Source organism: Papaver somniferum, unplaced genomic scaffold, assembly GCF_003573695.1.
Source record: "Papaver somniferum cultivar HN1 unplaced genomic scaffold, ASM357369v1 unplaced-scaffold_30, whole genome shotgun sequence".
NCBI classification, from domain to species: Eukaryota; Viridiplantae; Streptophyta; class Magnoliopsida; order Ranunculales; family Papaveraceae; genus Papaver; species Papaver somniferum.
Genome location: NW_020641040.1, coordinates 619355 through 691443, shown reverse-complemented (window position 1 = coordinate 691443; position 72089 = coordinate 619355). Strand labels below are relative to the sequence as shown.

Here is a 72089-nt window from a genome sequence, read left to right as displayed (position 1 = left end):
GTTTCTAGTTAGACTAGCCACAATCTCCCTAATTTCTAGGTCATCAGATTCCTGAAAATGGGCAATTGATTCTTCTAAGTTGTAATCTTGCGGTGTATCCTCATTAATATCTACGAGTTCATCTAAGACTATTGTTTCTAAATCGTACGACTCTGAAACAGTATTCTCAGGGTAAAACCGTTCCTCGAAACCATCATCGATTACAGTTTCTAAATCGTTCGACTCGAAAACAATAGTCTCAAGATAAACCGGTTCCTCTAAACCTTTATCGGCTTCGTAAACAGGAAATATTACATCGTCTAAAACGGTGGTATCCCTAATCAAATCCTCGTCCTTTTGAATAGGTGAATAATCATAAAAATTATTTGGATTTGAACTAGAAATAATATAATCACTATACAGCTCAATTGGATTACTAGACTCCTGATCACTATGCCTACATATTTCAGATTCTTCATTACTGCTATCCTCATCATCATAGTACGAAAATGATTGAACCTTATCTAAATAAGTAGTGTCTTTTATTCTAACCTCGTCCTCTAAATTAGGCAAATATTCACTATTGATATCAAGGGTAAAATTAGAAACACCATTTTGGAAATTTAGATTATTTCGAGCAAGTCTTTCGTTCGTCTCTAACTCAAGTCTACGTGTCGACTCAGCTATCCTCTCAAGGGTCTCTTCCAAAGAAAGTTCCCTTAGTGTAGGATCTAAGTTTTGAGTTAATCTATTGAGGATATCTTCTACAGATTCAGTTTTTGTTGCAGTTCTTTCGTCCATAACTACGTTATTCACCTCATCTAATTTATACGTCGATTCAGCTAACTGACGTGAAGACTGATGAGTGCCAAATATTGTATATATTTATCCCTTTTTGTTGGCATTTAACTCATCTTTTATGCATTAATTCTACATTTTATCCCATATTCTGTATTTTCATTGTTTTCAAGAATAAATATTTTTATTAATTAATTTTGCATTTTTAGGTAGTAAATAAAGTTCGGATGAGTCGCGGAGCGAAAAGAGCAGAAAAGTAGTGAAAAGCCGGGAGAAATTACGCAAGGAAGCCGCGAAGAATGGTGCGCACAACCTCATTTTCTACACACAAAAGCGCCTCCGTTCTCAGCCATCAGATCATTTCTCAGAAGCATCCGACGGTCGCTCCTTGCTGATCATCAAAATCTGATGTCTCTGCCAAGCACCACAGCGCTGAAATTCCAAGCCTTCAGATTAGATGGTAGTTGAATCCAACGGTCGCTCCCTTGCTGCGCATCGAAGTTTGATATACCCGCCTAACACTACAGTACCTAACTCCATCATGTACCGTTCATTTTGTTGTATCATATAATCCAACGGTCGCTCATCGCTTACCTCCGCATCACCGTCCGATCTACCTACCATCTTCGCATCTCGCGGCTCAGCGTCACAGAACATCAAGATTGGATGAAGCCGCCTAACACTCTATCACCCGAGCACCATCCACCTAACCAAAACCCCTTCTCCCAACCATCGAACCCATTCTTCTCCACCGTACCCCTCTGCAGAGCCACCTCCTGCAACTTCCCCTTCCACCTGCTCCACCAACTCGCTGCCACCACCACCAACTCCACACAAGCCCTCAAATCTCTTCCATACGTAAACCCATCACTACCCTACCCCTCTATCAACTTATTTCATCATTTTCTCAACCCTTTTTCTCTGAAACCCTAGGATTAAGGGATGATGAAATAAGTTAGGTTAGAGAAGCAATTGAGAGTAGCAGGAGACACACTAGAGGAAATAGAAGCATGGGTCGAAGCTCTCAAGTGTTTTCAGATATTAGGTATGCATTAATTTCAATTTCTTATAAACCCTAATTTCATAATTTGGGGATAATTGGGGGAACATAATTGTACGTCTAATTGAAGCATGGGTTGGTTGATTGGGTTGATATCAGAAGGTTAGGTGAACCAATTTTGGGTTTAATTGTATTTTTTTCACCAACCCTAGCTACTGTCAGTTGGGTGAGAAATTGGGTAGAACCCTAATGATGTAATGGGTATATAAATGGGTGTGGGTGTGTTGTAGAAATTATGTTGGGACTAGCCCACATCCAGAACTTCCAAGTTCTGTTAACTTTGGTTCACTTTTAAATTTCAGTTCAAATATCATTTCAATTTCAGTTCAGTTTTGGTTCATGTTTACTATGTTCTGTTAATGCATTCATTGTTAATTTCTGATTAGTTGTGTTCATGTTTATTGTGCAAGCTCCTGTTAGTATCCTGTTTAGGTTAAATTCCTGTTAATGTTTAATTCACTGCCATGTAATTTGTTAATGTCACTGTCATGTTTTATTCACTCACATTTGTTGGAATGCTAGGCTAGATATCCTGTAAAGCAATGAACTGATTGTGCAATGGCAAGAAATCAGTGCTCATAGCAAGCTGATTTTCTTGCCATTCTTGTTGTATGCTTAGGTTGCAGTGTTGATTGTGCATTGGGAGAAGCTAGTGCTTATAGCAAGCTAGTTTTCAACCCATTCTATAGGAATGCCTGTATTCTTGCCTTAGTATTGCTCTTGTCAGTTTCTTTATCACCCCTGCCCTTGGCCTTAGGCCTTGGTCCATTCTTGTTTTGTTCTTGCTTTGCTGTTGCCTGTGTATCTTTCATTTTATTTTCTGTTGCTTTTGCATTGTTGTTCCACTTTTTCATTGCTTCTGTTCCTGTAATTTTCATTTGCTTCTGTTCACTTTTATTTTGCTGTTGCTTTGTTCTTGCTTGTACATTCTATTTGCTGTCCCCTGCTGTGTGCTCTCTTGTGCTGCTGTGCAGCTCTTTCTTTGCACTGCTTGTGCAGCTGCCCTGCCAAGCTGCTGCCACTCTTGCTCCTGCTGCTTGTGCGCTACTTCTTTTCTTGTTGTGCACTTGCCTTGCTGTGCACTTTCATCTGCTGCACTGCTGCTGCACTGCTGTGCAGTTGCTACTGCTGCTACCACTTCCACTGCTGTCAAGCGCTGCTGCTCTTGTTGCTGCCTTGTCTGTTGCTGTCAGGCTGCTGCTACCTGCCACTCCTTCTCCTGCAGCCAACTGAACCCAAGTTCCAATCCAACTGAGCCCAATTCAAATCAGTAAAGCCCAAAGGCCCAGACTCTTTACTAAAACAAAACCCAAGATCTAGACAACTGAGTCCAAAGCCCAAATTCATTAAGGCCCAATCCAATTCAATTAATTGTGGGCTTAACCCAAAAGCCTGAACTCACTGTAAGGCCTAAGCCCATTTGCACTTCAAAGATAACTGAGCCCAAGCTCAGTTCATTTTAACAAACCCATTAGTACATTAAGCCCAATAGTTCCAAAGGGGTATTCTAAGCCCTAAGCAAATCTAGGAACCCAGATAGCTAAAACACTTCCGAAACACACCCGATCTCTGTGGATCGACCCGTACTTGCACGAGCTACAACAGACGACCGTGCACTTGCGGTATTACTGTAGGCCCGTTTTTCTGCGCATAATTTTATACCCTTTTAGAAGCCTATCAAGTTTTTGGCGCCGTTGCCGGGGATCATTTTTTACACCTCTTCAAGGCCTACCAAGTTTTTGGCGCCGTTGCCGGGGACTGCCAAGTTTTTGGCGCCGCTGCCGGGATTGGTGCTGTGTTTTATCTGTGTTTTTATTAGCTAATTTGTATTTCATGTCATAGCATTTGCATCTGCATCTGCTTCATTTCATTTGCTGTTGGACCTGCTGTTTTGAACCTGTTTTTCCTCTGCTGGGACGCCACCAAGGAAAAGAACCAAAACCCAACTGGGTTTTTGCAACAATATCAGAGCAGCTGGGCTGTGCTAAAAAGGTAAGCCTAAACCCATTCCATTTGAGAGAACCCAACCTGTGGGCTTCCAAATTTTTTTGTGGGCTTGTAATAATTAACCCAATTTTTTGGGCTTTTTATTTTTCTATTTTGGGTTTGTAATAATTTATTTGTGGGCTTGTATTTATTTTTGTGGGCTTGTTTAAATTCTTTCATTGGACTTGTATTTTGAACTCTGGGTTTAAACCCAGCTGAGCTTGTAAGCATCATTGGACTTGTATTCCACTCGAAAGTGGACCTCGAAACCAAAGTTTTAAAACAAACGTCGGGCCTTAACCAACTGGCCAAATTAAACTTTCAAAATTAAAACTTAGTGTTTCGTGGGCCGCAGCCTTCCATCCATTTCATTAGAGGCTTGCACAGTGGGCTTGCTCCCATACAAAAACCAAATTTTATTTTATTTATTAAAAAAAAAAAAAAAAAAAAAAAAAAAAAAAAAAAAAAAAAAAAACCTTTTAGTTCCTTTTGTATATATTTTGCTAATCCAATTTGATCTCGGCTAAAATATGTTGGATTTTTGCCTTGAATAACGGAGTTTTAATTCTGCTTTCGCCGAAATCGGGTATTCTCTCTCCTTTTACTCTACTCAGCATGTCCCTTTCCATATGTTGCATTTTAATTCTTTCCATATTTTGAAACATTGAGGACAATGTTTAGTTTAGGTTTGGGGGTATAGAGTAGATACCATGATAATTTGCCATAATTGAAAACGAACTCCTTCTTTTTGAAAAAAATTGAAAAATTCCAAAAAAAAATTGAAAAATCAAAATTCTAAAAAAATTAAAAAATTGAAAAAAAAAAAAATCATAAAAATGGAGCTCATTTACCTTGAAATGTTGACTCTTGTGCAAATATGTATTTATTAGGAGTCTTAGTCTAGATATTTAGGCACCCTGATTCTAGCACAATTCACATAGTGATAAGAAATTTGCACGCGCACGATCTACCAATACATGTATGGCCTCGATCTTCAAGGTGTTGGATAGGAAGTTACGATTGCCAATCACTTTAGAATACTGAACGAAACTTGACTAGCTTGTTCTTTGGTTGGTTGGGATAGAAGGTGGAGGTTACATTAAGAACAACCATCGAATTTAACTGGGTGCATCAAAAAGGGCTACCTCTTGCAAAGTGTCATGTAATCTTTTGTTTCCTTTTGTAATTATATCAAAGTGTTTCCTTCTTCCAAAAAAAAAAAAAAAAAAAAAAAAAAAAAAAAAAAAAAAAAAAAAAAAAAAAAAAAAAAAAACGATGTATATATTCAGAAAAAAAAAAAAAAAAAAAAATCAGAAAAATACAAAAAAAAAAAAAAAAAATTCAAGTATTTATCAATTCCATCATCTCTTGTTCCAAAATAAAAGAGATTTGTCAAGAGTCATGTAAAGAGTTATTTTTGTTGTTTCATTGTAATAAGCAAGGAGGTGTATGCCATTGATGTACAACGCGAGTAATTGTGAAATACCTCCAACTCATTCACAATTCTCGTAAAGTCCGGACAGCTAGCTAGATTTCGACCTCAGTTCTTAGCCTGAGAAACTATCTCTTGGTGATTAGTAGTCATGACTTCAGATCTTTCTTTACACATGTGTAGATACACTTTACACTCTTATCACATGTCCTTATTTGTTATCAGTGCTAGGATTGTGCCTTCGATAGCTAGATTGACATCTCCATTTTGCTGTGAGCTTAACTGTTTTGCACATGTCACATTTGACGGAATCTGAGCTTATATTTTGTCCTTAGGTTTTGTAGGCACACCTCTGGTAAACCTTCACGAGACTTCACTCGTCCACTAGGGACACTTAGTGGTTTAAAAGGCTTAGTGCATACGCTAAATGCATTCGAGAGACCAGCGACAGTGGTATAGTTAGGATTTCCTTAGTTTTGTTTTACTTGAGGACAAGTAAAATTCAGGTTTGGGGGTATTTGATGAGTGCCAAATATTGTATATATTTATCCCTTTTTGTTGGCATTTAACTCATCTTTTATGCATTAATTCTACATTTTATCCCATATTCTGTATTTTCATTGTTTTCAAGAATAAATATTTTTATTAATTAATTTTGCATTTTTAGGTAGTAAATAAAGTTCGGATGAGTCGCGGAGCGAAAAGAGCAGAAAAGTAGTGAAAAGCCGGGAGAAATTACGCAAGGAAGCCGCGAAGAATGGTGCGCACAACCTCATTTTCTACACACAAAAGCGCCTCCGTTCTCAGCCATCAGATCATTTCTCAGAAGCATCCGACGGTCGCTCCTTGCTGATCATCAAAATCTGATGTCTCTGCCAAGCACCACAGCGCTGAAATTCCAAGCCTTCAGATTAGATGGTAGTTGAATCCAACGGTCGCTCCCTTGCTGCGCATCGAAGTTTGATATACCCGCCTAACACTACAGTACCTAACTCCATCATGTACCGTTCATTTTGTTGTATCATATAATCCAACGGTCGCTCATCGCTTACCTCCGCATCACCGTCCGATCTACCTACCATCTTCGCATCTCGCGGCTCAGCGTCACAGAACATCAAGATTGGATGAAGCCGCCTAACACTCTATCACCCGAGCACCATCCACCTAACCAAACAACCCCTTCTCCCAACCATCGAACCCATTCTTCTCCACCGTACCCCTCTGCAGAGCCACCTCCTGCAACTTCCCCTTCCACCTGCTCCACCAACTCGCTGCCACCACCACCAACTCCACACAAGCCCTCAAATCTCTTCCATACGTAAACCCATCACTACCCTACCCCTCTATCAACTTATTTCATCATTTCTCAACCCTTTTTCTCTGAAACCCTAGGATTAAGGGATGATGAAATAAGTTAGGTTAGAGAAGCAATTGAGAGTAGCAGGAGACACACTAGAGGAAATAGAAGCATGGGTCGAAGCTCTCAAGTGTTTTCAGATATTAGGTATGCATTAATTTCAATTTCTTATAAACCCTAATTTCATAATTTGGGGATAATTGGGGGAACATAATTGTACGTCTAATTGAAGCATGGGTTGGTTGATTGGGTTGATATCAGAAGGTTAGGTGAACCAATTTTGGGTTTAATTGTATTTTTTTTCACCAACCCTAGCTACTGTCAGTTTGGGTGAGAAATTGGGTAGAACCCTAATGATGTAATGGGTATATAAATGGGTGTGGGTGTGTTGTAGAAATTATGTTGGGACTAGCCCACATCCAGAACTTCCAAGTTCTGTTAACTTTGGTTCACTTTTAAATTTCAGTTCATAATATCATTTCAATTTCAGTTCAGTTTTGGTTCATGTTTACTATGTTCTGTTAATGCATTCATTGTTAATTTCTGATTAGTTGTGTTCATGTTTATTGTGCAAGCTCCTGTTAGTATCCTGTTTAGGTTAAATTCCTGTTAATGTTTAATTCACTGCCATGTAATTTGTTAATGTCACTGTCATGTTTTATTCACTCACATTTGTTGGAATGCTAGGCTAGATATCCTGTAAAGCAATGAACTGATTGTGCAATGGCAAGAAATCAGTGCTCATAGCAAGCTGATTTTCTTGCCATTCTTGTTGTATGCTTAGGTTGCAGTGTTGATTGTGCATTGGGAGAAGCTAGTGCTTATAGCAAGCTAGTTTTCAACCCATTCTATAGGAATGCCTGTATTCTTGCCTTAGTATTGCTTCTTGTCAGTTTCTTTATCACCCCTGCCCTTGGCCTTAGGCCTTGGTCCATTCTTGTTTTGTTCTTTGCTTTTGCTGTTGCCCTGTTGTATCTTTCATTTTATTTTCTGTTGCTTTTGCATTGTTTTGTCCACTGTAATTTTCATTTGCTTCTGTTCACTTTTATTTTGCTGTTGCTTTGTTCCTTGCTTGTACATTCTATTTGCTGTCCCCTGCTGTGTGCTCTCTTGTGCTGCTGTGCAGCTCTTTCTTTGCACTGCTTGTGCAGCTGCCCTGCCAAGCTGCTGCCACTCTTGCTCCTGCTGCTTGTGCTGCTACTTCTTTTCTTGTTGTGCACTTGCCTTGCTGTGCACTTTCATCTGCTGCACTGCTGCTGCACTGCTTGTGCAGTTGCTACTGCTGCTACCACTTCCCCTGCTGTCAAGCTGCTGCTGCTCTTGTTGCTGCCTTGTCTGTTGCTGTCAGGCTGCTGCTACCCTGCCACTCCTTCTCCTGCAGCCAACTGAACCCAAGTTCCAATCCAACTGAGCCCAATTCAAATCAGTAAAGCCCAAAGGCCCAGACTCTTTACTAAAACAAAAGCCCAAGATCTAGACAACTGAGTCCAAAGCCCAAATTCATTAAGGCCCAATCCAATTCAATTAATTGTGGGCTTAACCCAAAAGCCTGAACTCACTGTAAGGCCTAAGCCCATTTGCACTTCAAAGATAACTGAGCCCAAGCTCAGTTCATTTTAACAAACCCATTAGTACATTAAGCCCAATAGTTCCAAAGGGGTATTCTAAGCCCTAAGCAAATCTAGGAACCCAGATAGCTAAAACACTTCCGAAACACACCCGATCTCTGTGGATCGACCCGTACTTGCACGAGCTACAACAGACGACCGTGCACTTGCGGTATTACTGTAGGCCCGTTTTTCTGCGCATAATTTTATACCCTTTTAGAAGCCTATCAAGTTTTTGGCGCCGTTGCCGGGGATCATTTTTTACACCTCTTCAAGGCCTACCAAAGACTCAGCTAAATTCCTAAGAGTCTCTTCTAGAGAAGGAATAGGAACTGAAGGATCATAATAAGGACTACTTTTCAATAGTTTGATTGTATCCTCTAGAGACGAAGAACTAGTACTATAATCTTCTTGATCGTATGACTGATGCGCGTGCGGATAGTAATTGGGCTCACCATGGTATGAACCATAACCTTGAAAAGGTTGGCGTCCCCAGCCACTATTCTCACTATGGTCATAATACTGATGATGTCCATATTCAAATTCAGGTCGATATTCATTGTATTGGCTTCTATCATACCAGTTCGACATTCTTAATTACAAGGGAATTTTACACAACCACAAACAAGGCCGACTCGACTCCACCAAAACAAACCTAAAGATTTCTAGCAAACAAAAAGCATGATGGCTCCACTTAGATTGTTTTCTAGACCAGCTTCTATTCCTTCGAAAAGGAATTCGTTACAATTTGAGCACACCCCTCTGGAATCAATCCGAGCTAATGTAAGTTGAATCGAGGCGAGGGAAACTCAGTGGAGCTTTGATACCCAAGGCCTCACCGCTATCACAAGGCGGCGCAGTCACGCATTCAACGCACAAAAACCATCATGAACTTTGAAATGTGCTTAAAGAGCAACCAATATTTTTCGAACGAGTTTCCTATTAAGCTCGTTACCCTATTGGTCTCGTTCTATTCAAAATTTTAGGCTTAGGTTCGCGTTTGGTTTCGTTTTCCTAAGGCGGGCAAGAAGGGAACGGTGATGAAATCCGAACCCTTATCTTTTTTAGGCCAGGCCTTGCCCTTTACTAGGAAAATAAAGACAGTCCGGTTCGTCCTCAAACAATTATCACCTTAAGGCAGACAGTAACCCGCTTGCAGGAGATTCGCGGGTGTTTCGATTGGACTTACCTCCCGTACCAGACGGGGGATGAACCGTTGAAGTCGACTCGGGCCACGACTCCTATGTCATGTACTAACCCGAGGGGCCGAGACGATATCGTAATCGTCGTCCTTCCCTGCAAACAGTTTGTATTTAATTTATTTTTTTAATTTATAACCCTTCCGTAGGGTTTTAAAAATAATGTCCAAAGTCCAGAATAAAGTCCAAATAAAAAGTCCAAAATTACAAAAATTATGAAAAATAAAGCCTATTTACAAATTCTAAAAATAAATAAATAAAAGCTATATACAAAAAAAAAATAATAATAAAAATTAAATCCTAAAAAAAAAAATTATGTCTTTTTCTTCTTCTCTTTTAGCTTTTAACTTTTAGCTTTAAGCTTTTTGTTCCCAAGTCCTTAGTATTCCACTTCGAACCTGTAAATCAAAGACACAAAAAGAAACGTAAAAAGGAACAAATAATAGTAAAAAAAATAAAATAAAATAATAAACCTAAAAACAAATCTATATACAAGTCCGCGTCGGCGGCGCCATTTTGTTCCCAAGTCCTTAGTATTCCACTTCGAACCTGTACCTGAACCGCAATTAGCGATAGTTATCCCCGGCAGCGGCGCCATTTTGTTGTAGTAATTCGATTGCGGTAAATAAGGATTCGTTGCTCGGACTTGTAAAGATTTAAAAATTAAGATATATACAGAATATATGTCACAAGATCAAGAGGAACCAGGACTCAGGATTCCAATGTGTTTCATATTCAAGTGGCTCAGAAAATAATCCTAGGCGATTATAGCTCAAAATAAAACAAGTATTAACTCTATCTTTGCCAAATTAGATTCCATAAAATATTACTTGTATATTATAAGCATGGCACATCAAGAATCCCTAGGACTAAGCATGTTCCATCAAACAAAATCACAAGTAATTAATTGAAATCATAAATCAATTAAAATCGGTGCAAAAAGTGAATTAAGAATTATTTAAATAACCACATGGCTGAAAAACAGCTTCCTCCATCATCCCAGTATTGGGGTTTAGCTACTCATAATAATCATGTTCTTAAAATACATACTTGATGCTCAAAATATGATTAAAAGAGTGAAAAATATAATACAGTGAAACTACGACCCTCTTTAAGCGTCCAGAGAAGAACGATAGAATACCACTGCTGTAAAAACGATACCTCACGGCTGCTGTTGATGCTGCTGTTTTAAGACCCTCGCACGCTAGTCGTTGACACTGTTGATAAACGACTGTCTATGCTGGTGTGTTCTTCGTGTTCTTCGAGCTTTGTTAATGGCAGCAGCAGCAGCAGGTACAATTCCTGCAACTCCTCCTGCGCCTCTCTGCTGGCCTCCCAATCGACCCCTCACTCTTGATAAAACTTTCTCTCACTTCCCACCAGCCTTTATATACCAATAGGGTCCAAATAACTCGATTAAATCCGAGTTTATCTCCCTTTTTTCTTCACGTGCAGTTGAGAGAGAAATCTCTTTTCTGTTGCTTTGTACGCGTCTTCTGGCAATTTCTTACGCTCCAAACTTCTCCTAATCCTTAAACAAGACTAGATACACTTTACTTCAACGTAAAACTCTCCCAGAATCTCTAAAAATATATTTGAAAACTTCACAGAGAACACGTATTCTGTTTGGACTTTGATCGCTTCTCCCAGCCATTCCAGCCCAAGTTGATCGATAAAATCACTTGCATACGATCTGTTTATTCTTAACAGGCCTAGCCCAATTGATTTCAGGGATTTAATCTCCCTCAAAACTGGTGTCCCTTTAGCAGCTGCTTGGAAATGGGTCACCCCTTAGTAATTAGGTTACCCCTTATCCAAAATCAAGGGTCCATATAGCAAGTTTCCTCTGGGCATTTTCCGCACTTTTTTCGGGGTTCCTCCGGGGTATTTCTGGGGTACTTCCGGTACACTTCTGGGGCGCTTCCGGCACTCTATCAATGGAGGTTCAAACGCCGCATTTTCAGCCAATTTCGCCGCAAATCCTTATTCTTCTGAAAACACCTACAAATATATAAAATAACCAAATAAGTACAAAAATGGGTGCTAACACTATATACAATTGAGATATATTAGACACATAAATGCGTCTATCATATAACTGGTCACAAGATGAATTTGAAAGTTAGTTGTAATCGATCACAAGCTACCTTTGGGAAGCAAGTGTAACCGATTACAAGCTAACTCAGGAAGTAAGGTGTAACCGATCACAAGCTACCTCTGGGAAGCAAGATGTAACCGGTCACAACCTGGTTTGGGAAACATGGTATAACCAATCACAACTTACATTGTGAGGTTGGTACAACCGATACCAGGAAGCAAAACCGAGTTTCCAATATTCACATATCTCTGTAAGTTTTGTGTGAATCTTGGAATTAGGGTTTGCTAAGAAACTTCTAAATGTCGACATATTTGAACATGTACATAACTCTTATCATTTATTGTTCGAAGATATTCCTTGATACTCAAGGTGATCCCTGGTCCGAAAAAGTAAAAAGCATTTAATTATGATTTTCACCAGATATATTTTAATTACGAGCATTTAAAACATAACCTCTGGAAAATATTATCAGTTAATGTGATATACTAATAATATAAGTTTTCTATGAGAGTTTTCAGAAATATGGTTAAAATTTAATTGGAATAAGAAAAACAAATTTAGGTACTTTATTGCATATCTTGAGGAATATTTTTGGTTTTTGGATTTCCTTGTTGTCCAAACATCCCTGGTCTATAAATACCTGAGTTTGCATTTCTTGCAAACTATCCTAAGAGCCAGGCAAATTTCGTTTCTTGTTGTTTTCGGTGGAATCGTCTATTTGGATATGAAAGTATCCTAATTAAGTGAAATCTCTTACAGCCGCTCGTCTAAATACTTATGTGGGATCAAGAATCTCTACGAGTAATGTTGGTGGGAAACTAGATAATTGCAGTGTTATTAGTTTTCATTATTGATTTGATTGAATAACGGTTGTTGAAACTTTGATTGCACCTAGTTTGTTTATTCTTAAGAATCTTCTCTTCTGATATAAGATTCACTCAGTCTAGATCAAAGTATTGACGGGATCTTTAGAACCATCTAAAGACATATTGTGATAATCCATTGTTAACAAACTCCGTCCTACGCGTGATTGATCACAAGAGGATTCAAGTGTTGTTGTGCAGGTATTTAAAGGAAATAGAAGATTTGAAGACGGAGAATAATTCGTATTAGTTTCGTATTTTCTAGATTTAGTGCACAAACCTTGATCGGCTGGGATCCAACTAAAATTGGTTTATCTTTGATAGATTCGATTGATTAGTTACATGAGATCGGAAACTCTCTATAGTTTCTCTTTGAGATCCATAATCGATTTAGTGCGAATCTAAACTTGATTATTTCGGTGGTCATTAGATAAATTGATCTAACCATACAAAGGAGTTTATTAGATTAAACATAAGAGCCTTGTCAATTAACTCATCTTATCTTTAGCAAGATTGATTAGAGTGGTCACCAAAAATATTCTTCCTTTGCTGCTTGGAATACGATCCAATGGACTTGCTATTCACGTGCGCGATTCTAGAAGTAACAGGCGCAGGGATACTGAGGGAACTAAGTATCTAGGGGTAGTCTTCTTGGTCTCAACTATACGAAGTTGGTATTAGATTTTGTATAACAGCTTAATTCTGAGAGTATTCAAAATTGGACTAGGTCCCGGGGTTTTTCTGCATTTGAGATTTCCTCATTAACAAAATATTGTTGTGTCTTTTACTTTGTTTTTCGCATTATAATTGTTATTATAATTAAGTAAAATACACAAGTACGTTAACTCTGTAATACTTGATATTGATCCTATAGAGTTTCGGTTATTATCGAACCTATTATCAAGTACACATTGTGTTATCATATCGTCTCGATCTTGTATCCATGGTCAATCACACAAGTGATGTTGTTGTTATATTATCTCGACCTCGTATCCATAAACGATCACACGAAGTGTGAACTGAATTAGTTGTATTGTCTCGACTCTGTCCATAGACGATCACTATTGGTAGAGAACTTATAGATTGATATTTAAAAGAATGTGGTGTATTTTGGTACTCATCTTTTCAATAATGATGGTGATGAATGGTGAAGTTGATGATGGTGAAAAAGGTTATGATCTGATGGAAGATGTATAATGAAATTGATGATGAAGGCGAAGATGGAAACATATGATTTTTTATGAGTTCATCTAGATAATGAAGAAGATGATTAACTTAGTAGAGATGATGAAACTGAATAAGGTTGAATGACTAAAAAGAAGATAAGGATGATGAAGAAGATGAAGAAGATGGATATGAAAAGCATGACATTGATGATTTAATATAGTTGATGAGTAAGATATTGATGATGCGGTAAAGAAGATGATGATTTTGATTATAAAACATGTAGAAATAGTTACTGAACCAAGCTTATTATGTGCAGCAAGTTCAAAACGCAGTACTCCACTTGATTATAAAACTTTATTGATCTGGTCTCAGAATCAGATAGTACTTTCTTTACTTCTTGGCTCTGCATACCTCTCTCCAATTCCCAATATGAAATATGTTTAAAACTATTTTACTTTTAGAAAAAAATTCAATATCCTTGTTAAGATCCACCAAAATCCTTGAAAAAATCTATAGAACTTCATCTGCATTTCTAAATTGGAAAATTGAATACCGAGCTCCTTGCATCATACAAAAATTTCTCGAAACATTACCAGTCGTCTTCATATCAATCCCAACAATTTGTTTAGTCTTCTTCTTAATTCCCCGATTATCAACTGATCTAATGGAACTAATAAAATTTTCTAAAACATTCATATCATTTGTAATTGTAGTTTGAATATTAAAACTGACTTTTGCAGTAACGTGAACAAAAATTAGATATTTGTTAATAATTTTCTCATTTCCATCGAGAATAATTGTTTATGTAGAAATTGCATTAACAGAACTATGAGAATAAGGTTCGATCAATGAAGGGAAAGGTGTTTTCCCTACGGTTTTGTTTAAATGCAAACAACAAATTGTTTAGAAATCTGTGCCCAAGTAAAATTAACAAAGACCAAAAAGTTATAGTCGAAGACTGAAGGCGGTGCGAAAATGAACAGGGTGTTAGTCCTCAAGGGAGTTGGGGGAGTTGGGTGTAGTTGTGTTTTTTCCCGTTAGTCGTGAGGGAGTCTCTCAAAATCCCCGTTAGTCGTGGGAGAGTTTAGAAGAGTCTCCCAAACTCCCTAAAAAACCCCGTTAGTCGTGGGGGAGTTTGAAAGAAACTCTTAAACTCCCTGTTAGTGGTAAAAATTAGAATGATAGGGAGTTCTGGGGAGTTCTACAGAGTTTATAGTGTATTTTTGCCTCACTCCAAATCTCTCAAAAAAGTAGAGATTTTGCGAGAGTCTCTCAAACTCCCTACACTCAACACACCAAACTCTCTCAAACTCCCTATACTCTCTTACACTCCCTCAAAATCCCCAAGATTCAAAATATATTAAACTCCCTCCAACTCACTCGTGGACTAACCCCTGGAAATGTCTCATGAGATTAGTGGATGAAATCCGTAGATATGATTCAAGAGACAAAATCCAAGTGAAAACTAACGTGTGATCAAATACAACATCAGCAAGTCAAGGAAAGATGAAAACAAGATGAAACCACATACAGCTAGAACACCGCTGCCACGGTAGGAGGACCGACCGAAAAGTATCGCTTTTCCTGAAACGGAAAAAAGTGGTGAAAGTATCACTTTTCCTGAAACGGACTGAAAGTATAACTTTTTTTGAAACGGGACGAACGTGTCACTTGTCATAAAACGGAAAATTAGTTGATACATAAACCAAAATATGGACGCATAATGTGTTATGCATCATTTGTGGTGGTTTGCATAATGACTATGGATTCAATTTTCGAAAATTGTGCCTAAAATGATTGTATCACTTTTCCTGAAACGGATTGGGTACATCGTTTTATTAGTTGCAATGGAAAATTAGTTGTTGCATAAACCAAAATTTGGCTACATAACGTGATATGCATCTTTTGTGGTGGTTTGCATAATGCCATGCATTTAATTCTCAAAAATTATCCCTAAAATGATATACATCTCCGAATTTTTCATAACAATTCTAAATTTGATATTGTTGTTTGTACTCATTTTGTAGATCTGTTTAAAATCACTCCAACGATATAAAATTTATAAAATTCCAAGACACGGATTTTTAAGTATGTTATATGTGTGTACATATTTCATCATCAAACACGTGTATGTGAGAAGACACGTGGAGAGCATGCGGACCAAGTCATCAAAACATGATGACACACGCCCACAGCCAAGAAGCCCATCCCGTCGACGTCGGATCTTCGCCCGAACAAATCCAAGGGCAGAAGTTAAAGGATGTACCAAAAGACTGGTGTACTGCGGAGCACCAAATAACCCCCGAAGAGTTGCTTTATCTCATCCCCAAAAGAAGCCAAGATCAATGGTGAAGAGAAGGTTGACTGACATGGACATGACAGGGGAAGAAGACACTTGTCTGACACGAGAATGCGTCTCAACTACCCTCATTAAACACTCTGAGCAGTGTACGTGTCGATCAACCCGTGGAACGAACGAGGATGACTCTGCGTGATCAAGCAATGAACGAAGACCTCTGCGTGATTGATACAAAACCACAAGTAGATAAGGTTCCAACGGCTCTCAGAAACGGGTCCCACACTCTAACCCTATAAATACCCCCTCTCCACCAAGAGAGAGGGGATGGAAAAAGAGATAGAGGTTTAGAGAGAAGTCGAGAGAGAAGAATTGTTAGTGTAAGTTTACCTTTTAAAATTCGCAGACCTATGTAAACTCCAAAGTCATTCGACTACCTCTGTAATCATCAAATACATAGTGAAAACGATAACCCCGTGGATGTAGGCCTTAGTGCTGAACCACGTAAATCCCAGTCTTATTTACATTTCAGCACTTTACATCCATTTCATACTCCACGAGTATTACTTTTACACTTCGTTTTCTTTATCTTCCTCTATGTGAACGTCTCTGATGATGATATTAGACGAGGCAATGATAAACCCGAAGGTTTTGAGCCAAGGAATCAATACAATCGTCTCATCAGTGCGAGCATGTGTATAGAATGCGAACATTGTTTGTGAACATATAGATGCCTTCGTGATTTACGTGTTCACATTATATTCTAGTTTGCTTGGCAATTATATCCCGGAAAAAATAGGATACATACAGAGTTATAGTAATTGGACTAAAATGGAGGGTCATTTGAGGTTTTGTAATATTAACCATTAGCAATTTTTTTAATCAAATTACACGTTTGTGAGGCTTCATTTTACAAAAAAAAAAAAAAGTGGTCATAAAAGAGATTCTCTCCCTTTAGGCCTTTCGGGCCCTCCAGTCCGTCGGCCCAATAACTAATATTTTGGGGGAAATCACATAAGCTAAATTTGTAATACTCCAATTGAAGTTTTTCACATCCATCTTAACCAACTGTTTGTTCACACCATTATACTTCTATTTCTCTGAATCACCAATAAATGAGTGTATACGCTAGATTCGTTCCTATTACAGAGACATGAAGGATAGAATAGATTGAGTTATGAGTGAGCAAGGGATTTGATCATTTTTTATGTTAACGGGAAATGCATTTAAGAGCCCTTTCCTCTTACATGATTTAATCATGGATACCATGTATTGGGTGTCCATACGCATGTAATGAAGTCTAAAAGAAAAATTGTCAGACAAGGTCAATCATCAACCCTCTCCATTTACCATGGACTTAGCAAAAATAAACGAACTTTTTGCTGTACTTAAGCTTACCGGTTCTAAGTTTGATGCACTGTGTACACGGTTGTTTTTTTGGTCCATCTGCATAATTTAGATGTGCCTGTTTTGTTAGATGTAAAAGGAATTTATTGAATGAATCACGATCTGAACGAGCTTTATTTCTTTCATTTCAAATACGTATTTTAATGTATTCTATGTTATTGGTCTTTGGGAATCTTTTCTTGGTGTTTAGTGGTCTTTTTTTCGGAAAATGGGTCATTTGTCCAAATATTTTTAAAACGTGGTTCAAATGGACGAGTAAAAATTATTATGGGTGAAATGGACACCAAAAGAATAGCAAAGATGAAACTGGATTCATCCTGACTTAAACTTAAAAAATAGCAAGGATAAAACTTGATGCATCTTGATGTAAATTAAAAATAAGAAAAAGTATTTGAAAATGGGTAGGATGAAACTGTTTACGTCCTGGTTATTTTTTCATTTTTGTCCATTTAAACAGTATCAAAATCTAAGTGTCCTTTTCACTTAGGAATTGTTGATTTTGGTCTTTTTAACCAATTTTGTGCTTTTTTTTTCCTTCGGTCGGCCTCCTCGCCCCCGCGGTTATCTAGTTTTAAACCAATCGTGTGTTGCCAAATGTCATTACTAAAACTCTTGTTTCACAAAAGCCACAAAAAGCTTATTCTTATCAATCTGAAGTGGGGGTTTCCTCACCGTTCAACGTGGGAGTTTTATTTGTCTATGCCTTTAAGTCTTTAGATTTGAAAATGATTAGAACCGTATGATTATGAAAGCCTTAGAATACCTTACAAGAATATCCCGCAAATTTTCTCAACTCATTAACAAACACATTAAAAGATGCAAATATGAATTCTACCAAGAGACTAACCTAACGTGTAAAAGCATTAATCAAATTCAATACCCATGGAACATTAAGATTCATGAAATTAGGCTAATCAATGCAAATGTTGGTGGAAATCGCATTAATCAATTTAATAAAGGTCAAATTCTATATATGATTACAATGATATATCATTACAAGCTATAACTATACTTATGCTACTTATATTCAAGAAATACCACTTTTACGTATAATATAATAAATCCTAAATTAGTGTTAGGTATGGATGTGAATTCAATTAATTCTAGGCTTAACTAAAAAAAAATTCAATCATATCGCAATACGTAAATCATGTAATTGTCATAAATGGTAGAATGTGAACGACAATAATAAGAAAAAACTAATTCATCAATCAAACAACGTGCTTGGAAAATCCAACTACATTTTTAACTTGTAACAACAAACTAGCTACTTGTAATTTTGGAAATCATCGATAAATAAAAAAACCAAAGAAGAAAATTATAAAGGAAAACCCTATTATAAAATAAGTTGAAGAGATCATCGAGTTCTGGTTCTTATATATATATCTCCCAAGTCCCATTTTTTGTCTAGGTCAAGGCCAAATAAGCCTTAGTTAGTTTCCTCTTACTCTTATTTGGCTCCCGCCGGGGGAAGAGACCCATCCCATAAACTTAATTCCTAATTCTGCCTCAACACAGTCCGCAAGCCCAGCAGCTTGATATTCCTGTCAGTTCCGCCAAACTGACAAGCAATTCATCATTTTCTAGCACGCCCATTACTTCCGGCAACAATCATTCCCTGCAAACCATTTATTCAGGCGATAACATTCACCTAAATCAACAATCAACTGATTCCTTTTCTATACAATCACCAGATTCAAATCCATCCCAAAACCATTAATCTCCATCATTCTTCTCAAATCAACTGCATCAAATTTCTTTAATTAAATCCATTTTTCAAAAGTCAGACCCATATCAAGATAACACAAAATTCATCTTGTTCTTTGATTCTTTCTTCATTTCCTTCTACCAGCAGGAACACAATTCCAACAACCAAAAGCATGTCCTTGATAAGCGCCCATATGAACTACGACAGCAACATTTCTTTCCCAACTTCTTGTAATTTCCTACTCTCATCTTCTGTATTCCAACTACTTCCCACGAGATTCAACCAACAAAACCCATCTTAATCTCAAATTCTTCATATAATATCCATCAATCACTCGTGTTCAGCCATGAATCAATTGTAAAACATCAATTATTCTTCTCTTGTGTTGTTCATGAATCAATAGATCCGGTGATGACCCACCAGAGCCCATGGCACCGGCGTGGTTTAGCTAGGGGAGTGGTCTTGATCGCTGTTTTGAAGAGCAGGATGACTGGGGCAGTAAACCACTGTGGGTTAGAAACCAGTAAACTGTTGGCGCAATGCGGACGTGTGATGGGATTTATGGAAATTATTTGAGAAATGGGTATAGGAAAAGAGGTTGGTTAATTGAAAATTATTGGTTTAAGAAAAGTGAGGCTTTGATTAATTTTTGAAATGGAAAATGTTTACAAGGAAATTTAGTGTAGCTCTTTGGCTCACTACGTTTACAAAAGGCTCTTTGGCTCTTACTAACTCTAGCTCTCACTCTACTCACTTCTTCACTCACTTGAGTTTTTGATTGTTGTTGGATGATCAAAATGAACCCATTGATTGCCTATTTATAGGATCAATGGAACACTCTAGAAATAAAACATTCTAGAGAACACTTGATCAATCTAAGATTAGTCTAGAGATTGAATATTCTAGACCATGACCAAGGGACCTAGAGACATGGAATATTCTAGAGTCTACAATTGAATTTCTAACTAAAAAGAGAAGAGTCTAGATATCTCTAGACTGGGCCCAATCAATGGAGATAAGCCCATGGGTGTTTTAGCTAATCTAGACCATCACAAATTATCTAATATCTTTAACACCCCCTCTTAATTTGTGATGTTAAGCTTTTCTCTAAAATGGTTGAACTTATCCGCCGTGACTGCTTTTGTGAATATGTCCGCATTTTGTTCTTGTGTTGGACAAAATTGGAGCTCAATTTCCTTGTTTTCTACCATCCCTCTGATGAAGTGGTGTCGTAGCTCTATATGCTTCGTTCGTCCGTGGAAGACTGGATTTTTTGTCATAGCAATTGTAGACATATTGTCACAGTAGATAGTCGTCGGCTGATTTTGCCTTTGTTGTATGTCGGCCATTAATCTTCTCAACCATACTGCTTCACATGCTGCACTTGTTGATGCTATGTACTCTGCTTCGGCTGACGATAGTGCCACCGTACTTTGTTTTTTGGAACTCCAAGAGATAACTTTTGTTCCCATACAGAAAACATAGCCTGATGTGCTCTTTCGGTCTTCAATAGAACCTGCCCAATCGCTATCTGTGAAGCCAATTAAATCATTATCTTTTTCTCTTGTATACTTGATGCCAAAATTCTTTGTTCCCTTGATATATCGAAGAATTCTTTTTGCGGCGGCGTAGTGTAACTTGCTTGGCTCGCTCATAAACCGAGAAACAATGCTGGTTGCATTGACGATGTCTGGCCTTGTATTTTAAGTAGATCAGTGAGCCGACTAGACTTCTGAATAAGGTTGGATCTACTTTTGGCGCTCCATCATTTTTTATCAACTTCTCATTAGTACCCATTGGAGTTGAAATTGGTTTGCAATCCATCATGTTGAACCTTTTCAGTAAGTCTTCCGCATATTTTTCTTGAGAAATGAATATTTCTTCTGGAGATTGTTTTACTTGAATCCCAAGAAAATATCGCATAAGTCCTAAGTCTGTCATCTCATATTCTTTCATCATCTCCTTCTTAAATTTTCTGCCATCTCTTGTTTTGTGCTGGCGTAAATTAAATCATCAACGTAGAGAGACAGACAATTAGGAAATCCGTACCTTGTTTTTTAATGTAGAGGGATGGCTCACTTGGACTTTTCTGAAATCCATTATCTCGGAAATACTTGTCGATTTTGCTGTTCCATGCACGCGGTGCTTGCTTCAGGCCATATAGTGCTTTCCGTAGACGATAAACCATTTTTTCTTTTCCTTTTCGGACATATCCTTGTGGTTGTTCAACGTACACCTCTTCTTCAAGTTCTCCGTTCAGGAACGCTGACTTTACGTCCAATTGGGACTTTCATTTTGAGTTGAGCTGCCAAGGCTAACACCATTCGGATTGTTTCCATGCGAGCGACTGGGGCGAATGTCTCGTTGTAGTCGATTCCTGGTTGCTGGGAATATCCTTTTGCAACTAGCCTTGCCTTGTGCTTTGAATCGAACCATCTTCGTTGTATTTTGTCTTGTAGACCCATTTCAGACCAATTATTTCTTTGTCAATTGGCTGATTAACAAGCTCCCATGTCTTATTTTTCTCGATTACTCGCATTTCTTCGTCCATGGCGTCTCTCCATTTTTCTTTTTGCCGCTTCCTCATATCTTTGAGGCTCTAGTGCTATAAATGCACAATTAGATATTTCATAAATATCTCTTAGGGAACGCACCTTTCTAGGTGGGGCACTTGCTTCCGATGAACTTGGACTTTGTTGTGTTGGACTAGGAGACCTCGGGCTTGCTGGTGGAGTACTTTCTTCTGACGTGGCTGATCTGGCTCTTCTTCGATGAGTAGTGGAGACTCGTGGTTATCTGGTTCATCATTCCAATCCCAAGCTTTGAATTCATCAAAGATAACGTCTCTTGATATTACCAGTTCATTTGTATCTGGCTTTAGAAGTCTATAGGCTTTAGACTCCTCGCTATATCCGATGAATATTAGCTTTTCTCCTTTTTCATCAAACTTTTCTCTGTGTTGAGATGGAATATGTGATATGCAACGCAACCAAAAATTCTGAAAGAAGTTACCTCGGGCTTTTTCTTATGCCAAGCTTCATATGGAGTCTTGTTGAGAACTGCTTTGTTGGAGAACGGTTAAGGATGTAAACCGCCGTGTTGACTGCTTCTGCCCAGTAGCTATTAGGTAGCTTCCTTGCTTTTAGCATACTCCGAGCCATTTCCACGATCGTACGATTTTTCTTTCCGCGACGCCGTTTTGTTGTGGAGTGTATCGACGGTAGCTCCTTTTTAATTCCATTTTCTTTGCAGTAGTTGATAAACTCTTTTGAAGTAAATTCTCCACCACGGTCTGTACGGAAAACTTCAATTGATGGCCACTTTGCTTCTCTGCCAGCGCCTTGAATTCTCGGAATTTAGTGAATGCCTCGGACTTTTGCTCGAGAATATACACCCACATCATCCTGGTATAATCATCCACGAATAAAAGAAAATATCTTCTGTTGTTGAGTGAGTTGTTCTTGTCGGACCGCAATATCGGCGTGCACCAATTCGAGGGGCTTCTTGCTCTCCACGATTTGTTTGTAAATGGAAGTCTATGAAACTTCCCAAGAATACACCTTCACATATTTTATCTCCACCGTGATATTGGGAAGACCAATTACCATGTTTTTGATTTAGAACCTTCAAGGATCTGTAGTTAGATGCCCGTATCTCAAATGCCATAGCTTTCCTTCGTCAATATGGTTGGTACTCATTGCACAATTTTCAATTCAATTGATGACATAGATAGGGAAAGACAAAATTTCCTGACATTTTTACTTTTGCCACCAATTGATTATTAATTTTATCATAAATGTGTGCATTCTCCGTCTTCGAAATGTAGTGAGTACCCTTTTCTTATAAGTTGTCCAACACTTAATAAATTTTGAGCTAGGCCAGGAACATAAAGAACATCAGATATGTATCGAGTTTTACCTGACCTTGTACGTACGGATATGACTCCTCTTCCTTCAACATTCTGGAACTTTCCATCTCCAAGTTTGACTGGCGGAATCTCTTGTTCCTCCAATTTTACGAAATATTCTTTGTTTCCTGTCATATGGCTGCTGCATCCGCTGTCGACGTACCATATACCTTGCGATTCTTGTTGCGAGGTGAGGCAGGAATAGAATACTTGATTCTGAGAATTGTTTTTCTCGGAATAGTTTGCTTCATTAAGCCAACAATCTTTCTCCATGTGATTTAATTTATCACACTTGGTGCACTTATACTTGCAATCTTCAGTTGCATGTCCAAACTTTTTGCAAACATTGCATCGGAGATTTGAGGAGTTATTTTTTCCGTACCTTTGATTGTTGTTTCTATAACCTCCTTTTCCTTTTCCACGTCCGCGGTAGAAATTTCTGGGTCCTTGATTTGACGTCGACCCTTTCTCGTACTGCGAGTTGGATGACGATCCCCCTCTGGAGCTTTCTTTTTTGGCTTCTGTATTTTTCTTCTCACTGAAATTTATTTTTGATTGAAATGCCTGCTCCAATGGTTGCTCCGCGAACCTATTTATTCTTTTCTCGTGCGCCTCGAGTGAACCCATTAATTCATGTACCGAGAGAGTCGATAAATTTTTTGATTCTTCAATGGCAGCGACGATATGATCAAATTTGAATGGTAAGCTTCTTAATATCTTTTCTACCACTCTTTTATTTTCAATGGTATCTCCATAACTACTGATTTGATTTACTATGCCAGTAACTCTTGAGAAGAAATTCTGGATAGTTTCATTTTCTTTCATAAGTAAATTATCAAAATCTCGCCATAAATTTTGTAGTTTAATGGAGATTACCTTTTCTGATCCTTGGAATGCTACTTTGAGAATATTCCAGGCCTCCTGTGAAGTTTTCGCCACCGAAATTCGAGGAAAAATAGCTTTGGTTACGCCCTGTTGTAGAAACAGTAATGCTTTAGCATCTTTCTTCTTATTTTCCTTATACTCCTTTTTCTCTGCGTCCGTCCATGACGACAGAGTTTCTGCCGACTCTGGTACTTTATAACCTTCTTCTATAAAATCCCATAGGTCTTGTGAAATGAATAGTGTCTTCATTTGTAGACTCCAATAATCGTAACTCTCACCATCAAAAATTGGAATTAGACTTTGGGCATAGTTGAAACCTTGAATATTTTGGTTAATTGCCATGAGTAGAGTTTTAGGATTACTGGGTTAGGTTTGCTCTGATACCAAATTTGTTGGCGCAATGCGGAGTGTGATGGGATTTATGGAAATTATTTGAGAAATGGGTATAGGAAAAGAGGTTGGTTAATTGAAAATTATTGGTTTAAGAAAAGTGAGGCTTTGATTAATTTTTGAAATGGAAAATGTTTACAAGGAAATTTAGTGTAGCTCTTTGGCTCACTACGTTTACAAAAGGCTCTTTGGCTCTTACTAACTCTAGCTCTCACTCTACTCACTTCTTCACTCACTTGAGTTTTTGATTGTTGTTGGATGATCAAAATGAACCCATTGATTGCCTATTTATAGGATCAATGGAACACTCTAGAAATAAAACATTCTAGAGAACACTTGATCAATCTAAGATTAGTCTAGAGATTGAATATTCTAGACCATGACCAAGGGACCTAGAGACATGGAATATTCTAGAGTCTACAATTGAATTTCTAACTAAAAAAGAGAAGAGTCTAGATATCTCTAGACTGGGCCCAATCAATGGAGATAAGCCCATGGGTGTTTTAGCTAATCTAGACCATCACAAATTATCTAATATCTTTAACATAAACGACTCCTGCTCTCTAGAAAAAGTTCTCTCCAGGGAAAAAAAAACCCAAAACCAACAATAAGAGAAACTAGAAACCAGTAAATGACTCCTGCTCAGATCGGTTCCCATGGGGGCTGGTCTGAGAAGATCTCACTCCTTATTAATCTTTCTTATCAGTTCTAGATTAGTTCGTATTTGATCATTAGATAGTTTCTCTTTTGTTTTTTTTCTTCTAGATATAGAGTTTCTCTGATTTTGTGTGTTTTTGTTCTTGTGCTTTATTAGGCACTACTTATTATCTTGTGCGTTGTTTTGTTAATCTCAGCAAAGGGCTGTAGCTCTTTTCTGTCAAGAACATCTTTTTCAACTGTGATGGAATCAACACCAACGATAACGAAGTTAGCGATGAAATCAACAACTCTGTCAACAACAAACCCATCTGCAACTTCATCATCTGCTCCTAAAATTGTTTCCGTGATGCCGATTCAGGCCCATTCCAAATGTACCAGACCGAGTTTGACCGATACAGAAGACTCCAGCCACCAAGACTGTTACCAAGACTCCTGTTACTGTGGTTTTTGTTATTGTTACTTTACTTTTAAAACCATGGTTGGATCTTTAAAAGATCCCTTTGCTGGTTTTGGCAAATTTAAAATGAAACGAATTTGGCCTCATGATTTGGAAAAGTCTTATGGAAGATTAGTCTCGGTTGTAAGGTTTGGTAGTAGGAATCGTTGTCAAGAATTGGCGGAGATTATATAACTTTGATGATTGTAATGTTAACCCTGTAATGAATCCGATCTCCAATCGGTTATTAATGAAAATTTGAGGCTACGCCTCTTTTCCGGAAAAGAAGAAGAAGAGCAGGTGGAGACTAATGAATTCGACCTAGTTTCGGCTAGGTTTTAAACTGATAAGTCCCGAGGATCCATCCCTTACAATTCCAGCGCCTGCCTTTAGTATTCTTCATGGTTGTCCCTTAGCTTCAACTGGACTCCAAATATCACTTGCCCGAGAAAATGGCACTTTGGCACTTTTAGAAACTTTCTTATTTTTTCATACCAAATGGTTCCAAAACACCTATAAAACTCAAAATAAACGTAAAACATATACTTCACAAGAAAAATAGCAAAGAAAGATTAATAAGAAATCAAAGTGTTTTAAGACAAGTATCACATACACAACATTGACTTAGATTAAGGGATATCTATAGATGACTGATTCATTAGTCATTTCCATTTGAATGAAACTTTTACCTAACGGTGCTAGTTTTCAAAATGTGATTAGAACTTTTAGTTTTGTGCAAAAGAAAAACTAGTATTTTTAAAGATGCATGTTTGGTTTTTTGGTCAACATCTTTTTGTGTGAGATAAATTGCATGAGCAGTGACCAGTGTTTACGAGGAAACACATACTCGTCTGTTTTTTGGGATTGGGCTCGGGTTTGTGGGTGTGGGTGAGTATGTGATTTTTGGGCTTGGGCTCGGGTATGTGGATGTGGGCGTCAAACCAGAACCTATGGCTTTTTGTCAGACTTAATTTAGAATTTTCTAGAAAAACATAATCATGATTCTTTCCACTATCCTTAAATTCAGAAGATTTGAAATCGTATTTTGTCGGTATTTAAAATTACTTAATTACATGGGTGTTTGTGAATTTCTTTAATGCAAAACTACTTAGCTTATCGCTTTTCCCTAATTATTAGGTGACTTAGAAGGAAAGAAACAATAAAGTTAACCTCTATATAAGAATAATCTATATGAGAATAAACTTCATATATGAATAAAACTTCCTGGTCCCAGTTTGGCTTGTTCTTTTTAAAAATTATCTCTATATAAGAAAGAATAACCTTTCCATAAGAATACTTTTACCTAGTCCCAAAAATATTCTTATATAGAAGTTCTACAACATAACATATGGAGGAACCAGGAAGGAAGAAAACAAGGGATAAGTTTTTTTTAAAATTTTTTTGACACCTTCCATAACATTCCAGCTTCTTTTGTATTCTTAATTTTTGTTCGCAAGTATTGATTTTTTGTTGTTGCTTGTGATTTTGATTTCCAATAAATTTTATTTATTCAACTTCAAGAAAAACAATGAACAAACATAATTAACAGTTACTTGATTGTAAGGGTAATTTTGATCTCGTAACCATATCGACAATATTGTTATCATTAACCTTATTCATTTTCGTTCTCATTTGTTTCTAGTAAATAAACATTAAACCTTGTTGAATTTGTTTCTAGTAAATAAACATTAAACCTTGTTGATATCGCAATCTTTATAGGCGAAAAGATCACATTTTCTACTATGCCATACATATAAGATAGCTTATAGCATATTAACGTTGATGAAAAATCAGAAACAATCACCACCAGGACCCCCAAATATCATAGAATTGTACCCATGTTTATGTATTTTCCAATAGCCATATTTGCGAAAGATAATGTCATAACAGTCGGATTTTGCATCAAGATCTTTCTTTAATACTGCAGAATTACCAAAGTAACGCGTTCCTCCGTTGTCCTCAAGGATTTGCATATACCGCATAAAACCTGTTTATTCCATTATATAAGCGTCTTTCGTTAAATGTCCATTTCCCATAGGTGGACTTGGTACATTTAGATATGCACCTGCTACTCCACCAAATCTGACTAGTGCACCGTATGGAAGATGAGGAAAGAGCTCATTTGGCCAATACCCATGGGTGTTTTATCGTCATTGTCCATATAATACCACCAATTCTGAGTCTTTTTTTTTTTATCCTGGCATGGGTATATAAAGAAATGCCATTAATCCCTTTCCATTTGAACGAGCATTAGTATGGTGATAAAAATATGGAAAAGCTTATTATAGAAAATTATTTTCCCCAAAATCCAATCGAGATAGTTAATTATCCGAAATACCAAAAAAAATATTTCCCTGCAGAGCCAGGTATGGGATTCAAAAATTGTTCCAAATGGAACTCCGGTATGCACCTGCATAAAACATGGGTAAAACATATTGAAGCAACCCGTATTTTTATATCCATCGGCCTATGGAGATACACATGACGATAAAAATTAATTAGTGTGTTTTCAGGGGTTGGGATAATTCTTGCAATAAAAAGTGATGCATAATCTTACTGATCAATAGCCAAAAATTCTCGTAAAATTGTCACCAAAAAATTCTGAGAATACATATAAAATTTTCAAGATTAAAGATCGCACTTAGTATCCGAAAATTATAGCAAATCAATCAATATGTGGAAATGATTTGCGATACAAGCCTAATTTTTTTCACGCACACAATGCACAAAAGCTATCAACCATTTCCCAAAGATTTACCCTAAACAGGTTATGCATTCACTAAATTTAGGCGCACTTTATGCATTATATATATATATTTACATGGCGATAGCTATTATATCATTAGCATTATAAGTGATGATTGTTAATTAATAGGTACTTATAGCCCATCCAGTTTCTATGCTATTAGTTGCGTCCCGTGGCCCATTCTGAATCCACATTTGAGATGTACTAAATTGGTTCCGAGTTACATGTGGATTATGTATTCTAAAGCTAGCTTTAGCTCCATAATATTCGTTCTTTTCGTTATAAGGTGTTTCCACAGATACATACTAGATTAAGATAGAAACAAAGAGAAGTTGTTAGTTCCCATTTTTCTAAAAGATAACGAATTACTTCTTATTTAGCAGATATTTTATCAATAAAAATTTCGAGGAATTCTTAGTGATGATACATGGGGTTTATGGGGTAAGCTTTTCTCCTCCATTTTATAAGACTAGCAAACATTAGTTCCCGCTTTGTGGTCCTTAGAATAGGGACTCTTCCTGCTGGGCACATAATTTCTTTATGAAGATCATTAATCTGTATCGATGAATCCTTAGTGGCAGATGAACTTATCTTACTAATGTTTTCTTCTCGAACAAAATAGCTTGGTTTCATCTGCATTATTTGTTCATAATTGTTATTAAATGGTATTAGTAGTTGCCTTTCGCTAAATCATTCCTATACAAGCAATTTTCGGATTACAAATCTAATGCCATCATAAAATGTGTTAACGATTATCTTATTCCTCATATGTTAATGGTTAATAAAAGGGTATGCAATACAATGTTGTGAGATATGGATAAATATCTTATACCAATGTCATTATGTATGTGTAGATTGAGTACCTGGATCTTATGATCTTTAAGTAATGGATGGTCGAAAACATGTTTCTTATAGACGTCGATGCAATCTATAATATCACCCAATTTAGTCTACAATATACAAAAATAAAAATAAATAGTTAGAAAAAAGAAATCAAATAAAAACAGCACAGAGTAAAGCACGTACACGGTTGTTACGCTAAATCTAATGGTATTTAGACTTGTACTATGTAAATAAAACAATTCATTGGAGATAAGGAACAATTATATTATCGTCTTCACTGGTGGTTTTTTAAGAATCTTGAGTTGTCTTTTAATCTCCATATCTTCTTTTTCCGATACCTTAATATAATTTTTTTCAGCTCCATATTTGGACAACACACTAAAACATAGAAAAAGTATCATTAAAATCTCCAGTGGACTGGACTTTAAACAAACCATATTTAATTAATTCGTGGTATAACGGATGACTAATTAGTGTCCTATATATATGGTAATTCATATATTGTAATTAAAGAAGTCAGAGTTAAGATTATATCCATGCATCCGGATAATATTCTTTATAAAGAATATCCATTAGGATTATGCTGTAATTACTAAGGATTATTTTAGGGAAATAACCATTATTATCCTATATCCATCATATTTGATGATCTCTTAGAGTTCTTTCCACGCAATCAAAATGGTGATTAATACGCTTGAGTAAAGGAGTCTTATTTTGTATGCACTCTCTGCCAAGTTTTCGTGTGACATTTCATACTGATCACTTAATTCAATTTTGGTATTTATATGTGGAGGGATGTGATTCTTAACACATGTTACTAGTTAGACAATTTGTTATTTAATTAATCAAATCAAAGTGTCAAATTAACACTTTTTGAAAAACAATTATGCTGCGATAAAATTCTTTCAAAATAATCATTCTAGATACAGTATTTACCTTTTTATATACTAATCAATCATAGCCTGTGATTAAGTCAAGCCCCACTACCCATTTCAAATTCGACCACTAGAGTTTGGAGAGAATCTTTTGGCCCATAAATATATTATTCTGGCGAACTGTAGTCAACTTTTTCTTCACGAACTTTATTTTCATTTTTATAATGGAAAAAGTGAATAACTAGCTAGTTTTATTTTATTACCAATTTTGTTCTAGAGAGTGTCTGACGCGTGCGCCAAAAACTCGAAGCTACTACATATTCCCCAATTTTCTCTCTCACATTCCTCCCCCAATAAGTAGCATCAATACCCACCACCGGTTTTGCTTTGCCTCTCCCCTAGAGAAAACAGGGGGCCACTATAATTTTCTATATGTGAGTGTAGGGTCAAGTTCGGGGAGGATGTTTGGGGGTATTGAGCATTTTTGCCAGAAACTCTCTATCTAACTGATATAAAGAGAAGAGTTATTTACTACCGGATTTGATTATAGTTTGTACATAAAATGACAGAAATAACCTTTCTTAACAATGATTATCACATAAAACTCCTCTTAATTCTCTGTTTTTTTTTTCTTTCCTGAAGATATCTTTTTTATCTTCTTCTTCGTATCGTTAAACAAAAATCATCCCGTTATTGTTGTTTGTAATCATGATGATAACATTTATACTCTATGATTACCGGAACTTGAAGCACAATCCAAACCACTTGACTTATCAAGTAACGCAAAAAGTATTACATACTATGAATACCAATCAATCTTATTAAATCACTAACTCATATTACTCAATATTATATATTATAGTACTAAGACAATCTGTAGGTAGATTAGAAATAAAAAACCATCATAGTCAATGGATGAAAAGCGATAATTAAAGACAGAGAAAAACGAGAAGAGGAGAATACGACGATAGGCTGGTAGCGAAGGCATAAAAGACGTCAGGTTTTGTCTACATACAAATGTTAGTTTCTTCATTGGGGTTATGATGTCTCACGTGCATAGCACGTGTTCACACACTAGTATATATTATATAGGAAGAACTATAAATTTAGATAGAAAACAATCTAAAACCTCAACCTTACAATAACCCTAACTATTGAATATGTAATAACTAACAACATGTTCGTCTAGGAAAATAGGAAGAGAAATAATAAGATTATATGGTAATATATTTCCAAGAATTGGATTGCAGGGAATCCATTCCTTAACTGGAAATATGGTGTTCGTTACAGGTTTTCTAACAAAGGAATTTACAATATATTATGACTTTAAGAACCTCCAATAAATTTGAAAAACAACTTTGAGTTATTGATATTTATTTTCCTCAAATAAGTTGTAATAAGTTAAAGATTCAAGAGAAGATTTCAGAAAATCCAATTGATTCTTAAACCCAATTGATTGAACCAAATATGGATTGAGTGCTTATTGCTAAATCCTAGTCAGGATATATTAGTCATTTAAGGGTATATTAGTCTTTTACAGTTATTTTCCCTCTAATCGAATTCCGTTACATTCAATCAACACTGCAATCCAAATTTGACTTTTGGAGGTAATCCAATTCCTAGAATAATCGAATTTTGAGATTTTATTGTGTGTTCGTTTCAGATAATTAGTCAGATTACCTTGTAATTGAATTACTAGAGTTTTGTTTCTCTTAAACGAACCGATGAATTATAAGTGAAATAGAAGCACTAAAACAAAGGGTAATTGTGGGTGTACACAAAATAGTTTGAGCTACCACTCCACTCTTTTACCAGCAGAAAAAGGGTTATACAGTTTTTTGTACTTAGGTTTTGTCCTACTTTAGAGTTTGGTCTAACATTTGTCCATCTTGGTGTTTGGTACTTGGAAATTACGTTGTCTACCGTTGACTTAATTAAGTTCTGACTTCTGTTTAATGATAGTTAAAAATATAAATAAAATATAATTAATCGACGCCGTAAAATGGATGTTAGTTGACTTGGTTAAGTCTTACAGAGAAGAACAACTACTTCTTCTTTTCAGTATTTTAGAGAAGCACAAACAACTTGCACAGAAGATCAAATATTTCTTCTTGATCGATTCAAATCTCAACCCATCTTTCTGATCAAAAGGAAAAAAAAACTACATCACATCTTCTAATTTTGGGATGTACAAAAATAACAATCCTCAAAGTTTCGGCTACAGAATTATAAACCCAAAAAACCTATCTTTGAATAATTAACACATTGTACACCTATAAATATCATGTACGCCGTTAAACAAAAAAACCATCAACAATAGAAAGATTTAGTTTCTTATGGAAAAAAATAAACAAAAACTTAATTTGTAGCATTAAATTCATTGTGTTTTTTTAATTTTCTCCAAAACCCTAAATTGAATCTTGATTTTTTCAAATTTTGGTTAAAATTGAACTTTGATCATAAACCACTGCCGTTCAATTAGAACTCATTGAAACCCATCAACCAATTTTAAGAAAAACCATTAACGTCAATCTTTTCTCCAAATCTTAGCCAACTTATCTTATATAAGTCTGATTCATATGATTTACCTGCTTTTCAATCCACCATGATTCACATAAGTCTTTTTTTTCAAAAACATCACAAAACTAAGATTCATGCAAGAACCCAAACACATTAAATACCCAACATCAGAGCTCCTTGAACATGTAAATCATAATAAAAAAACAGAATATTTTTCGGTTTTGATCGAATTTAAAAAGATTAGGATATTGGATTTGGGTAAAGCAAACCGAAGAAAATGAATTTGGGTATAAAAGAGATGGTGATCGTTTTAAAATTTTGGGGGTTCTGTCTGCGTGTAAAGGTTTAGAAGGAAAAAAGAAGATCTGGAAAGAAAACAAGTTTTATAATCTAATAAGTCGTTACTTATTTATATGGACGGAGAACAAATCTGAATCGTCCATTTGTATGATGGGTTAGAAACACCGTTAGTCATTGTTACTAAACATTAATATATTCAGCTTTTCTAGACAAACCAAGTTTTTTTTATTGAAAAATACACCCACTGAGATAAAGCCGCTGGGTCCCACTAGAAGAAAAATAGGGGTGGTGTTTTTATTCACCGTAAGCCCACCGCAACTGTCTCGGTCGATGTGATTCACGGGATTTCAATCCCAGTGAATCTATACTTGTTTTAATATATTCAGCTTTACTAAACACAATGGGTATTTTTCACCGAAAATACATCGACTGAGAGAAAGTCGCTGGGCCCACTAGGAGAAAAATAGAGGTGATTTTTTATTCACTCTAAGGCCCAACATAACTGTCTCAGTCGTTGTGATTAACGGGATTTCGATCCCGCTAGATCTATACTTGTTCTAATACACGATTGGCAGATAGCCGCTGGGCCCACCAGGAGAAAATTAGGATGGTGTTTTTTATTTCGGTAATTACATACAAGTAACTAAAAGTTTGACAAAACTCTCCCCTCTCTCCATAACCGTTTTTTCCAAAAACAAACTCGCTGAAAAAAATCTTCCTAAATATTTGATTCTCTAATATTGTAATCCAAATCTGTTAGATATTGTCTGAATTATTCATATGTTAATACGTAAATATATCATTAGTATTTTAATAAAATAAAAACATCGCTATTTTATACGATTTATGGGTTTTCCCAGTTTCAATTTCATTATCTCTCTGTTGGTTCTCTTAATCCATTGGAGGATTTTCATAGACTTATAGGCGTTTATAGCGATTGTTACAACAATTGTTCCAAATACATCAGGGACAATTTATCGGCTTGACGTATATCTATAGATTCATGAAGATCAATGGATACTAGATTTGATTGTGATAATGATGTTTTGTGCTTATTACTCCCTTTTGGGACAACATCTTAACGAAGAAGGCAATGAATAAGAAGATAAATTCTTCAAATCAAAATGGCAGAATTCTAATTCAAAGGCCATCCCTCAAGTATCATCAATTCAATTTTCTTTTTCAAATTTGTATTTAATACAAGGAGTAATCTGCGTTACCTACCCCGTAAAGATTCGTAATTTGCATTACCTCCCCTACATAAATAAAATTAGCAAAATCTCCTCTCGTCAATAATTCCGTTTATTCCAAGTTAGCTGACTCAGCACTAACTTACACCTGGTTTTTATTTTTTTGGGGTAATTTGCGTAACCTCCTTTGTAAATATTGGTAATTTGCGTTACCTCCTCTGTAAAGATTGGTAATTTGTATTACCTCCCCTACAAAAAAAAACACGTGTAAGTTAGTGCTTAATCGGCTAACTTGGAATAGACCGAATTATTGACGAGAGGAGATTTTGCTAACTTTATTTTTGTAGGGGAGGTAACAAAAATTATCAAGTGGAAATTTTATAAATACACTTCTTTTCATGGATTTCACAAATACCCTTATCCATCAATAATTATACTCCTCATATTCTAAAATGTAATCCATTTAATTTTGAATCTTATAAATACCCTTTAAATACTAATAAAAATTTAGATAAAAATCATTTCATTCATTATCTCACATGCTGGAAGTGGTGGTGGTGGTGATGCCGGCGATGGAGGTGGTGGTGCCACCATATTTGGGATCAACTTTTGTTGTTGATACCAGATTTGGATCAACTTTTGTTATTGATACCAGATTTTGGTGTCAACTTGGGTTGTTGACACGTAATCTTGACCAAACTAATTTCCGAGTTTTCAATCTTTGTAACAACTTGGGTTGTTGACACCAAATATGATATCAACTTCGGTTGTTGACACCAAAATTTGGTGTCAACTTCGGTCGTTGATACAAAAATCCAGATCAACTTCGGTTGTTGATACAAAAATCTGGACCTAACTTATTTCTAAATTTTCAATTTTTTTATCAACTTGATGGAAACAGAGGTGGATTTGGAGGATATGGTGGTCACAATTGCGGTGACGGTGGTGACGGTGAGTTGTGGTGGAGTTGTGATGGTGGAATGTTGATGATGGTTGTGGAGTGGTGGTGGTGGTGAATTTCCAACGCTGGAGTTGGAGGCAGTGGTAAAGTGATTGAGAAAGAAAACTATTGCTTTTTGAAATTAAAAAAAAAGAAGTTATATGTAATAAATTACTAATATAGTTTATTTTTAAAAGGATAAACGTTATATATAATAGGAGGGGTATATTTATAATGTGATAGGGATATTTTTGAAGGATTTCAAAATTAAGGATATTTAATTAATATACCCAATTATTAATCTTTACAGGGGAAGTAACGCAAATTACCCTTAATACAATCTGAACATGATCCACATAATCTTTTAATATTAATGAAATTGAGAGGATAACCTCTTTTCCCGTAAAAAAAAACTAAAAGTTTGACACGCCAATAACAAATATGTACCAAACTGGACAAATGTTAGACCGAACTATAAAAAATCGGGAAAAACCATATATACATACAGCATTATTTGTTCCCCCGTCTCTTATAAGCCGTAGCGTGAGTGAGAACGAGACACATAAATAAGATTCTTCTTTTCAAAGTTCCCTGCAGTTTTCAGCATTGTTTCATTGATTTCTGCCTGCCCCAGACGGAGATTTTGCTGCATCTCTTTTCAATTCAATGGAAGTACCCGAACCAACAAGCGTAACAAACAACATGAGTCTAAGCCTCTAAAGTCTAATGGGCCTGACATAAAGAAAACCGTACAAGAAACTTTGCTTGGTACCAAAAATCCATGATCACCAGGAACGATTTTTTTGGGGCCCATGGTTTTTTTTTTGGGACCATAGAATCTTATATTAATGGCTAAATAACCCGCAGAAAAAATCAGCCTATCCACAATTTTTTGTTTTTGTTTTTTTGGCTTCCTCAAATCCCTAATTTTATTTTCTCCTCCTTAAAACCAAATTACCTAGATTTTCCTCCTGAAATCGAAATGAACAAGATTCGTAGATAAATAGGTGGTTTCTTAATCTTTTACCACAGAAATGAGATAATGGTGATTCGCGATTCTTGAACGGGTTTAGTTAGTGTTGTCTTCCCAGGTCCTCCAATGGTGGTGAATGGATGGGGGAACTGGAAAGAGTACATTTGCTCAAACACTACATTATCTCCTGGTCGATGAAGATAAAGCACAGAACATCTACTACAGGTAACGTTTATGTATTTTGTTTGTGTAGTTTGGGTTCCTTTTTGTGAATGGGTATGGTTCCTTTTTGTATTTTGTTTGTGTAGTTTGGGTTCATCTCAATTATTGATTTTTAGTTCTGTTTTTTCTAATTACTGGTTAAGAACCTGAATTGTGTTGTCTGTAAACCCTAGATTTTCTTGGTATGATAGAATTTAGAAAAACATAGGTAAAGTAATGGAATCCTTCTTTATAGTTAGATTTCCAATTGGACCCCAAGGAAAATTTAGTTCGGAATTTTTTGTTGTTGTGTGGAATTGTGGCTCTAGGTCACTTATACTAGTATGATTAGAGGTCTTTGTATGCAGGAACTTATAGGTCCTTCCTTTAGACTGTTTCAGGAAATGACTGAGAATGGATATTTAATTTTGGATGGGTAGTCGGACGGATGGATTCCAGTATCTAACATTATACTTGCAGCAAACTACGTGTTTACTGAGTGTGCAACTTAGAAATCAATTTGTAAAGTTATCTGAACAGTTAATGGTTATATGTTATTGCAGATCATCCACAACCACAAGTTGTATAACTTAGATTTCTGTGGATTGTTATGCGCTAGTTATACCTAATGTAACTAGGTCGATCCGAGCAGATTGAAGACGTCTGAGTTTGATGATACAGCTTCGTCTAGTAGAGTTGATGGCGAGAGTGAGTTTCGATATTCCCTCGGTATTTGACAACGAGAATAAACATAGAGCAGGTTCGAACTCTCCAAACAAATCAGAGATTTGAGTGCTCTTTAACAAGTTCGATGGTGGACTAAACTGTTACTCATCTTCTAAGCATTCTAAGGTGGCTAGGAGTTCTAGATGATGCCGAGAATGCTCACTTGAATGTATGGGGACTAATCTGTGCTGTAAAGAGGTCTGCACTTAGCTATCTTATTCAATTGCCGAAAGAAAATTTCTTCTGTCTTCAGGAGATGAAGGTAGAGATGGTAACTGATTATTATGAGTATTTGTGGTATCAAAATTGTGAATAGGTTTGTCTGCCATCAGTAAGGCTGGTGGGATTCTGTTTTTTTTTTTTTTTTTTTTTTTTTTTTTTTTTTTTTTTTTTAACGCAGGATTCTGGTAATTTGGAGGTTTGCTGACTAATTTATGGTCTGAGTTACTTGATGAAGGAATGAGTGAAGGAAATTTTTGGGTCAGTGGAAACCAAGTTAAAGTTGTATCGACTGCGTTAAAGAATTTGGAGTTAGCTGACCAGCAGGGAACTCTCTCTCAGCTGATGAAACAGTGGAGAAGGCATCTATAAAAGCTGAGCTGGGAACCTAATATTGCCAAGGGAAAGGGAGCTTAGGCAGAGGTCGTGGTAGATTGTGCTATAAAATTAAGCAACAAAAACATAAAGTACTTTCATTGGTGCACAAGCTTCAGAGGTGCAAGTTCTCTGTTTGAAGGACAGTGATGGTCATAAATTAAGAGGAAGGGAAGACTTGAAATAAAAAAATTCTCACCTTCTATTGCAATTTATATAAAGAAGAAACTTGTGAGATAGTAAAGCTGTATGTGGGAAAGCTTTTGACAGAATTTGTTGGAGCTATCCAGATTCTATTCTTTCTTCTATGGGTTTTGCTGTTTTGGTGTAAATTGGAGGGTATGGATTCGTCAAGGCATTGGTGCAGGCTCTTTCTCTACTGTCACCTTTGCTGTTCAGGAGAAAAGTTATGTGTTAATTTAAAGCTAAAAAGAGAAAGGTTATGTCAGGTTTTGATTACCTGACCAATGACTCAATCTCACATTTGCAATATGCTGATGATACGGCGGTTTTCATAAATGCGTGATGATCAGCAATCTCTAGTCTGTATAGCTTACTGAAGTGGTTTTTGGGAATGCTTCCAAGACTAGGCTGGTGGGGTAGGAGATGTATCATCCCACATATCTGGGAAAATAGGCTTGGTTATGCAGTGAATTAGGTTCTTATTTCCTATCTCAGTCTTCCTCTTGGGACCTGACAACGGTTTGAAAGAATTTGGAATCCAGTTATTATCAGGTTTGAGAAAGGATTTATCTCTGGAGAATGTAATGGATGTCGAAAGCTGGGAGATTGGTTCTTATAATATCATTATTGGCGGGCCTTCCTAATCATTTCCTTTCTCTCATGGTTGCTCAAAAGCAGGTGACCCTGTCTTAGAAAGGAAAATGCGTCTATTCCTTTGGGGAAAGACTAATGGTGCTAGAGGAATGCATTGGGTCAGATGGGATCAGCTCATTGAGCCTTTATAACCCAGGATGTTAAAACATGACGAATTTAGCTCTACTGGCTAAATATTTCAATGGAGGTTTACAAAAGAAAAGGATGTATGAGCATATGTCAGGAATTTAGCCTAAATCCTGACTTCCTTCTTTTTAAACTTGTAGCTAGACTGACCAATTAGTCATTGCTGTTGGGCTTCTATTTCAAAGGTATTTGGTATTACGCCAAAGAATTTTGAGCTAAAGATTGGTGATGGTAAGGGGATATACCTTCAGAGACCAGTGGTGCAAAGGAGTGATATTGGCGAAGTAATTCCCCAACAAATTCAGGTTGTCTAAAAAAATGGGGGCTCGATTCACTCTCATGTGAGTGCAGTTAAGGATGAATGTTGGAACCCGAAGCTTCGAAGAAAACTCACTGATAACTAAGGTAAAGATTCTGTGTTGATGTTGGATTTTATTGCTGAACCTGCTATTGCTCTCGCATCATACATGCTTCCTTCTAGCTGTGCTTGTTCATCATTGTCAACTAAGAATTTTATGGTGAAGTCTTGCTATATGTCATTGGCTTCTGCTAAAGAACATGTTGGTTGAATCATCACCTTTGAATTGTCCTGCAAAATTCATACGGAACAATACAGAGCCAGGGAGAATGAACTTTTTTCTGTGACAGGTATGGCTATGATTCTCTTAAGTTGTGTTTTAGGAGTTCTTTTGTTCAACCAAACACAACTAAAATACTGAACTTCATTTACAATTATAATGAACCAGAGCTCCAATAAAGAAAAACAGAATCTTCGTTACTTGATAGAAAAACATGTGAAATCCAAAACAATAGTTAAACCATGATTATCAACTCCTGTCTAAACTCTAGAGATGTGTGAGACAAAAGAATTGAATTCTGCAGTAGATTTTCCCTCTTTTGATGCAGATTCGCGAATGGCAACTCCTAATCCCTCTGCGCGCTTCCTCATATCCTTCCCGTCATCCGAAGCCATCAACTTCCTCACGGCATCTTCAATCTCGGTTGGTGAAGCTACTTCCTTCCTGTTTCCCCATTCTCTAGCAACAACTCCGACCTTCAGAATCTCCGTAATCAACATTGTGTTTCTAGGTTGGTCCGAATGCATAGGCCAAGCTGCCATTGGAACACCCATGCTCAAACTTTCCATACAAGAGTTCCAACCACAGTGGGTCAAGAATCCTCCCGTTGATGAGTGTGCCAAAATTTCAAGTTGTGGCGCCCAATCCCTTACTATCATCCCAACTCCTTTCACCCGCTCTTCGTAACCTTCAGGTAATTTGATTTGAATCCCTTGTTCTTGATTAGCATAAACATCACTTAGATCTGCTTGTCTCAAGACCCAAATAAACTTCTGCTCACTCTTTTCAAGTCCAATTGCTATCGCTGTAATTTCTGCATCTGATATTGATGTCATGGTCCCAAATGAAACATATAAGACTGAATCTGGAGATTGTTTATCCAACCATTCCAAGCATCTATGGACACTCTTTGAATTCACTGATAATGGGTTCAGTGGTCCAAATGCCCATTGCTTGTTGCCTGCCTTAAGAAATGGTTCTTGAGAAACTAAATCAATGAACTTACCTTCTATAGGATAGCATGTGTTATAGATCTCACCTACATGAAGCTCTGAAAATTCCATATGCTTAATGAGGAAATCCATGAAGTCGGAAGTCATACAATCTTCGAATGACAACTGAATCAAATCTTGGTTTAAACTTTCAATACCAGGAAATGAAGGTCTACCAAGAGCTTCCCATTTGTAAAACATAACGCCAAAAGCTGAACAACTATTGAAAGAATAAGCTTCACCATTTGGAATTAATGTAGCTTCTTTTGCAGCAAAGCTCATGACATTATCATGAACAACAACAACGCGTCGACAGGTCAGTGAGAGCGAACACAGCAGTTCAGCAAGCGGCTGTCGGAGATGAGCTGTCGCTTCAAACATCGGTAGGAGATGACTAGGCCATTTATTTGACGCATTTGTATCCGGTGGAGGTGTTGGGAACGATGGAATCGGAAAATCATGGAAATGAATGTTGGAGGTAGCTGATGGATCCCAACCGTGAACTCGGTTCTTTACTTGGCGATTGTGGGTCGCTGCACCAACGTAATGAACAGGAATTTGACGGTCCGATACAAGGTGGGAAAAATGGAGTAACTGGTTAAGGTGGCCTTGTGCTGGTAATGGAACTACAACCACCACAACTTGATGTTCTTGATCCATTTTATATAACAAAACTAGGATGAAAGAACAAAGAGAAGGTGATTTTTGAATCTTAATATGACACTGGAATTTTAGACTGGCTTAAGATACGATTGAAATACTTGATTTCAAAATTTTGCCGAGCAAGCTGCAGTTTCATTGATAATTTATCTGTAACTAGATCCAGAAGATATGTTGACTTGAAGTTGGAAAAAAAAAGTGGGATGATGGGATTTTTTTTTTGAAGCATGGGATAAACATAAACAATTCATATTTCAGACAAAAGATTAATTGGAAGCTTCCAAATTTGTCTGTTGAAAATTATTTTTTTCTTGGATTCCTAAAAACTTTAATGGAGGATGAGGTTGTTGGCAAATGTAGCTGTGCCAACTCTTCTGAAATTAAGTGTTTGTGGTTATGATAAGTAAACGAAGGGAGTAATAGACTGTCAATATCGCTATTGCTAGTCATTTTATTTGTTTATATGTACACAAAGTCAAATTTTGGGACCATTTTTATACTATGGTGTAAGGAAACGAGTGGTTGATGACGAATTCCGTGACCTATGGCTGGTTACAGGACCTGCATCAGCATTGCTATTTAATACGTGAAGGCAACGCAATCAGCGTGCGTTGGAGTAGTTTGCAAGTGCTTCATGTAAACACATGATTATGACTAGAGCCGGGGACGATAATGGGGGCTTTGGCTATAAAGCCACCATTGTCAAAACCGGGGACGCCATGTGCGTTGGTGGGTTGTCCCAAAGGAAGGTTGTCCTGAAGATAATAACCAATGGACGCCCAAATAGTCCCAGATGTGATAGTACATGTGTACGGTTAATGATGGAAGACTTATTAGAAAAGGTATTAAGGTACACGTGTACGGTATCCACATGTGGGGCTTTCCCTATAAAAGTAAGGAACCCTCCCAAAAAGAATAGAGTTCTCCAGATAATTGTATTGTGAACTGGGATTAGTCTCCTCACTACCCTAAGATAATTTAAGGGTGTTTACATTTGACGACTTCATTGGGGACTATTCCTCGATACCAATATAATTTTAATTTTGATGGAGTCCTCGTCCACAGGCAATTTAAATAACGCAGGCCCGGAATCCCCTGTTAAAGAAACAGGAGGGTCAATGGCAGCATTGGGCATCAATGAAATGGTGAATCGACAAACAAACCCCGAATTTGGGATGCCGCTGACGGAAGAGTCAGGAGGACAGAGCCAAAGTCTACTAATAAGGGTGAATCAATCGAGTGTACCCGGGGTCGTATCGAGAAATGTTGAGGAGATCCAACAGACACCAACCGGGACAGACAGAGTAAACACACTGACGCGAGAAAAACCATCACCAGACCCGCATCAGCTCGAAATAAAACAAATGCGTCAAGAGTTGGCCAGTTCAGACAAGAGAAGACTGGTCCTCATGGAAAGATTATCTGAACTGCAACCTGAAGGTGGAGATGAAGACTCCGACCCTTTCGGGGTCCCCCAGCATCCTATCTTGTTACAGAGCAGAACCCAGCAGACCCCCTTTGGGAGACAACTCTCATCCATCAGGTCAAACCCCCAATGAAGCGATACGCGGGGTCTACCCCAAATGCCGAAGGAAAGCCCTCAAAACTTGGAAGGGAAACCCAACAAGGAAATAAATCAAGTCCCTATAACGGAATAACACATATCTAAATATCTCGAGGAACACTATGGTCTAACCCCACCCACGGAAATGTTTACTGTGCAATCCCCTTTTACTCAAGGCCTATTGGATAAGTCGATGCCAGTGACGTACAAACAACCCAAGTTTCAATTATTTGACGGCTCTGGAAACGCGACGGAGCATGTATTTAGATTCTCATGAGTTTGAATGAACACGCCACAAATGACTCTATTTGCCACAGGGAATTCGGAAAGTCACTTACCGGGGCAGCTTTCTCGTGGTTCGTAGGGCTTGAAGAAAACAACATCTCGTCGTGCAACGAAATGCGAACCCAATTTATGAAGAAATTTTACTCTCGGCAGAAGCAACTTACCATCTCAGACATCTGTAACCATAAATTCAAGCCGGGAGGAAAGTACTTAGATTTTGCGAGGATCTTCCGGGGAGAGTGTCTTCGTAGCAACGTGAAAATTCCTGAGGAACTTGTCAAGATAGGAATCATCCGTTTGCCGGAGGAACTTAGTTTTATTCTATCAGTAGTTAGGTTAGAAACCTTTGCAGACTTCGAGGACACATGTTCTCGGGCAGACGATGCAGCGGAATTCAAAAAATCCGAAGCCAAACAATGAGGGCACTCAGTGGCGTACGCCAAGGACGAAGGAGCCAACGGACAAGGGAAAAGACAAGCTAACTTTAGAGACGGGAAAGGTTACAAAAGGAGCAGTGACTCAAGTGAAGTAGTAGAGCCCCCATACTTTCCATGCCCACTATAAGTTGCAATCGAACTTTTGGAAGAGTGGCGTAAGGACGGGGACAAGACCCTTCCCTCTCCTGCGAAAGAACCAGCAGAACAAGACAAACGTCACCCAAGGTACTGCCACTTCCACCAAAAGGTGGAACATGCGATAAAGAACTGTAGAACATTCAAGTGGAAAATCCACAACAGGAGAGGAGTAGGGAAATCGACTTTGGCACAGAGACACATATTCAGAAGGATCCCTTGCCACGACAAGTCTTCATGATCACACACGAAGATCCTGAGGAAACCACGGGGGAAGTTTGTGTTGTGTCTGAGGAAGATGACTATAAATACATTGCAGCCACAGTTGCCAAAAAACCACTGTTTGCAGCATTTTCCGATACTCTTAACTTCATAAATGAACAACGTCAATTTGCATCAATTATCCTAACCAAGACAGCTGTGAATGAGGAAATACACCAGTATCTGGACCGCAGGTACCCGCTCCCAACTGATATAATCACCTTTTCATAAAAAGATCGTACGGCGGATTGCGACCATACAAGGCCCTTGTATATAACAGTGGGAATTCGAAAGCATAAGTTCAAAAGAGCCTTTGTCGACACAGGGGAATCACTTAACTTGATTCCAATGAATATCGCCGAAAGCATCGGGGTTTAAGAAGAAGATATCAACAAATTTGCTACTAGTATCCAAGGGTTCGGGGAATCACACAACAGACAATAAGGACTATTAAGCTGAAAATCCAAGTAGGACCTATCCAAGATAGTGAACCCTTTTATGTCATGGATGTGCACCCAGCTTACCATTTACTTCTGGGAAGTTCGTGGTTACACAAACACGGAATTGTTCCCTCTACTTACCACCAATGCATTAAGTTCATTCTGAAGGGGAAGCAGAAACGTGTCCCAGCCTCAGTGGATCCATTCACAACTGAGGAAGCATACTTAGCAGAAGCGACTTTCTACAATGTATTAAGTGAACCAAGTGAGGTAATTACACACATCTACTCGACCCCGATTCCAGATTGGGAAACTACTTACGCCAATCCAACCACAAGTAACATTGCCAAACGTACCCAAGTTCACAAGGATGAGCGAAGACAATTTCGGAAAACTACTCGTCCAGATGGCGGACATGTCTACAAACACTAAAGAATATCAAGCACGCACCAACAAAAGCCTTCAATAAGACCTCCAATGCGAGATATTGTAGATGGAATATGCATGGGGCTCACGGAAAATGAATGAAACTAGTTCCAATTCGTGTAAGCAACAATGAAAATTAATAAAAGGCTTCATCCAATTATTCTACAGTCTTCTTCTACTCCTTGCCTCTTTCAGAAGGGTATCCGAATCACCGAAAGAGTGTAATGAAACCACCACATGGATAATCTTATCCTGCACGACTCAAATCCGCGTATGGATTCAAAACTCAACCACAATAACCCCACACACTAGAAGAATATACATACACATATCTCTAAAAAACTAAGGAAAACAAATGTGTGTTACGTCAACTAAGGTTCAGCTACACATCTGGTTCAAAAGACTCAAGCTTACAAATTTGATTTTTCACTTAAAAGACATAACACAGTAGCGACACAAGACACAAACACGCAAGCGCCTCGCATGAGCGTTAAATGTGACCATCCAATTCGCTATATACTTGAGATAAAGAAACCCTCGCATGACACAAAGCAAATTCAGTGTCCTGGAAAAGGATAAAGAAACTAACTCGTCTTGCCTTTTGTATAAGCCAAAGGTCATCACTAACTATATCTGCCAGAGAATTTGTCTGCGTCGGCCTTGCTAAATTACTCTCTGCATGAGCAATCAAATCTTGATCTTCCGCTGACATACACCTAAAGTGTCCAATGGCTAGTTCTAACACATTGATCAACCGAGTCAATGTAGACACCTCTAGAACCAATCTGATGTAAGTCGACATCTCCAAGCAATACCCTAAACACAAACAACATAAACCTTCATACCATAACAATCAGTGTTTACATCTACTTATAAAGCAATTTCATGCACGATAACCAAAATAATCATAATAATTAAAGTCAACCAAAATATCCAACATATCCAAAATGTTTCACCAAAACAAGGGGGAGGGAGAAGAAATGGTAAAACCTAACACAAAACATCGATTAGCCAAATTCAAACAAGTGACAACATCACTCAAGCTAGCTAACTCGCTTTCTTTGTCAGCTAACTCCTTTTGCTTCAACTTCAGGTGCGTCGAGGTAGCAGCAACTTCGACAACAATTTTGGATGCTTCAGCGGTTATCTGAATCTGCTCTTTATGTTGCTCCTCTAGAGTCTGGGTCTCCGCCTTCACATCCTATCTCAAACTCATAATCTCACCAGGCAGCACTAACTGTCGACCCGCCCTCCTATCCTCCAACCCTTTGAACAATCCCTCGATCCAATCCATGTTGAACTTCAACAACCGCGGCAGACCAAAACTGCTTCTCCATGTCTCTAAAGTGACAGCGGAAGGACATTCATTGCAAAATTCAGCCATCTCTTTGGCTGCAGCGACAAGAGTGGACACACTGGATATCAGGGTGTTTCGATCCGACAACACTTCCGTGGTCGCAACATGGACATGGTCTTCCACAATCTCCTTATAATACTCTCTTAATTCTGGAGACACAGGAAAATTGTAAACTGGCACAAAATGGGCATAAGTTCTAGCAACGGCAGCAACATTCCCCTTGAAATCAAACCAAGTAGCTTGACCAATCAAAGAACCGGGACTACCAATGACAGGAAGTGGCGCCGGGTCAGGATACCTCGACCCCGACACAATTTGACCACCATGTTGCCTCCTCTTCTTCGAACTATTTTGTTCCCCTGATTGCTCAGTACGACCCATAGTGGCACCCTGATGAACAAAACCGGGAACACAACGGATCATTTTCTACAAAGGATTAAACAAAAAAGCAAAAAAATCTCTTAACACTAGTATACAACACTTACCTGTGAACCCATAGCGGAGAAAGAATTTGGGGACTCAACACTTCGCCAACTCGTAAATCTATTCCAAGAAAGAGAAAAATTCTCAATAACATACAAATACATGAACATAACAAGACAACATATTTATAAGGTACAAAAACACAGATGACGTGGATAACATGCCAACCGAATTCCCAGAAACTTTATGAAAATCACGTGAGGCCGCGATAACTAATAATTATACAATAACTAACTTTACCTCTTTGACTCTCCGAAGACGCTGTCGACTCCCCTCTATTTCGTATCACAATCCGGGGTCTCTTTAATGCCTTCAAAAATAGTCGCACAATCAATCTCTTTCCAAAAAAAAACACACAAAACAAAACACAGAACAACAAACCCATACTTACGAACACTGTCCTTTTCCAACTCAACCTTTTAGAACCTTACCTGAGATGCAACACTGGTCTTTTCTTTCCCCTTTTGAGTTGCACTTCCGCTGACTCTCCCCCTTGACCCAGACTTTATACCATGAGCAATGGCAACCTCGGGAGCAAGTTTGATGCGACCCCGAGCATTCAACTCACGGGGAGTACAGGCCTCTGCAGGATCAGCAACGTCACACAAGAAATCTATCATCCGGGTCATCTGACCGCACCAATTTGTGCACCAGGCTTGTGTAAATTTTGGGGGAACCTTAGGCGATGTTACTAATAAGACGAAAGGGCGATCATGACAATACCGAGGGCCATTAGGTTTAAAGACAAATCTTTGGTAGAAATTCTTCACCAACTCAATATCATCATCCGGAGGAAACATTGGGTCTTGCATAGACGCCAAGCCTTGATCATAACCTAACTTCCTAGCCACCCTGTCAACATTGTAGACAACAACACAAAACCTCCCCTCAAAATACCCTGGGATGAAACCCGGGGTAGCCATTGCTACAAAATCCCATTCGTCGTCATCAAGGTTTGAAGATTCTGCGTCCAGCATATCACCAAAAAAGACAAAAACCGGACCCATAAACAATGATGAACGCGGAGCATCATCATAAGGATGTGCCCGGAACGATTGCAACTCATTTACTACCCACATGAACTCATCAGTCTTTTTCTTCACGTGTTGTTTCTCATACAAAGCAGTCTGAGGGTGCCAATTTGGGGGGGATGGGGGTGGGGTGGGGGGGAAGGAAGTCGCCCAGAAGTGCTGACGACACCCCCACCCCTCATGGAAAAGGTGTTAACCCCGGACCTGCTAGCGGGGAAATGCTCCCAGAACCACATTTGCAAGAAACTTGTTGGCACAAAACTCTCAATCACATGTCGAGAATTGTTGGTAGCTTCTATGTCCGCAATCAGTGTATCTAAATGACGATACACACCACCTAAGAACATGGGGGATAATGGATATGTATTCCCTCGAACCATCTTGACAGCTAACCGAAAGACATCTTCCCGAATAATGTCCCTAGGGGAACACTCGAAGAAATCATGAATCAACCAATATGTCAAGAACGCAGCCAACTCGACGTCATCACTATGACCATGAGAAGGGGGCTCGTAGGACCTCACAACAGAGGGGAGATCTTTCCTACTAGATGCCTCAGTTACACGGGGTTCTCAATAACTCATCCAACCTGAATCAAAATCACACTTCTCTCCCCGAACAAGACCTTCAGTATCCCCGGCACCGCCTTTGCGTCCTATGCTTTTACGAACCTCCACCAACTCATTGAACAAAACTGCATCTGCATTAGTCATATTCTCGGGGTTAGCTTCTTCAAAATCAGGGGAACTATGAATAGGCAACCCCGTCAAGGCAACAACGTCTTCCAAAGTGGGAGAAGCTTCCCCCCACGCAAAAACCAAGGTGTGGACACCAGCGACCCATCGAAGACAAGCATAAGGGAGAGCTTTATTGGATCGTAAAATACTATGATGAGCAGATATCTCTAAAAGCTTGCTCAATATTAAGACCGCGAATACGCTGAGCATGGTGCGTCTTGGACATAATGTAGTGCTTCCACGACGACCATTCATAACTGACAAGGGTCGTGGAGGTGAACTCAATGGAGGGATCCCGGTAATCCCCACGTTCAATGCAGAGCCGGGGGAAGCTCTCAAGAGGAAGAAAGTGAGGAGGAGCATCCTCGGGAATCATTAGGGTCGTGCTGTTATCAATAGAATGGTACCCTACAACGCTTAACCTAGGGATAATTTCATCATCGAAAATAGACCCAGAGTTGCGGACTTTATCATCCTCTGGACCAAATAGCCGAGTCCTTCTCACTTCTGCGGAATCCTCCGCCGACATCGTTTTACCTGCACCAGACGTCGGCTGTTCCATCCATCGACCGGAGATGAAACGCCACAGGAAGCAATTAATAGCGGAAGGGGAGAGAGAGAAAGAGAAGAGAAAGTTGAACAAGATAGGTGACCCTTGTTGCTAGAAGATATCTTATACTTCTTAGCAACCTCAGCATTCAATTTCGCATGACCTGAGGCATGCATCTCCTTGAAATCCTTCTCGGTCAAAGGGCGGGGATCATAGGGCTCCTTGATGAGTAGGTTAAACACATTTCGACTACCACTATTACGGTACCAAAGCCATTCCCTGGTAACATGAACTTGGCGGCGGGGTTGAGGATAACTAAGATCAAATAAGGACTGGCGATCGCTCATTCGAAGCCCACTTTTGAAAACGAAGCGATCAAAGCTTTTCCGGACCTCTTTGTCCTCGTCAATTGAAGAAGGAAGGAAAACATCAAAAGTAACTCCCTGATCAAAGCCTAATTATCGCGCGACACGACCAGTGTTGTACGACTCGGAAGAGAATTTCCCACCATAAAAGCCAGGAAGACGCCCAGGTAAAACAGAGACGAGAATATCAAATTCAGACGTTGAAGGCATCTCTGCTGAAGAAACACTTCATGGGGTTTGGCTAAAAAAATTGTAGTGGAGATAACCAGTACGACCATCCTGATATGTGAGGGGATTAAATTCCGCACCATTATCCATAAAGTCCTTAAGCTTCTCCTTAGGATGATGATCTTTCTTGTGATAAAGAGCCATCCAGGGATGACACTCTGGTTTTGTCACCAAACGGTTGGAACCATCTTTTCGAACGACTTCTACTTGCCGAGAAAGGGACAGGGGATTCAAATAAGAAGGCCTATACCTAGGGAAGCGCTCCCAAGTCCATGCCTGAATGAAGTTGGCAGGAAGGAAAGTTTCAACCGAGTGGGATCCATCCACGCGACGAATATCGCTAACCAGCAAGTCTAGATGATGATAAAAACCACCCAGAAACATAGGGGCAAGTGGGAAAGACACACCATGATACATTAATACCGCCATAGGGATCATCTCGTTTTTGATAGTATTCCGGGGACTATATTCAAAAACATCATGACAAAGCCACAAGAGTAGAAATGCATCCAGTTCCGCCCTGTCCGTCTCCCCTTATCGAGGAGGAACACCCTTGTCAGGACCAGGCTGCAAAGGAGCCCAGTACTTGATCCAACATGAAAAAGAAGCTCGACGATGCCCGGACTTCTGCTTTTGACCGCCTTTCACCTCCTTTACATCATCAACCCCTTCAACAGGAGAAGGCTTTTGCCGAGCGGCTTTCATGGAAGATGCCATGAGTTTCGAGGAAGATGAAACGTGTGCAGGGGAATCATGCGGGTTTGACGCGGTCACTTTGTTTTTCCCTTTATCCGCTGGGGTGTTTACTCCATCCTGGGTTTCAGCTTTGAGATCGTCAGGAAATTGAAAAGACATGAACTTCGTCTTATCCTTGAGTAAGCGGTCCCAAAGCTTCTTGTCCTCGTCATTCAGAGATTTATAAAGACAGCAGCTATCATAGACTACGGAACCATGAACAGGAAAACCGATAAGCGCCACTACATCCTCTAAGACCGGGGTCGCTTCACCCCAGGAAAACAAAAATGTATGAGGATCGATTCCCCAGCGCGCGCACAATCGATTTATGCTGTCATAATCCCGCCGGACATCCCTAAACTTGGAAGACTCCAAAGACGCCTCCATACCCAGGGAACGAATGGTAACCGCGTTATTTGGATTCGAGTGGATGTAGTCAATCCATGGCTCCCAAGAGTCATGCGATTCAGCGGACGAACGATGGTCAATAGTAGGAAAAGCGTAATCTCCCCTATGGACTGCCAAGCGAGGAGAATCTTCGAAAGAAGGCACAGTGGGTGAGTTGTCCTGAGGACGAATAAGCCATTCTACAGACCCGGATGGAGGAAATGGGTGAGGATTAAGCATGTGCGTGACCCAAACATCGTCGGCGGGGAAAAGAATATCGCCATCATCCCCAGCGGGGGGTCTGATTTTGTATTTGAGACTGGGATTGTGTACGAATTCTTCTAATGTATATGACTCATGCCTAGGAGGAGAGTCACGTGCGGGTGATCCGTCGGACATGATGAACAAAGGAAGGAACAAGAGAGAGAAAGAGAGATGGTAAAAGATGAAGATTCTGAGGCGAGGTCCCCTCTATTTATAGGAGGGTAATAGGAGGAGCGATTAATGAATAGATCAGTAACCGACGTCTTCCAAGAGTCATGAACTTAAACCGCTCAATAACTTTGCAATCGTGACGAACACGTGTGACTGTTGACATGGTATTTGACCAGTCAAACAGTCAGGGGATTAATGTTGATACATGGAAATGACTAATCATACGAATAGCCTCCCCTTAACCTATCAAGGCCCCCCCTACCTTATAGGAATAAAAGGGACCTGAGGACTAGGCCTAACCCATTAAGATGGGAAGTTCTAGTCCACACAAGAACACACTAAGGAAGTTGGGCTTTGGATTAAAGAGAAAGGCCCTTTAGGGTTTGGTATTAACTTAAGGAGAGGGAAATGGAAGTTTAGTAATATGGTAATCTTATGGGTGTTTATCTGTAAGAGGGCCATTATAAAAGGAAAAGAGGGTACACTTCTTAAGATCATCATTCATCCGCCATTATCTCTCCCAAACCTCTCTACATCTTGGGAGTACTTTATGTGATTAGGGCTAGTTCTTCCTTCCCACATTTTACCCTATTAACAGGCAGCTAAATTCCAATCTACCAGTGGAATTATATGGTGTTGGGCAAGTTAATAGAAAGTAACACCAGCTACATCCCAATCTACCAGCTACATACATGCCATCAAGATGTTCTTTGCAAATTCCCTCAAAAAGATGACAAATCTCCATAATTGAAAACAATTTACCCTACAAAAAGCCACAATCAGTGAATTAGGCCGAAAGACAACAAATCTCTATAACTGAGTGCATGTTTGCTCATAAGTGCATATTGAAGACTAAAGACAATAGACTCTGAATGTGATTAGAAAAAGATTGAGGATGCTTGCAAGTTTGGATGGAATGGTGCTGATGTTGTGGATAATGTAGCTTTTGCTAGAGACTATAATGTTGATCACCAGACTTTTTCTTGAACCAGCTTCTTTAATGCGGCAGAAACAAGGTATGGTTACTTTCTTGATCAAGAAGATAAGTCTGGAAATCTGATTATTGTCTTATTATCTTACTTGTTGTTTGATCTTCATCCTTATATCTCTACCTTATTGCTTGTCATAACTTTGCAAATCTGATCAATGTCTTATTATCTTGCTGTCAACATCATATGAATAGCAAATTTCAATTGTGCAGCTTGAAATTTAACTACATCTAAACTATGCAGGAGAGCTACATTAGTTAGCTATTGAACTACAACCGATCAACCAGTTCAATACGTAACATGAAGAATCCAAGGAGAGCTGCAATTTAACTACATTTATAAGTCTCATAGTACTAAGTTAAGTTTTCTTCTTCTTTTCGACTTGGACTTTAATTTTTATTACACTGTCATTTTACTCTTGGTAGTTGAAATTGGTTGATTGCAGATTTTTTGAGGTGTGATAACATAGGACCTACCTTGTCATATATGTAGTACTCGACCAATTTCTTCCCGTTCCAGCAAATCTTTGGAGCATATGCATAATCTTTCAGGAGGTTATCTCCTCATCTAAGAGATAATGTATAGGCTACAACGGTTTACTGGAATTTAACTATGTCAAAGATAAAGTAAGTGATGTGAAGGAGATTGAAAGGCGTGGAATTGAACAAAATGATGGAGCAAAATTAATAAGATATTGACCTCAATATGTACATATTTTATAACATAGAAATCGCAATTGAACTCCACTATCATGTTATCATTTCATAACACAGAAATTTAGAAGTGGCATAACACTTGTTTGTATTTGTGTTTAATCGAAATGTTTATGTTGTCAGATGCCTTGATAGATTGCAAAGCAAGGCTACTCTAGATTTTTTTTTTTTTTTGTTATCTTTGTCAATAATGAGATATTGTAGTTAAATTTTATCCTGATTGTGTGTTGAATATGATTTATTGGATTGAATCACAAGAATTGTTCAATCTGGGTAGTTGCGGGTATGAACTAGCTGTATGCGGGAAAAATGGCGAGATTGATTTTGACTAAGTCAACGAAGACTGGCTCTCTTTTTTTCTGTTGCAAAAAATTACTAACAGCTTTTCAGTTGTTGCTAATTTTCTACCCCGACTTTTTGAGGTCAGTCTTCGTTGACTTAGTCAAGAATTCATAACGAATAGTAAAAAAATCGCAACTGCTGATCGGATGTTGCTAAATTTTTGCGTCGCAACAGGTGAGAAAAGTTGCGACTCGAAATTCGCAACAGCTATATTTCCATTGCGAAAATTCGAGTCACCCCTGTCACACAGCTTGTGCAGTTGCGACCCCGATTTGCGACAGCGGAAGCAAGTTGCTAAAGTCCATTTTTGGTGTTGTGTTACTCCAGCATCCGTAACAACAGTCTTGCAGCAACGACTTATTTCCGCCTCTAGTTCAGCAATACTTTTATAAATTAGCGACTGGAGGCCTGGGATGCGAGACTTGATTACAGTTTCCAAGTGCTGCAAAATCGACCATTATGCATCAATTTGAGTATGAAATAAACCAAAGCTCATAAATAACTAAGTATAATTTTAGGAATAGCCATACAACACAAGAAAATAAAATCATGTGGTTGTCCTTCTGCTCTGTTCCAGAACAAACGTGCATGATATTACATGTGAAACTGCTAAAATTAAACAATTGGGCTGCAGCGTAAAGGAGAACGAAATCAAATTAAAGGAAAAATCTCTTTATTAGTGAACAAACCATTGTTTAATAAAAAGGTCCCCAATATGTAGGAAATCACAGTCTAATAACCAAACCATGGTCTAATAAAGAGGTCCGCAATATGTAGGAATCATAGTCTAATGACCATGCAAACTTACATTTACTGTCTGCAAGTCGATAGATATGTTAAAGTTTAGGTATCTACTAACCTTTTACAAAGGACACAAGAAGGACTTCACTCTAAGAAAATGAGTGTTCCAGGATATAGACGCAACCATAAATGATTTTCATAGTGCCCCGCACATCACAAGAAAATATAAAGATCGTCTAGATAGACTTTTAGCACTTTAAATTTCCTTTGTACGGGTACATACCTCAGAATCCCAGATGTGAATTGTCGCATCTTCTCCAGCGCTTATTATCGTCCTGTTCAAGGGTCCCCAGACAGCTCTGTTGATTCTTACTCGGGCGGTCCAGTAATTTTAAGTGCAGACTAAGCCGTCTCTACAATATGATATATCAATTTTTGAGTTATATATCGAGTTCATTATTACTGAAAAAGGAATTATAAAAGAAAGGTAATAGCGATATAATATTGACCAAAATAAGAGCTTTCAGCTATACTACGGAGATATTTAACTCATATATTCCAAGTGTACCTACAAACAAAATGTAAGAATGTACTAGGAACAAGACATACAGCTCATTTTTCAATGTTCTTAACCTTAGCTTTAAATGAAGTGTTACCCTGATTCACCAAAGCTAGCTTCTACACATTATTAAGCCAGTTGACAATTCTGGTTAACAAGTGAACAGATGATCCATGAAGAACTGCGATACCTTCACTAGGTTTGGAATAATACTTAGTTCTTTTAACCACTATTGCCAACAGCAGTTCCGAAGACAAATTTAAAACATCCTGTTTTAACAATAGTACGAACATACCTCAATCAAATTTTAAGTGAGCATCCACTACACAATAATTATTGTATACACGTAAGTGCAGTAGGCTAAAAGAATAAGGGAAGGTTCATGTTACTACCAGAGTGAAATTATGCACTTCTTAACTCCTAAAATACATAATCCAACACTCTAAATTGAATTCCACCATTGCACATAAAGTTTGAGCCTAATTAGCTTTAGGGAAAATATGAATACCTAGTAAGGAAAACAATTAGCTTTAGAAATTAGATATCAAGCATCGCATTCTCAGTTCTTAAATGTGACAGTAAAACATATGTGTAAAATGTAAAACAATCATATAAAAAACCTGTATTATTACCTGAGCTTCTCTAAGTCAATGGGTCCGGAGCTTTCTGGGTATCGATGGTCAAGGTGCATGTTCTCATTTGTACTGAAACTATGGAAAGCTCGGCGCCAACAGTTGTATTGGTTAAGGGACTGTCAATGTGGTAGTAAGAAGCATTGAGGTTCTGACCCTTGTCGTTCCTGGAATCACAAAAGAGAGAAAAGAACACACACATCAACAAAAGAAAACAAGGAGCTTGGAAATCAAAACAAGAAAAACACTGAACAGCTAAAAACAAAGAGTCTGTCATCCATATCAGCTATCTATGAGTTTTACTTCTGAAAGAGCTCAAAAGAAAATACTCACAAAGCGACTGTAGCAATCAGTACCAAGAGCAAGAAGGGGGTTCCTACAACACCAGAGAAGTTGACCATGGGGTTTGAGCTAATACCACCAAAGGAGCCTTTTCTTCGGATTTCAGAGCCACCAAGTCAGGATCTGTGAAAATTTGAAAGTGTGAAACAAAAATTATAAATGAATTCATTATTAACGAAATCAAAGCAGTAGATACGCAAATTTATAAGTTATGGGAAAAATCTTATAGCTTTTGAAAAAACCCTAAAACCCAAATTGAAAAAACAAAAACAACAAAATCCCTATAATCTGAATTGAAAAACCAACAACAGACTACAAATAGAACTCCAGATTACAGCAAACTAACCTCACGAACCATTTGATTCAATAGATTTCAAGATTCAGAACCATTGATATCTTCACAATGATTCAATTGAGTGTTAAATCAAAGTAACGAACCAGAACTCAATGATTGAAATCCTAGAATCTATATCTTCTCGGATAGAAGATCGAGAACTAAAAACTAAAAACCCTAACAAAAACATGAAAATCTATATCTGTATAGATCGAAGAAATCGAAAAACATCTCAAGATTCTCAAATCCTAAAACGAACAAATTTTAACAGCAATCTTAGTTTATTTAGAAGTTGTTAGAGATTTCGGCAAAACCCCTAAAAAAGAAAACAAAAAAAACATGGATTCAATCGAAATTAAATTGAGAAGGAGCACTGACGTAAATCTATTCCAGCAGGTTTGAGATCTAATTAGCGGCATCTGAGGTTATTGATCAGAAGAAGAATCAAGAGAATGGGATTTCCATGGTGCTGGTTCTTTAGGTGAGAGATGGATACCGGGAGCAGAGGTGAGGTGAGAGGGAGATGATATATGCGGTGTAATTAAGAGAGATGATTTCTTCTTTAGAGCAAAGGCTATGGTAGTCTTCTTTGATATGAAGGACCCCTCGCTCAAATGAACGAATAAAACCTTTATGGACAATAACACAAAAGAGCACTAGCCGGGAGACAATCCCCGTCCAAATAAAAAAACCAAAAAAACTACTTAGACGGGATAGTCCCCGTAAAAAAAAAAAAAAAAACTATTCCCTAAAAAACTACTTAAACGGTTAAAAAGAGAAAAAACTACTTAAAAAACCTAAGAAAACTACTTAAACGGTCAAAAAAATAAAAAAAAACCTAAGAAAACTACTTTAGACGGGGGACTATCCCCGTCCAAAATAACAAAACAAATTAACAACCTATACGGGGGACTATCCCAGTCCCCCGTCTAGTTGAAAAAGTTGCAATTTTTTCTGAACGAGTGTATGAACGGGTTTGGGGGAAAAGTGGAGTAAAGACTACCCATAGCAGCCTCTAATTAGACCAACACTAGTGGAAAATGTAAAAAAAAGTCTGCCAAAAAAACACCTAAAATCGATAAAAATGACTGTTCTTGGGAGCCCTAGAATCGTAATCTTAATTCTCAAAAAGACTGCTTGTTACGTCTACCATCAACAGTATTTTAAATTAGTGATACACACAGTCGTTTACATTGATCATGTTTTATAAAGAAAAAAAGAAAAAGGAAAATTGATTCAGCTAAATCCGATCAGATTCAGATGAAACTTAAACTAATATGAAAATCAGATCAAAATTGAAACCCAAATTAATATGGAAACAAAGTAAATATTTACATTAAAAGCTAGATTCAATTTACACTTCAATTTCTAACTACTACCCAAGTTCACAATATATGAAAACTTGAATATACACCCACTTCAATTGTTTATACATAACAAAACAAATTCGTAATAACTTTCTAAAGTTTTTTCAACCTTGTGCTCTCAATTGCAATACCGATCGCTAGTTATTTTCATTCCAGGATACACCTGCATGAAAACTGGACTTTCATCTTCCCTGGTGCTATCTCTTTTGTCCCTTCTTCGTCTCCGACCTGAAATAAGGACATAAGCACAACCAAATCAAGACAAATGAGATAATCAAAGTAAAGAGAAAACATGCAATCTATTGATGAATACCATGGAATTCTTTCTAAAAGAAGAGCATATCCATTAGAAGTGAGCGCAAAAATAGCTTTGTATGGGTACCTGAAATAAGTACAGTTGGAAATCGGTGAAGTTTAGAACAATGCCATTTATTTTTATGTGGTAACCAATGACTCCATAATAACCAGCAAATGGCTCTAACTAGATGACCCAACACAGAATCATAAGCAGATTCGACAAGCTAATAAGAGAAGAAAAGCGCATGCAATTAGAATGATTGAAGTTCTGTCAATTGTAAGAGCATTATAGCACAACACATATACTTCTTGTAAAATAGCAGTCAAAGATTAACAACAATGGTATGCTGGTGACAATTAGAATGTGTTGTGCATTATAACACAACACATATTATTTGATTTCTATATATCAAATGAAGAAATAGAGAAAAAAACGATGATATCTATCATTTAGGAAAGATATGCTAATGACAGTCATGAAAGAAGCAACAATAGCAAGTGGTCTCCTAAGAAACCCCATCCCTGCAGTAAATGAAAACAATGCTAATGGACGCCATATGCAACTTTAACTTTTGCAAGGATCTGCATTGGAAAATACTAGTATATAAAGGATAGCTGCATCAGCTAATAGACATGGTGGGAATTTAGGCATGTCATACTCAACCAACGAAAGCTTGATCAAAGAAAAAGAGAGAAGCTCAATCTGGTTCAAGACACAGAAAATGTACAAGTATCCAAGTTATAAAAGTTATCAAATACTATAGATCAACAGTTTAATCTAAAGGAAGACGAACTATACAGACCTTTTTATCAGACTAAGCCCCTTTAAAGATTTTTTTCATACATACATATGAAGTTAGAACTGAAATATAGAATTGTAATGTATTTACAATCAATTTCTTCTGCATACATGTTTATACTGTGTTAGAATGTTAATGCCGCAGATGGAAAAACCAAGCATACTTGAAAACAGGTCTGCGACATAGAAGTGAAACATTTACTGAAACAACTAGAATAACCCTCATCTTCTCGTTGATGTATAATTGTTAAACCATATAGTTGGTAGATACACAGCTAGAATTATGCAAAATAAGCAAGGTTTAGTCATTACCTCAACCTCCGTGTTACAAGCCTAACCCATCTAACATTACCCAAAGTTTGCATTCTTCCATTTGAAGTTTTTTAGGATTTCAGTAATAAAGCAAGTATATTAAAGTAAAATACATTTTCATTGGAACAATCGTGAAAGCATACGAAGGTTCAGATTGAAGAATGTCATTAGAGCAAGTAAGACTATGAATCAGTTGATTTTCAATCGTACACTTTGAGTAAATGGAACAGGAAAATCAAACAATGTCACAACAAGACTGAAATAAGCAAGAGAGGAAAACAGTGTTAAGATTAACCTCAGTTTTCTTGTAGTGAGCATATTTTTCGTGGACAATATCCAGAATCGATTCTGCAACAATATCCTCCACCTCAACTTTCTCTTCCTACAACAAACATTAAAGAATTTTTAATACTACACTACAAGAAACTAAAGAAGAAACTCTTAACACAAAACACAAAACACAAATTCATCATCAATACCATTAGGGGTCCAATCGCGATATCCCCTGTCAATCAAGGATGGAGTGAAACGGGAGTCTGTGGCATTGCAAGATAAACAGAAACCAATACAAATAACATATCCAATAAGACATAAGAACAATAAAACAACTCAGATGTTGATTAACTTTAAACGAGTCAAGGAAAAGAAAAATGAAACTTACATAACCTGTAATGTGGAAGCAAACCTGCAAGCTTGGCATGCCCGATATCATATATCAGATAAGAAGAAATAGTTAGGATTTTCATATCATCACTTGGATGCAAATTAAATGACCACATGAGGAATTCCATGAAATAATGTAACTTATCAATCACAAATTCTATATTTACAAAACCAAAAGTCCAATAAGTCACAAATTCTTCAGTACAACTGGAACATAACATACGGTCTCAATCTAAAGCATCTCCAAAACTCAGAGCAACCAAATCATACGAAGCATGCCTACAGAAAATAGGACTAACAAAAATATTTCAGACCATGAGCTCCATAATTGGGAGAATATGAAATTCCAATTTGAGTTTCATACCAAGAAACCCATTTGAAGAATTTCAACATTCCCTGAGCAGAGATTATACCACAAGTTATCTAAATGAAAATAAGGGGGTTGTCAACTTAAATGATTGAAAGCATGAGCTTTACCCCAACCTAAATGATCAATTAATGCCAATGCATCTTTTGCCATATTGTTATCATGTATCATTACACCAATTTTCAAAAAATGAGTGAAAATCACACTATTTTTGTGTACCTAATAAAAATCAAATTGAATTCACAAGAGGGGGTGATAGAAATTACCATGTGTTCAGATTTTCTAGTGGGTATCGAACTCTAGCCCATTCCACAATTATCAAATGCACAAACCTCAATAGTCAATTCCATTTTTTACTCTACTGAGATCATCAATAAACGAAATGAATCGTTTCTAATGATGTTCATCTCATCATTTGGTGTCTCAAGTAAGACCCTTAATTTGAGGTCCCCAAGAATCATGTGTTCCAGCTGATCCTGTGTTCATTAAACAATCAAACTGATCAAAACTCACCATTAAAACACCAATAAAAGCACGAATTTGATAGAAATGAATCAACTTTATTTATTGCAAGAAATCAAAAAATTAGGGTTTTCAATTTGGGTTGCTTACCCTGATGGCTGCTTTGTAGATGTATTACTTTGAATAAAACATAACACAAATAAATCCAATGATAATAACCAGAACATCTTCTCTGATTTTTGTGGTACTCTTCTCTGATATACTACTGATGTTGAAATAAAAGGGGGTTCCGTTAACGAAATAGAAGAATAGTTTTTAGAACCCTAACAGATAAAAGCAAAAAAAAAAAATGGATTTAATAATGGTTCACAATTGAGATTACATGTTACAAATCTAAGAAATTAGTTACAGATCTAAGAAATGGTTCTGTTTCTGTTTCCAGAAAACGAAAAAATTAATAGAAGACATCAATAAGAACGAGGTGGAGTAAAGGGTTTGTTTAATGACGGTGCACATAATTTAGAAGATAGGGTTTTCGTTGTGTAGGTGATAAAGAAACTTCGGTAGAGGAGATGAAGAAAGGGTTTGGGAATATCATAAAAAATAACGATGATTATCTTGATTCTTCTATTTCACTATTATTGTTGAAGTTGGGTTTCAAATTCTAATTTCTTGGAGGAGATGAAGATAGATGGAGAAGAGTTGCAGAACTCGGAAGAAAAAAGAAAAGAGAGATGAGTTTTGGATAACTGAGAGAGAAGTGATGAAAGAGGAAGATTTGTTTCTAGAAGGTTTACGGAAACCATTTACCATCGCAGACTAATTAAAGTAGGACCATAGAAAATATTTCTTCTGGCGGAGTTAATAGAAATCCACGTGGAACTTTTTATAATTCCTAAAAGTACCCCCTAGCGTTAAGTCTGCTACCGGGCTTGATTTAGTTTTCAGTGTTTTTTTCTATAAAAAAGGCTGCCTTTGGAAGCCTAATCTATAAACAAAGCCCTATGAAGTCTTATCTATAAGGTCGCGTTTGGCACCTTTGATATACCATCCTGGGTTGGGTTATCACCAAAATAACCGTCAAAACATGTTTATCTTCTTTTTATTCTAAGTTTGGATAGGGATAGCATAACCCTCCTTAGTTTTAGTAGGCTAAAAAAGCAAGGTTTCACTATTCCCTCAAATACCTAGGATACCAAAATCCTAACCTGGAATAGTCAGTTATTTTGCCTTTAAAATTGGTAATTATCCTAATTTTTTTCACTTGACCCATTTTCACATTTATTTTTTAATTTTTCTATATATTTTCTTTACAAACTTATTTTTTAATAAAATTAATAATAGGTAAATCAACCGTTTTGTAGTAAAAATAGTTATTAGACAAACAAAATACATCATACACCCATAAGAGATCTGATGGAAAAACAAACAACATCTTTGCTAAACTGTTTTATGATAATCCTAATTAACTAAGAGAAAACTTTAACCCAGTTAAGTTTTTTGTTGTCAAAGATGCCAAACACGGCCTAAATCTCCAGCAGACTTAATAAATTCATTTTCCACTAGTGCAAATTGGTAGTCACTCTTTCAAAATGAAAGGGTTACACTACCCATAAGATTTGCTCTTAGTAGGGAAACGATAAAAACAAGAGAGAAGATTGTTATCATATGGCCTTTTTTCAAGTTCAGCAAATCAGGACCATAAAAATTGTGGGGCCCAAAATCAATCACCAGATCTGAATCAGAGTTTGAGGGTCGTTGCGTCCATAATTCCATGAAGGCAAAACAGTAAACAAAATTTCTAATTCAGAGACCGGTTATCAGGCTCTGGGAATTTTTACGTGTTTTTACCGAATCAGGGACCGCTATCTTTGGTCAACGTATCGGCTACATCCAATGAGGGTATCTGATGTGGGTCAAAGAAACCCCATTTTCCACTAGTGCGAATGTTTCGTAAAATAAGATCTCTACAGAGCTTCCTCCATCGATCAGGATTTTAGGCATGGCCCATGGCAATGCCTTAGGTTTTTCTTCTTCGCCTTCGTGTTCGGGAAGTGCGATTGCCATCGTGACCACTAGCGGGTCGTTGTGTTTCCGACCTCTATCAGGTGCCTTCGAGGCTGAAAAGATGATAGGAAATTTCATCCACTGCTCAATGGGAGGCTCTCTTGCTATACTGAAGACTTTGTCACCTTCGAAGTTTCGTTTGTGGATTCTTCCTGTGATATTCCCTTCAAGAGTGGGATGTATGATAGCTGAGTGTGATATCATATTGCATCCTAGATATTGTGCCTCACGAAGGATCTCCACACGATGTATGGGTGCCCTAGTGGTTGGTTGGACCGCTGGTTGCGCGATGTATTTTTGGAGCTTACCTTCATCGATCATATCCTGCACCATCTTTTTCAAGTCTCCGCACGAGTCCGTCGTGTGACTATGGAATTGATGAAACTCGCAGAAGCCAGTTCTATTTTTGGCCCGCTCGGGTTGCTAACCTTTGTTCCATGGGTAAGTGATTTTTTATTGTCCGTCGATATTCTTAAGGATCTCAGATATGGGGGTATTTAGTTTTGTGTAGACTGGGTCTACAAATTTACCCTTCTTTTACTGGGCTTGGTCTCGCCCTTTCCATCATCCACTCGGATGTTTGTCAAACTGGGTTGACCCATTGTTGGGTCACCCTGCTCCTTGGGCTGGCACATGGGGGTTCTGTGGTTTTACCATATTTGCACCTCTACTGGTTCCTTTTACCAGTTTATCGTAAGTACCATCTTGAAGTTCTTCAAGAGCCACATAGTCCTCCTGGATTTCTCTCAACTTTCCCAGATTCTTTGCATGGTTTCATACATGCGGACGAATATGGGGTCTGTCTTTCTCAGACTATTTTTGAAGCCCAAGATCGCGTAGGCCTCTGGGACTCTTCCGATATCGGCGCATAATTTTCTCCAACGTGTTACCATGGAGTGGAGCGACTCATTTGGTCATCGAGCCAACTGGAACAGTGCGTCAACTTCAGGCTTGACTCTGCTATTGTGAATGTATGTCTCTAAGAACAGCTCAGATAGGTGAGGGAATGATCTAACCGATCTTTTTAGAAAATTATTGAACCACATTAGAGCCTCATCTCTTAGACTAGCTGGGAAAAACTTACACAACACCACATCGTATTGATCCCAATGGGTAAGCGTCATGCGGTAAGTTCTTAGATATTCAATTGCGTCCCCGATCCCGGTGAATTGAGTTGTGAACGTTGGAAGGGAACATTTCCTTGGAAATTGTTGTGTTAGGAGATTCTCGGACAAGTGTGATTGTCCTTCCTCTTGCATTACCTCCGCCAACTTATTACTTTCTTTTTTTTCCTGTGGCTTCTCTACACATAGCCTCTAAGTGGCAGAGTTGGGCCTGTAACTGATCGTCTATGTGCCTTGTTTCGGCCTTCTTCTTCCTTCCCTGTGCTCTCTCGGGTGAGAAAGATATTTCTCGATGGTGATATTGTGACCTCCCTGAATTCTCATCCGATTTTTTGGTGTACGATACAATATTGGAACGAGTTGACTTCGAGGTCTCCCCTCGTTTGGTATTAGCGGTGGCGAGATTCTCGACCACGCATTTATTTTCGTCATTTTTGTTCCTTTCGCGCTTATGCTTTGGATCAACATCGGATGATCCCTCGGATGGACTATCCTCGTTGTTTAGGACGCTTTTGCTTTCCTTAGGAAAACGATCCGTTGTTTCATCTTTTGAGGTGTCGGGGATATTGACTCGCTCGTCGTCTTGCAAGTTTTCAAATGGATTCTCCTCCTCGGGTGTCTCCTCTATGGTAGCGTGTGGCACCTTTTTTTTTGTTTTGCGCTTTAGCCTGCGGTTTCTCCGTTCTAGTATTCTGTTATGTCTTTCTAGATTTTTCATTCTCTCATCCTGCGCCTCCTGCGCTTTTAGGATGGCTGTGATGGTCGCAGTGGTTTCACCATGGTTAGAAGGTTTTTCCTTCTTTGTTTCGTAGTTCAATGTTTGCCTTGGCAAATCGTTCAACCCTCTTGGTTGAGTTAGATGGATATTGTCTTGTCCTTCGAAGGGGTTTCCCTATTCGTCAGAACTGGAGTCATTTGTTAACCCCTCCCGATATTGGTTATCGGGCTGCCCCTCTCTAGAGAGTGGACCGTTATGCATCGTCTCGTCTAGCTCCATGTCGTCTAGACCTTCTTGGTGGGTTCCACCAGTTTCACCTTGGCTCGCACAAGTAGATCGTCTCGTCACCATCGCCTTACCTACGATATATGCAATAATGCTTAGTTTTTCTATTCTTCCAGAAAAGTGGGACCCTAAGGTTGCAGGTAACGTGCAATTACTAAGTCAGAGTCCACACTGGCCAATTTTTGCACAGGAAGACTTTTTAGTACATTTTGGAGACATGTGAAAATGACAAAACTGTTAGAGCATTGCTCGGTCGAACTCGCATGCGTTGCTATCTCAAGCATGTTTGTCAATGTTAGTGATCAAAACTATAAGTCTTGATTTCTATTCTATTATAACAAAGTCTCGGACTAGGATAGAAAGTGTAGTTGAGCTCAAGGACTTCATGGTGATTCATCGTACAACTTGAAGAACTACTCAAGGAACCGGTGGAACTTCTCGACAAAAAGGTATGTGAAGACTTGAACTTATCTATCACTCAAAAGTCTATCTACTCTATCTCCTACTCTTTGAGACAAGAAGTTGCATGCTATATATATAGACTTTGATTATACACATTTGGTATTTCGAGCCGAGTATACCTCGCCTATCTATATCTCGAAATATGAGTTGGTAATCTTTTCTCTTTAACCAAGTTTATCCTTACCATGTGACGAAAGTCATGATATGTTTCAATCATCTTGAAAATTGCTTTGACGAGAAATGGTGTAACAACTGTATAACGTCCTCTAAGAATGTTTCAATGATTGAAATGAGAGTTTAGATTACATAACCAATGGTGGACATAAGCATTGTTGTGGAAACACATTTATGTATAAGTCCTATTCCTTGAACCAAAGTTTGCGAACTTTGTTGATCAAGAGAACCGGAATAATGGCTTGAGCCAAGTCCGCGAACTTTCGAAGTTCTCAAACCCGAGAATTTATGCTGGATTTGGAAAACTACTTGCGTGAAACTAAGTCCGCGAACCCATTCCGCGAACCGGCGAAGTTCTCATACCCGAGAATTTTTACTAGAGTTTATAAACACTACCCGGTAACTTAAGTCCGCGAACCTAGTCTGCGAACTTGAGAAGGCTATATATCTGAAGATGATTTCTGAACTTAAACTTAAAAAGACTAAGGAATGCAGTTTTCAAACCGTGGCTATAAAAGTTCATGAACCGATTCAAGTGAATCAAATCATCTTTGCTTCAATTGTGTCTTGTGTATTACATGAGATTTCCTTGCAATTGAACAACTCCCTAACTAGTTCATTTGAAATAATTTGAACTAGTTATGGTGAAGAAGAACGTCATTGATATGGAATGCTCATATGGCTAACCTTTTGGTTAACTATTGTTGAACCAAAAAGTGCATACGTTTGGGTACGGTTAAGAAACCTAGAAGCGTGCATTGTCAAGTGTGTGTAACAAGCTAAGTTTTCAATCTAACGGTTGAAAAATATTATCTTGAATCTAAATCAGGTTTTCATCTAACGGTGGATATTGATTTCTTTGTTACCAAAGTAACTTAATTGCAAACCCTGGTTTGAAAGACTATATAAGGGGAACTCTAGTATCTGTGCAAAACTACTCCTCACGTGTGATACTAGTTTGCATACTGGAGTCGGTCCTCCTTTAACCTTTGTTTTTCTTCTTCTAAAACCAGGTTAACGACATACTTCATTGGGATTGTGAAGCCAGACCGATACTAGTTTTATCGTAGTTGTGTGATCTGATCTTGCATCTTCTGTACCATACGATTAAGTAATCACAAACATCTTCGTCTCATTATTTGTGATTCCACAACATCTTGTTTCTCTACCATACGATTAAGATTGTTGTGAGGTGATTGATAACTCTAGGATGTTCTTCGGGAATATAAGACCGGATTATCAATTGGTTCATGTTCACCTTGATTATTATAAAAATATGGAACAAAACCTTTTAGGGTTTATCTGTGGGAGACAGATTGATCCTTCGATAGACTTGTCTGTGTGAGACAGAGTTGTTTATTGCCAAGTCTTCGACTTTGGGTCGTAGCAACTCTTAGTTGTGGGTGAGATCAGCTAAGGGAATCCAGTGCGCAGTATCCTGCTGGGATCAGAGGCGCAGGGAGTACAACTGTACCTTGGATCAGTGGGAGACTGATTGGGGTTCAACTACAGTCCAGTCCGAAGTTAGTTTGGAGTAGGCTAGTGTCTGTAGCGGCTTAATACAGTGTTTGTTGAATCTGGACTAGGTCCCGTGGTTTTTCTGCATTTGCGGTTTCCTCATTAACAAAATTTTTGGTGTCTGTGTTATTTCAATTTCCGCATTATATTGTTTTATCTTTATAATGAAAATATCAAAGGTTGTGTGTTAGATCATCAATTAGAGTAATCCAACCTTTGGTTGTTGATTGTCATTGATTGATCCTTGGATATTGGTCTTTGGTACCATCCAAGTTATTCCTTGTGTTTGATTAAGGACTCGCTGATTTCTGTTAACTCGAGTAAATCAAAACAAGAGAGAGATATTAACTCCTCGATATACTTTAATCTAGATTGAGTCTGACTATCTAGTTGATTCTCTAGCAAAGTATATTGGAGTTAGTCCATACAGATTGCTAAGCGAAATATTGGGTGGTATTGTTAGACCCCCGCTTTTTCAAAAACATTCCTTACTTGCATGACGTTTCAAATGACGGAGAAAATGTATTTTATCTATCTCTCTTTTTTAGAAAAATACCTCCTCTCACACGTTATACCCCTATTTGGAAAAAACCAAATTATGACGATTGAGCATATCTTCCCATTCTAGGAAATATCTCTCATCATATTTAAACTTTTGATTTTGAACAAACCTTGAGTTTGATGAATGATTATGTACTCATTAGTCCTTTCCCTTGACTTAGAGTTAGGTTTCTAAGAAGAAGATCTTGGATTATTGTGAGTTTGATGGTGAACATCATGAAAAATCTGTCTTTTCAACTTTCATGGGCTGATATTTCTCTTATGAAGTTTACTGACTAGTATTTCTTCCCATCTCTTTCATGGAGGATATCATTTGAGTACCGAAGTGTTTAAAACTCCATTTTTACTCTGATCTACAACTCTCCTGAGAATCTTGAGGAAGACACAGAATACTTGAAAGAACGAAAATCTTTAAGAAAATCGACTAAAAGTATGTAGATCTGATGATTTTGAGAGTCTTCAAGACTCCACAGATCGCATGGATCGTGATTGAGTCCGAGCTCTAGTCATAAACTCTAACAGAATTCTACATAGTGCTATGAAATCCACTTCTCTCATGGTGATTATGAAAACGATATAGAGTTGTTATTAGGGAGGTAGAATAGATCTTCATACATCCCTGTTTCTAGCGCCAAAACGTAGTTGCATCTTTTCTGATGACTACACCCATGTAAATCTAATGGCTATAAACTAACTCAAATATTCAAGATTCAAGATGAACAAGATGTAAAGAACATGAAAAATAAATATTAACACAAGCATATAACGTGGTTAGGCCATCAAGACCTACGTCCACGGGAAAGAAGATGTTTTCTTTATTGATTATAAGGTCTTACCCTTGAAAGAACTACAACTGTCACTTAGACTTCTTATTCTCTCTTTCTCTAGATCTCTCTCAGGAATTCTCTGTAGAAATACCATCTAAAAATGTTACATAAGTTGTTCATCTCCTTCTACATGGACTGGTATTTATAGGCAAATTAGACTCGTGAAGGCCTGGTCTTGCCGAGATGGTGGAGTTTCCATACATCGCCTTCACCGCTTCGGAATGGTTCTATACGGTCCCTCGTGATGGCTTGCTTGGTTCTCCCTCCGAGTCGTCTCGCCTTGCTTGTCATCGTGTAGACCTTTTCTGGAGAACCTCGTGCTCTATCACCTCTGGTTCGTAGTATAGATTGCCCGAGCCTTCTACTGCGATGTAGATTCATCCACATCTGTTCTTATCCTTCATTAAATGCAGTCCTTATTTTTATACTTGACCGTCTGAGCGAATTAGACCACTCCTCACACGCGTCATTCATGTGGCGTTGTAGCAGGCATCTCGATTCAGACAAACTCACCTTTTTGGAGTAGGATTCGGTGTTCCTATCTCATCATCTTATCATGTATTCATCCCTTAGGGTGTTGACACGTGGCCATCGGGTAATTTTCCCTCACAACAAAAACTCATGGGCTGCCATGATCTTTGCGACAAAGGTATTGAATCTTAGCCATCAAGATTTCTCAGTCAATTTATTATATTTTGACATTTTTTTTCTTCTATATATACTAGTATATAAGATATGATGTTGTTTTTGTAAGATCATAATAATATTGTTCGTGTTTTGAAACCTCAAAAGAACAAGATATGGAATATAGAGAATGAGTGTGATGAGGTCCGGTTGGCGGTATTTGATTGTATACTATGGAAAGTGATACAACATGCGCACCAAAAATTTGATGTTGTCACTGTTTCCGCATTTTCCGAGAGGGTTTATCCAGAGACGGATACCTTTCATCTACCGTTTGGCGAGATGGCAATAACTCCGGATGATTGTTATCGAATCACGGGCCTACCAATTACGGGAACAAGTGTTCGAGATGGCTACGATCCCTCGATGAGTTATGAACTTCTTGAAAAGTTGGTCGAAAAGTGTCTAGGATGGAGCGCTGACAAGGCATAATGTGATTTTAGACGAGCTTCAAAAGAGCCTAAGGAAGGTGATGAGTATAATGAGTTTCAGGAAGACCGCACGTCCAAGAAGAAGTTGAAAAAGATCAAGATGAAAGTCTTGTTTGAGGAGTTTGCAGGGATGAAAGATTTGGTTGCTCAAGGAAAGTTGGTGATGACATCGGAGAAGATTAAGCACCATGTGACTTCTTATTTGTTATATCAACTAGGAACCATTTTCTTCCCCTATACTTCAGGTCACGTGGTAGCCCATTACCTCCAGCTATTGGACCCACTTAATGAGGTGCACAATTATTGTTGGGGCACTGCGGTTCTTTCATTCGTTCAAGCGGAGCTCAGAAAAGCTTCGAGGCTTATACACCCTTGTTCAAGTACCCCGTTAAATTATCCTTTCTGTGTTTCAAGATATATTTGCGAACAAACTGAACTTTGTTTTTGATAAGTGAATGAATGTGTATTGTTACTAATCATACTGCGAATGTATCATTTGTGGCTTGTTCTCATAGGTTTGGGTGTACGACCACTTCCCTAAACTGAAATTGTCTCATGCTCACACTCCTTGGCCTTATGGGAATCCTAGAGCTGGTAAATATGAATTTTTGAACTCACAGAACAAGGGTAAGAAAAACAAGGTGTTGAGGTTGAGGGAGACATTGGATAACGCAATGGTTGAAGATGTGGTTTTCCATCCATGCACCATTCAATCAGATAAAGAAGAGGAAGATGTTGAGGTTGTTGATTTCTCACCTATCGCGGGTTATAATGGACCGTTCTTTTATCCTGGAGGTTGTACAATGTATTATCCTCGAAGAGTATTGAGACAACTTTCTTGTGTCCAAAGTGTCCTACAAGAGCAAAACTTCTACTTCAAGGTGAAGAAGCGGAGAACTAAGAACACCGAAAAGAATTTTGTTCCAAAATACGAACCTGCTCCATCAGTGGACCAATGGAATAATTTTGGGAATTATCTTATTCCAGCTGAAGAGTGTCAAGATTCGTACGATGAGCCAAATGCTGCCGACGAAGGATATATGGAATGGTATGAAATTTTTTCTCATCCTCGTGTAATAAACAGAGTCCAACAAGCCCGTGCTGAGAAAGCGAAAGCGAAGGCAGTGGATAAAGAGGCTCAGAAAATTATGAAGCACACCCCTACCTGTGGTGATGAGGCCTTGATCTTATGGAATTCGGTGGTAAGATATTTACTCTTATTGTGAGGGCAAAAGATCTGCTCGCGCTAAGTGGCGCAAGATTAGGAGCCGAAGTATCCTACTACAGTACAACCAAATACACTATGTACACCCAATCACTTAGTCTTATCCTATCTAGTCATCCCTAAGGACGTATTTGTAATTGATGTAACCACCTACCCTGTAAAAAAGAAAGATAAATAGGTTATGAGGGATCTTTTGGATGGTCTCTAGCTAAGGCTGGCCTCCTTCTTCTTCCTTAGAGCTCCATGAGAGCCTCTCCAATGGAGATCTTGTAAACACTTCATATCATAATGAAATCCTGTGGATGTAGGTCTCAAGAGACCGAACCACATAAAAAAATATGTCTCCCTTTACTTTCATGTTCTTTATCTTTCTTTTATGTGTTTTGATGGTTAAGATCATCTAGGATGTAGTAGCAGAAAATATGCAACTACATTTTGACGCTAGAAATTCGTGAAAGAACATTAATACTTCACTACCAGCAAGTTCTGTAAGAGATCCGGTTGAAATAAGTGCTTTAAGGGCATATTTTTCAAAGAAACAAGAGCTTCGGACAACAAAGTGTCTCGTCTCCGAACAAATCTTAAGGAAAAGAAAGAGAGAAAAGAGTCTCTACAGCGGAGAGCACGAAGTGAAGAAAAACTTCAACAGCAATGAAATCAGCAGATTTCTCGTCAACAATCAACTGGGAATCGAATGTTTTCTTCCTATCTCTTTTATATTGCTCTTTTTATTTCAGATCTGCAAAGTTTGAAACAAAAGTTTTGGGAAAAACCCTTCACAAAAACCAGGGCTTGTTCTTCAATACAAGTCTGGTTTTGTTTCAAAATCTTGATTAAAATTGATTTTCGATTTCAAATCTATAATCAGTAGATCTTACTCATCAAACCCATTGAAGATTTTTTTTCAAAAACCGCCTGATTCAGGGCTTTTTTCTTCACTCTCTTCGTGTTGTCTTCTATAGCAGTTACCGAACGATTATTCAATTAATTGACTTGCCGTTACAGAACGATGGTGATAGGCGAAGTCGTATCGGAATAGCAACAACAAAAAACCACTCTGTGAAGAGAGCTTCAAAGCTGCATCGCGCTGGCCAATTGAAGTCGGTCACCAGTTCCTATCGTCCGAACTCACATCGGACTGATTCACAATCAGGACTACCATCAGCACAACAACTACTACCTATCAACACTCTAGCCTGATTTAGGGCTTTTCTCTTCAATACCTCTTCGTGCTAACTTACATAGCAGTTACCGAACGAGTTTATCGTATTGTGATTACTCACTTGATTGAGTTTCTGTTACAGCAAAACTGGTGATGGACGAATTACATTGGAGCAGTTCACAATTACAGATTTACACCAGCATCGCAACCGTCTCGAGACCAACTCGTGAAGAACCTCCGATCCAATCGGACGGACCAACTATCTCGTACGGCTCAAATACAGAGCCCCAACCTCTATCTGCTCGTGATAAAGCAATCAACGCGATGATGTTCAACTCGAGCTCGTGACAGCGAAATCGGACTCAACAGTTCATCTCCGAGCACAAAACTCGGACAGACAATCAACAGAACAACTAGAGCATGAACTCGGATGCCTCAACATCTTACCCTGACTTGGGCTTATTTTTTGGATATCTTTTCTTACCGTCTTATCGTGATTGTTGAACGAGTCTATTCCATGTCGTGATTACTAACTTCATTGACTTGCTGTTGCAGAATAATGATGATGGACGAAATTATATCGGACTGATTCAGCAGCATCGTGACCACCACGAGGCCAACTCGTGGAGATACCACCGATCCAATCGGAGCAACCATCTCGTTCAGCTCAACTCAGAGCACCATATCGTACCAGAGGCGATGCGATATCGGACAGATAATCAACACGATTGAAGTCGGATAACCAGAGCATGAACTCGGACTTACCAAGCCATCGGACAAGGAGCATCAACTCAGACTTGTCACCCGACCAAAAACTCGGATAACATTCCATCACACATCCATTCCTGATTTACTTTTCTAAATTGCATACATGACATGCTAGATTAGTTATAGCTAAATGCTTCGTATTCAACAACTGATTGATATTTTGAATATAGAGAAATTTAATACATTTCATGTACAGCAGGTGCACGGTAATACGTTCAACAGAGGGACTCAACTATTACGCCCAATGCCTATCTCAGATGGTTCATCCATGCTCGCCAGGCTTATCTCGGAGCAACCATCTCGGACAGATCCTCGCAATTAGGATCGGACAATCAAAGCTCAATCCACATCGGACCAGAAGCGATGTCGGATGAGAAATCAATAAGCACGATACGAGCCAACCAGAGCTCGGACTCACCAAGTCATCGGGCCAGAAGCGATATCGGAACAAAGAGATGTTTAACCGAGCTCGGATCCAACTCATATCATGACAGTAGTATCAGACTGGTCACCCGATCTACTCGGACTCATAAGTCCATCTCCGAGGAACAACTCGGATAACATACATTTCTTACCTTATCTCTTGATTTATTTTGAATTCCTGCATATATATATATATATATATATATATATATATAACATGCCATACTAAACAATCTTTTGATTGATAATTAGATAAATAATTAATTCCTAAGTGCTTAATGCTTTAAATCAATAGAAATTTGATGCATTTCATGACCAACACAAGTACTTGCTAATATGCTATACAAAGAGACTATGCTACGGCGTCTATCTTAGATGGTCATTTCAAGACCAACAGTCATATGCTATCAAAAGCACTCATCTCGGAGCGTCCACGATGATACATCCATGCTCATAAAGCCTGCCAAGATAGGAGAATCACCTCGAGAGCAGCAAACTAAACAGGAGAAATTCTGTCTTCCTATCTCTGAAAACTATTATGTTGCATGA

General features: G+C 38.1%; 2 protein-coding genes and 2 long non-coding RNA genes across 13 annotated transcripts in view; 1 reads left to right on the top strand and 3 right to left on the bottom strand.

Moving 5' to 3' along the window:
• Positions 1 to 38776: 38776 nt before the first annotated feature.
• On the bottom strand, positions 38777 to 40774 carry LOC113341669 (zeatin O-glucosyltransferase-like). The gene has a single exon (XM_026586458.1). It carries the CDS (start codon positions 40334 to 40336, stop codon positions 38945 to 38947), a length of 1392 nt encoding a protein of 463 aa, XP_026442243.1. The 5' UTR covers positions 40337 to 40774; the 3' UTR covers positions 38777 to 38944.
• An 11108-nt stretch (positions 40775 to 51882) lies between these two features.
• Positions 51883 to 55431, bottom strand: LOC113341671. Its single transcript, XR_003356081.1, has 5 exons — positions 55223 to 55431; positions 54502 to 54633; positions 54169 to 54335; positions 53261 to 53390; positions 51883 to 52678 (listed from the first exon to the last, which is right to left on the bottom strand). It is a non-coding gene; the product is annotated as an uncharacterized LOC113341671 (long non-coding RNA).
• Positions 55432 to 56136: 705 nt separating this feature from the next.
• On the bottom strand, positions 56137 to 59908 carry LOC113341637. Of its 10 annotated transcripts, none has more exons than XR_003356053.1 (7): positions 59262 to 59908; positions 58916 to 59125; positions 58281 to 58311; positions 58099 to 58155; positions 57915 to 58001; positions 56525 to 56593; positions 56137 to 56439 (listed from the first exon to the last, which is right to left on the bottom strand). XR_003356053.1 is itself a non-coding variant. In XM_026586441.1 (5 exons), exons 2-5 carry the CDS (start codon positions 58099 to 58101, stop codon positions 56330 to 56332), a joined length of 339 nt encoding a protein of 112 aa, XP_026442226.1. In that variant the 5' UTR covers positions 58102 to 58155; positions 58286 to 58321; the 3' UTR covers positions 56137 to 56329. The 10 variants fall into 10 exon arrangements, 1 of the variants encoding a protein (XP_026442226.1); XR_003356056.1 differs by having other exon boundaries at positions 58286 to 58311; XR_003356050.1 differs by having other exon boundaries at positions 58281 to 58304.
• A 9504-nt stretch (positions 59909 to 69412) lies between these two features.
• The window catches only part of LOC113341649, a 6167-nt gene continuing 3490 nt past the window's right edge, over positions 69413 to 72089 (top strand). Inside the window, exons 1-2 of the long non-coding RNA XR_003356077.1 lie at positions 69413 to 69883; positions 70193 to 72089. The exon at positions 70193 to 72089 is cut by the window's right edge and continues 3490 nt beyond it. This is a non-coding gene — a long non-coding RNA (uncharacterized LOC113341649). The remainder of the gene's footprint in view (positions 69884 to 70192) is intronic.

Excerpts from the sequence above, each read along its gene's own strand:
- LOC113341669 (XM_026586458.1), bottom strand. The coding sequence starts at position 40,336 with ATGGATCAAGAACATCAAGTTGTGGTGGTTGTAGTTCCATTACCAGCA.
- LOC113341637 (XM_026586441.1), bottom strand. Across the intron at positions 56,733-57,914 it reads CTCACTACAAGAAAACTGAG|CTTGTCGAATCTGCTTATGA; the intron begins GTTAATCTTAAC and ends TTCTCTTATTAG. Across the intron at positions 56,440-56,593 it reads TCCAACTGTACTTATTTCAG|GTCGGAGACGAAGAAGGGAC; the intron begins GTACCCATACAA and ends TCCTTATTTCAG.